This window comes from Camellia sinensis, chromosome 14, assembly GCF_055761805.1.
Source record: "Camellia sinensis isolate YWXY chromosome 14, ASM5576180v1, whole genome shotgun sequence".
Lineage (NCBI taxonomy): Eukaryota > Viridiplantae > Streptophyta > Magnoliopsida > Ericales > Theaceae > Camellia > Camellia sinensis.
In genome coordinates this window covers 30,375,508-30,436,455 of record NC_138974.1, presented here as the reverse complement: position 1 = coordinate 30,436,455, position 60,948 = coordinate 30,375,508, and the positions used below count along the sequence as shown (strand labels likewise).

The window sequence follows — 60,948 nt, the reverse complement described above, 5'->3', positions numbered from 1 at the left end:
TACTGGTGTGAGGGTGGGGAGGGAGGAGGAAGAGAGACAGTCTAGTTTTTTTTTTTTTTTTTCTCTTGGGCTTAAGCAAAATGACATGGTTTAGTGCAAAACAATACTGCAGGAATACTCCAGGGAAGGAGTACTCTGGAGGATTTGAACACTCCTCCCTCTCCCCTTCGTCCGCATTGTCATTGACATAGAGACAAAAGCAGAAACTTCATAGAACCAAAATGTCAATGCCCTCCTCTGCATAATGACAACGCCCCTCTTATTATATATACAACCAATCCTCTCTGCCTAGTACCCACCTCCCTCACTATGCATTTGTCTCTTATTATATCAAATCAATTCTCTCTGCCCAGTACCCACCTCCCTCACTACCGCCACTACCACCAGCTACATTTCCTTTCCCATCACCCGTGAGGGATACCAAGCAATTCACAAACCTATCCATTACTGCATGCTCAAGCTCTCCCTACATCTCACCTTCTTTTTTTCACTCTTGAACTCAAATTTTCCTTTGCAGATGATGATCATGGAGAATGAAGCATCTGCACACACTTAGATTTCCATTTCATACAAAGGTACGTACATATGAAAAAAAAATGAGTATACTTTAAAAACTTTGGATCCGGCTTTTCTCTGTGATAATTGTTTATTTGCATAGATTAATGATCGTTAAAGAGTCTATAAATATATTTTAATTTTAAAATCAGAAACAATTAACATAACAATTCGAACTTCGGATTTATGATCTCCATTCCTACCATGTCAAGTAAGGTAGAGCATCGAAATCAAAAGAATCCGCAGCAGTGTTCTCTTATTCTATTGCCATTTATAAAATAATTTGCACCGAGCAAAATAAAAACTATTTTCTTCATTCTACCACAGCAATTCTGTGAGATCTGGTCTGTGTGATTTCATGTTCAATTTATTTTTTCTTCTATTTGTCTGTGGTTGAATATTATTACCGTTTTGGGAGCATAGTTTAGATGATTTTTAAGTATATGTATGTATGTATGACTGTATGTACATGTTGTTCTTGATGAAACTTCTAATTTATGAAGTCTTTTCTTCATTGACTTTGAGGGAAAAGCATGCGTTTGTTCATGAATCAGGCATAGGTTATGCTCTTAATATTGAAATGAAGTATTGATCTTGGTTTAATTGTTTTCAATTGCTTCGCCCATGTTGTGCTCTTCCGCCAATGGTTTAGTTTCAATTTTGTCTTCAACAGCACTTTCAAGTTCCAAAAGGCCATGATTTTAAGCCCTCTCTTAAGAAAATACCAAAATCTTTTCTTTTACCATTGGGAATCGGACTACAAAAATTTAGTCATCTCATTCTTTAATGATCACAGATCACTTCCACCATGGCCAAAGTAATATTACAATATGTATTTGTGGGATAAAATTGTAATATTTTCAATTAGAAAGTGTTATTTGTAAGAATTTTACTTCTTTTAACCCTTTTGTTTTTTTGCAGAGGTAAGAATCTTTGGAAATATATATAAGCCACCTAACAAGGAAGAAGTATACAAGGCCATCCCTTGTTCCTTGAACAAAAGCACCAGTCTAAAAACTTTCATTCATCTTTGAGCTTCACACATGGCTGCCTCTTGGGCAAACAAAGCCTCTACCTCTTCCTTCACTGTACAACACAAATATGATGTCTTCTTGAGTTTCAGTGGCATCGATACCCGCATGAACTTTACCAGTCATCTATTTGTTGCTTTAGAGCGACATGGTTTTTACACATTTAGAGACGACACAAAGCTCCACAGAGGAGAAGATATTGGTTCTGAACTACTAAATGCAATTAAGGAGTCTAGTATTTCGATTATTGTGTTCTCAAAAAATTATACAATGTCGAAGTGGTGTCTGGATGAACTTGGGCAGATCATGGAGTGCAAGAAGACATTTAAACAGATTGTTCTGCCGATTTTTTATGATGTTGATCCATCTGATGTGCGGGCACAAAAAGGGAGAGTTGCAGAAGCATTTGCCAAGTATGAAGAACATTTTGGAAAGAGTTCAGACGGCAAGGTGGAGAAGTGGAGAGCAGCTCTTACTGAGGTTGCTAATTTGTCTGGTTGGGACTTGAAGAAGGTGTACAACGGGTATTTTCCTCAAGTCTAAATGTTTGCTTCAAAATAACCTAAAACGACACAAATTAGGAATAATATAATTTGGATGTATAAGTAGAATCTTAATTGTAGTTATAAGATTATAATTAGAATCATTTATGTTATTCATAAAAATAAATCAAAACTGGTTTATCTATCTAATTTGAAATGTCATAGCACCAAATGCGTGAATTTGCTAAATATTTATTTTTGTTTTTTTAATTTTGCTCAAATTGGCAGAGATGAAGCGAAGTTAATTGCTAAAATCATTGAGGAAGTTAGGAATGTAATAGATCTTGAACATCTAAGTGTTGCAGACCACCCGGTTGGACTAGAGGATCGTGTGCAGAAACTCAGAATGTTGTTGCGCATGGAGTCAAATGATAATGATGTCCTTGTTGTTGCAGTATGGGGGATTGGTGGACTAGGGAAGACTACAATAGCTAAAAATCTATATAAACTCATCCACCATAGATTTGATGGTTGCAGCTTTCTTGCAGATGTCGGAGAAACTTGGAAGAAACCAAATGGTCTGTTAAAATTACAAGAACAACTTCTTTCTGATATATTCAAAAATGAAATTCATCACATCAAAAATATTCACCAAGGAAAAGAGGTCATAATACGGAGAGCACTGTGTCGAAAGGTTCTACTTGTTTTGGATGACGTGGATGATATCAAACAATTGAAGGAATTAGCCATAGATCGAGCTTATTTTGGTTCTAGAAGTAGAATCATCATAACAACAAGAGATTTGTCTTCGTTAAATTTTGAAGTGGACGAGACATATACGCCAAAGGAGTTGGATGAGGACAAATCTCTTCAACTCTTCAGTTGGCATGCCTTTAAGGAAAACCTTCCCATAGAAAACTATGTGGAGCTTTCAAAACAAGTTGTGGACTATGCTAAAGGGCTTCCATTAGCTCTTGAAATTTTGGGTTCCTTTTTGTCTCGCATCAGAAGCATACCGGAATGGGAAAGTGCAATAGAAAAATTAAAAAAAATCCCTCATGAAGGCATTTAAGAAAAACTTGAAATAAGTTACAATTCGTTAAGAAAAGAAGTGAAGGAGTTATTCTTGGATATAGCATGTTTCTTTGTCGGAATGGATTGAAATTTTATAATCAAAATATTAAAAGGCTGTAAATCATTCCCCGAAATTGGGTTGAGGATTCTGTTTGATCGGTGTCTCATAAAATATGGGCATTTTGACACGCTTGAGATGCATGATATGGTTAGAGACATGGGCAGAGAAATTGTCAAGAAAGAATCTAATGATGAGCTTGGAAGGCGTAGTAGATTGTGGCATCATGAGGATGGTCTCGAAGTGTTGAGATATGGCACGGTGAGAACGATAAGCATGAATTTCCAATTAATAATTGATGCTTAATTCCTGCAATAATTTCACATGCATATGCACATTTTTACTTCTGGCAATTAACTGATGCGAATATACTTGGCCTTAAGCTTTGTTTTCCAACTAATGTAATTTTTTTGTGCCATGGGTTTTCTTATCAGGGTACTAAAGTAGTTAAGGGCCTCTTCTTGAACTTTTCTGAGTCAAAAGAAGTCCAAGTGAATGCGAAGGCCTTTGAAAATATGAACGAATTGTGGCTTCTTCATCTCGATTATGTTCACCTAAGTTCAGGTTTTGAACATAATTTTAGAAGGCTATTATGGCTAAGCTGGAATGGTTGTCCGTTGGAATGGTTGCCGTCGAAATTATACATAGAGAAGTTGGTTGCTCTTGACTTGCGTTATAGCAAACTGAAACAAGTTTGGAAGGGAACCAAGGTACAATATTATTTCTTTACACTTCATATATCAATAAGTTTGGAAGGGAACCAAGTTATAATATTATTTCTTTACATTTCATACATCAATCATATTGTACTGATGTGGAAAATAATTTTTCTCTTTGTGTTTTTGACAGGATCTTAATAATTTGAAATTCCTTTATCTCAGTCATTGTTATTATCTAACCAAAACCCCAAACTTCTCTGGACTCAACAATCTTGAGGAACTATTGATTGATAACTGCATAAGGTTGGTAGAGATTGACGAATCTATTGGATGTCTCAACAAACTTATTGTTCTAGACATGGCAAATTGTAAAAAACTTGAGCAGTTTCCTTCAAGGATTTTGATGTCGAAATCTCTTGAGTATCTTGATCTCTCAGGCTGCTCCAAACTAAGAGAATTTGCTGGATTTAAAGGATCACTATCAAAATCATTGTACACATTTTTCTCATCTTGGGCATTGCCAAGAAAGAACGTGGATTCCATTGGTTTTTCACTACAGGGTTTAAGAAGTTTGAAGACATTGAAGATGGCCAATTTCAATATGTCATATCTGCCCAGTGAAATTGGGAGTTTGGTCTCATTAACACATTTGGATCTTAGTGGAAACAAGTTTTTGTGTACGTTACCGGATAGCATCTATAATCTTACTCGCTTGCAGAGATTGGACATGGCAAATTGCAATGTATCATATCTGTCTAGTGAAATTGGGAATTTGATCTCATTAACACATTTGGGTCTTGAAGGAAAAGATTTGTGTACCTTACCGGATAGCATCGGTAACCTTACTCGCTTGCAATCATTGAACATGGAAAAATGCAATGTATCATATTTGCCCAGTGAAATTGAGAGTTTGATCTCATTAACAAATTTGGATCTTAAAGGAAATAATTTGTGTGCCGTACCGGATAGCATCGGTAACCTTACTAACTTGCAATGGTTGGAGATGAAAAATTGCAATGTATCATATTTACCCAGTGAAATTGGGAGTTTGATCTCATTAAACCGTTTGTTTCTTGATGGAAATAATTTGTGTACGCTTCCGGATAGCATCGGTAACCTTACTCGCTTGCTTGAGCTAGGGACGAACAACTGCAATTTGTCACATCTGCCCAGTGCAATTTGGAAGTTGAACTCATTAGTATCCTTGTATCTTATTGGAAACAATTTACGTACCATACCGAATGACATCTGTAAGCTTACTAACTTGAGAACCCTCTACTTAAGTTGTTGTGCAAGGCTTCAATCAATTCCTGAGCTTCCTAAGAGCATACGTATAGTGACTGCAGTTGATTCTGTTTCATTAGAGAACATTGAGTTAAAATGGCTGGTTGGGGTTCATCATCCTGGGGCAATCCTGAGATTGAAAGGTTGCCATAAATTAGCCGAGAGCAATTTTGTAAATAATGTCATGAAAGTAGCCATCCAGCAGGTTAAGGTATACTCTCTCTCTCTCTCTCTTTCTCTCTCTCTCTCTCTCTCTCTCTCTCTCTCTCTCTCTCATTGGCATTATAAATCATTCTTCAAGAACCATAATCAATCCCTACTTATTCTGAATTAATACAATTTCTAATGTCTCATTCATCTAAGGCTTTGTTTGGATCTTGAATTTGTGGAAGGGGGAACAAAGAGAAAAGGGAACTGAATTAATACAATTTCTAATGTCTCATTCATCTAAGGCTTTGTTTGGATCTTGAATTTGTGGAAGGGGGAACAAAGAGAAAAGGGAAAATTGCTTTTTCTTTTATTTTTTTCCTTCACTTTTGGCTTTTTGTTTCTTTTTCTTGATGTCAAATTGGATTTATTTTTTTTATTGCATATCTTAGTAAGAAAAAGAGATTTGGGGTTGTTTGTCATATACTATTTTAGTCCATCTTTTTATCTTTTTTAGGTCACATCAATCAACATCTCTTCTCTATTTTTCTACACATCTTTTTATAAAAAGTCAAAAAGTACACTTATTTAGAACATCCCAAACTACCCAAGTCTGTACTTTGACGAATGCATCATCTATTGGAATAGGATTTTCATGCACTTGAGAGTCCTGCGATCCATGGTTTTGTAAGTCATTCTGAAATCCATCTTACATGAGGTGAGGTTCCCAGATGGTTCGAGTACCAAAGTGAAGGATCATATTTATCTGTCAAGGTGCCGCCCCTTATAAATCGTAAAATATGGAGCTTGGCTGTATGCGTAATTTACATTGGTTCCAATTCCAATGAAAAATGCAAGCAAACAGGTTATTTTTGGCTTGAATACCATATAAACAAAGTCACGAGGAGATCAAGTTTATTTTATTTTCCGGGTGATGGTTTATGTAGTGAAGAGCAGATGTGCCTCGAATTTGCGTCAACGAGTAAATTAGAAGGCGGTGATGAAGTGGAGATCTTCATAACAGAGTGTTGGCAGATGCAGATAAAAAAGTGTGCGGCTAAATTAATTTTTGAGGTTGATGAGAATAATGCAGATACGAATGATGAAGCATTGGCTGACTACATCTCATCACCTTCCCAAAGTGCCATCCAAGAAGAAGAGGAAGAAGTTGATTATCGAACCAAAAGAAGAAGAAGAAGTTGATTCAACAGATTAATAACGAAACTTAAAGCATTGGAAGCAAAAGGTATGTATAAACTTTTTTGCATGAGTAATCAAATCCATATGCCTCATTTGGAAAGTTGACTATTTTAATAGGTTATTTTAGTTTTTAGTTATTTAGGTTAAAAATATGGAAAAATTATTTATAAGTGCTATTAGGGAGACTTATGCTACATATGGCCTCGTTTGGGAAGTGACTATTTTAGTAAGCTATTTGGCTATTTTAGTAGGCTATTTTAGTTTTTGTGTTTGGGAAGATGAAATGAATTTTTAGTTGAGTTATTGTATTGAAAAGTGTGTTGAAATGATATTTGAATTTAAAATGACAAAATTGTCCCTAAATTATATATTTTTAATTGGATGTAAAGGGGCAAAATGGTAATTTAACCCTTGATGTAACAATTTTCGGCTGTGACAGTCCTACACTGGACAGACTGCAGCCTATATATATTTTTTATTATTTTATTTTTTTTTAAAGAAAACTGTGAACAGTGTTGACTTTTGGGCTTATTTTGCATTTTAGGCTATAATAGCCTTAACTCACCCTCCCCAAACAGCGCCATAGTCCTATTAAAAAACTTATGTTCTCATAAATCCTGTGGAAAGTTTGTTAACACATTTACTCTCAATATTAGTTGTTAATATCATAAATAATAGTAAAACTAGATATAAGAAATTGAATGTTACCATAGATCATATGTATATAAATGTAATGTAACGTGGCACCTACATAAACAAAACGTGGCACCTACATAAACGTAATGTGACACCTATGATCTATGACAACATTCAATTTCCTATATAGGAAATTGAATAGGAAATTGAATGTTGCCATAGATCATATCTATGTAAACGTAACGTAACGTGATACCTACATAAACGTAACGTGACACCTATGATCTATGGCAACATTCAATTTCCTATAGGAAATTGAATGTTGTCATAAATCATATTTATATGAAACGTAACGTGACACCTACATAAACCAATAACATTTTCACATTCAATTTTAAAAAATAAAAACTCATTAAGTTTGCGAAACGTAACGTGACACGTTACGCTACGTTTATGTAGGTGTCACGTTACGTTATGTTTATATAGGTGTCACGTTACGTGACATCACGTTACGTTATGTTTATGTAAGTGTCACGTCACGTTACGTTTATGTAGGATCTTGTGGAATACATTCGTATCTAAATGGGACTTGAGACTCTATAAGAAATTACACAGGACTTAACTTAGCATAAGTGTCTGAAAAAAGACTTATAAATAAGTTTCTCTAAAAATATTTGTGTTTGGAAAGATGATTATTTTTTTTGCAGTTAGATATGATGTTTGTAAGAGAAAAAATAAAATGATTATTGATTTGATATGATATTTTGTCTTATTGGTTATTTTAGCCTATTTTGTCTTTTTGTAGATTTTAGCCTAAAAAGCAAAAAAAAAAACCTTTGCCAAACAAGGTGTCACGACCCAAACCCGGCCCTATGGGTTTAGCACCGTAACCGGCCAGTAATTCGAGATTACTGAAGGCCTGCAGAACAGTGGTACAGTAAAACAGAGTACAGGGCCTGGCGGAAGCCAAAACAGTAAATAAACAATGCCCAATGAGCTGTGACAATCTGTATGCAAAAAGACTTTCCATACATTGATACATAACAGTACGGAACAGTATGCACAGTATTTACAATCATTCAAACTAGGGACTCAACCCTAGATAACAGTACGGTAAACATTCAGTCTATACAAAACAGTGTAACAGTACAAAAGAGGGAATTGTAAAACACCCCAAAGCCCTAACACGTTAGGCTCGGAACCTCGCAGTGAGGCACAAAGGCTGGCTTGACAAAACTGGAGTAACCCTGACGCTCCTAGCTGAGGTCTGGTGCCTGAACAACTACATATATATATGAGCAGTGAGCTAAAGCCCAGTGAATAACATAAAACGTAAAGGGGTTTAGAATGAATGTCCTTATAGTAATGGAAACAGTTCATTTCAATCAGTATTTCAGTTGCTCAGTACAGTAAACAGTCATATGTGGTACATCCATTAGCATATCAGTAACAGTAGGTCTTAAAAGACCGAACAGTAATGATGGCCATCAGTCAGTAAACAATAGTGGCTCCACGAGGGAACCGACAGAGATCTCTGTAACAGTAACAGTAAACAGTAGGTGCTAAGGATGCCACAGTACAGTTCAGAAAAAGGACATACATTCATTCAGTAATACGAGTTCAGTAAACAGTTCAGTTCAGTATTCAAAGATAATCAGTTGAACATATCTTTACACAATTGTTACTCACAGAGTTCTGGGCTACAGTAGGCTAGAGCGTCTCCTCGAAATGCCAACCCTAAACAGTTAACAGATTGAACACACTCTAAGTTTCACAGATGGGAAAGGTAATAATTAAATCCCTAAATTTGCCCTGGTGTGTTCTACATCTATATCCTCATTAAGATGTCTTAAACTAGGCCTAAGAATGCCTAGAATGGGATGGGGATGCAAAAATGTACATTTAAAAGCATTTTCGGAAAAACAGAGTCCCGCTCGAGCGCAGGTTTCCCCGCTCGAGCGGACATGCAACAAAGGTGCACGCTCGAGCGTCAACTTTCCCGCTCGAGCGTACTGTAAAAGTACTGGATGGGTGAAATCTCCGATCGACACCCGCTCGAGCTTGAGACATGACTCTGCTCGAGCGCCCAATCCTCCGCTCGAGCGGATTGTAAAACAGTGCAAGATGCTGGAAGCTCGATTTTCCCGCTCGAGCGGAAGTGCGAAATCTGGAAATTCCAGATTGCACCTCCAAGCTCCAACTCAAGTTCAAAAGCATTAAAACCAATCCTCTTGGGCCCATTTTCTGGAAAACATTTATAAACACATAGAATAACATGGTTCAAAGCTCAATTTTGAGAAATCAAGGCCCAAGGGTGTTTAATTCAAACCCAATTTCAAACCATTTTCATGAACATGAAGAACATGCAAACATGCATGAATTCCAAATCAATTCAAAGCTCCAATTTGATGCTCCAAGGAGCCAATTGTTTCCAAAACATGACAAAAACATGGCCTACACTCAAGACATGAACATGCATGTAACAATTTGCTATGAAAACAACTCAAAACTCATCAATTCAAACATGCATGCATGAACTATGCTCTATATCAACATGTATGAACTAAAACATGACTTAACTCTACAATTTAACATGGACCATGCAAGAATTAGTTCAAACACAAGAATGAGAGGGTGAAATTCATACCTAGAGCTTGAATTAGAAGACTAGGAGCTCAAATATGCAATCTATACTTCAATTAGCAAGCAATTCTCCAAGTTGAGCTCAATTCTCTCCTATCTCCTCTCTTGGTCGGCTAGTGTAAGGAAAAGGCTGAGGAAATGGTTTTTGATTCAAGTGTATGAGTGTATACAAGGCTCAAAGGTGTGTGAGATAGTGGCCCACCTAGTGGCAAGTTGGTAATTACGACAAACTTTGCAATTAACTCGTTTTAATCTAATTTAATCATACCTAATCAGTTTTCAGATAACTTCACCATAAATTACATAAATTATGTTGATCAAGACACACTAATCAATTTTGGATTCGGCCGCCGATAATGCCTTCAATTTGCAATTTAAACATACAAACAGGAACAGATAATCAAACAGTCAACAGATAAAATGCAATTCAAACAGATGTATTCATTCAATTCAGTTTCAATTTCGGTCAGTCAGTTCAGTACTTTAATCAGTTCAACTATCAGTCATAATCAGTCTCGGTTAACAGTAATTAGCAATTAATTAGTCATTAACCGGTAAACAGTATGAGGGTTGTTACACAAGGCCAAAGGGATTGCTCTTTAGACTAAAAATTAGATCTAATTTTCAAACTTAATGATGTAGTAAATAATTAGAATATCTTAAGCAATTCTCTCTCATATTTTCTTTAATTATCAACAAATTATGTCATTTATACGTTATTGGGTCTAGAAATTGGATCTAAAACGTTAGCCTATATATCATATTTCATTTTTTTTTTGGGAGCAATTTTACAAACTTTTCTACCAAATTTTATATCAAACACTTACATGATAGAAAATTGGAGTGTCTTGGCATTTTTGATACCTTGCTACAAAGACGTGAAGCAATTTCTTCGTAAGGCAAAGGTGGTTTCCCATGAGACTGAGAATTGCTTGCAAAGAAGTTACTTGCGGTCTCTATAGTCTGAAGCTTGACTCGCATTTTTGTGTAATATTATAAATTTTAATAAAGTGTAAGTTGATTTGAAAAGTGACATTTATAGTAGTTGTTTTTTTTTTTTAAGAGACATTTACATATAAGTTTTAATTTATGAATTTATACTTTATTAAATTTTAATTAAGATTTTTTAAATCTTCAAATTTTATTAAATTTTTAATAGTCGAAATTGCCCATCAAACAACAGCAATGCTAGGTATCATGAAAATTTTGTCATGAAAATAATCATGAAAGCTTTGTGATCCTTGGATTACACTTAGAATAAAGCACCATACACTAATCAAGGTAATCAAAGGATCATAAAATTTTCATGATCATTTTCATGACAAAATTTTCATGATCCCTAACTTTTCCCATCAAACAATTGTTTCTCATTTATGATTATCTATAAAGAAACATGTTAATTTGACATTTATTTTGATTTTCAAAATTTTAAAACATCAACTTTCAAATTGAAAAAATTAAAAAAAAAAATTATGTATAAAAAAAAAACTAATTGTTTTTTTTTTTTTTTGAAAAAATTGAATTATTTTTTGATGCAAAATTGAAAATTTTGTGTCTATAAAGGAGTATGATGATAGAATATTGATGTACAAAACTGAAAAAAAAAAAAAAAATGAAAATGCACTTAGTTTTAAAATTGAAAAAAAAATGATAATATTTTCGGTTTTATTAGATAGTTGAATCAAACTAATAAGTAAAAAGGCAACAACGTTTTCTCATACTCTTTTTTTTTTCATTAGTTAGTGAAACAATTATTTGGGATATTACTGTGCAAAATTGATAATATTCTTAGTTTTACAAATTAGAAAAAACTGATAATATTCTTATTTTTACTAAATAAGATTTATTGATTTAAAAAATCTTAGATAAGATCTGAATTACCATAACATTTGTAAATAGAACTTTTAGGTAATTAATTTTTTTTATTATTAAAATATGAGATAAAAAAATTAAAATACTTAAAAATCCTATTTTTATCTTGTATGAAAAAATATGTAAAAAAATAAAATAAAGATAATGAGATTTTTTAATTTTTTTTATGACTTTTTGATATCTATACTATATATATAATCAAATGTAGTTATTTTGTCAAAAATCTCTAAATATTTATTCTTAAATTCTCATAATTTTAAAACACTCTCTTTCCTACGTGGCAACCTTATTTGATTGCCTTTCATGTTTTCTATTTTTCTTCATTTTTTATTTGTTTGATTAATTAAAATTAAAATTAATTTCATTACTTATGGATAAAGATTTGAATTTCAAAATTCCCCCATATAGATAAACATATAAAAACTGAAAATTAATTTTATAATCTACAGATAAAGATAAAAAATAAACAATTAATTTAAAAAAATTAATTTTATAACTTATAGATAATTTAAAATTTCTTCCCATAAATAAACAAATAAAAGTTGATAAATAACTTATAAAAATTAATTTCATGGCCTACAAATAAAGATAAAAATTAAATAATTAATTTTTTTTTTAAAAAACAAAATTACTCTCTTCTTCCCCCCCCCCCTCATTTCGTACTTTAATTAAAAATTCATAAATAAGTTATAAAAATTTATTTCATGACCTATAGATAAAGATAAAAATTTTAAAAATTATTTTAAAAAAATAATTTCATGACTTATAGATAAATAAACTTATAAAAATTGATAAATAATTTATAAAGATTAATTTCGTGGCCTACAGATAAAGATAAAGATTAAATAATTGATTTTCAAAAAATTTAAATAATAAAATTTAGATAAAGATATGATTTGTTAATCTATATATCTATCAAAAACATATATATCTAAATCTTTATTTTGATTTACTCATTTTTTTTTCTCCTATCACTTATTATCTTTTTTTATTTTAAATTTTTTATCTTATGAAATGCTCTTATCTATAACTTCTTATCTCTTATTAAATTCTTAACCTTCTCTTGATAATTTTTATTATTCGTTATTATCTACCAAATGATAAAGATTATAAAAAAAAAAAAAAATTATCGCTCTGAATGAGAATAGTATTAATAATGAAATAATAAAGGCTACATGGGAGAAGGTAGCACAAAAATCTCACAAAATTAATTTTTTTCACTATATTTATAAAAGGTAATAATTTGAGATTCTTTCTATTAGTTATTAAAAATAATTTGCATTAGATCATTGTTATGTTTTTTTTTAAATTTTTTTTATAAGGCTGTCATTCGTTATAGTATTTCTTCAATCTCATCTCTAAATTCTCTCTTTGAAATTTTTGTTTTTTCAATAATTAAGTTTAGAATCAATTTCTTATCAAATTTGTTTTCATGATCCTTATTTTATTGAAGGATCGGGACGAATAAAACTTTCATATAATATATGAAATTAATGAATATAATACGAAGATGATAGGGAAGTACTACATATTTGTCAATATCTCTATGTTATTATTAGTTGATTTGCTAGATTATACTATCAATTTAGAGCCCATATGATTTAATTTAATGTTCATGACTCTATTTGTGTTTGACCATTTTTTCGTTGGGTAACCGATATAATTTTTTTTTGGGTATATAATGATTAAAGCTATCATTTGTTATATTTTTTCAAGTACAATTCAAATAATTTTTTTATCATTTTTTTATAAATAAAATAGATTAAAACTATTCTCTTATATAATTTTTATAATACTATAACATTCTTATCTTGATTAATTTTTTTAAAATGATGTAGGAACTATGCAAGTAATATTCAAACTATGGAGAATGATTTATACTTTGATATGATATGAGTGTGTCATTGATAGAGGAAATCAAAGATAGATAGTTGCTAATATAATCAATTAATGATTTGTTTGAGAAGTTCTTTTTATAAGTAAGGCAACAACCTTAGATTAAATTTTTTTAAAAACTACTTATAAATTATAATTAAAAGTTGATATTTATTCATAATTTGATCCCACAATAATAATATACACCACTGATTTAAAAGTCCAAGTAAATTTATGATAACTTTTATGAGCTTATAGAATTTCTCTCTTTTAATGTTTTGTTTAGTTTGATACAAGTTATTTATGTTATCAAGTGACACACAAAATATATATAGTATATTTTTTCGTGCATCGCACGAGTTACCGCTAGTATTTAATATATACATGTATTTTAAATTTTTTAACTAGTTATCAAACAAGTTTGCGTGTATCAGAAAGTTTATAAATTTAGAAAAAGTGATGAATTTACATAGAATTTCAAATAAATCTTAGATATTTAACTTTGTTGTGAGACCTAATCATAAATAAATCTGACCTTTTCATTACAAATTCCGATTCAGTTTGTTTGGTTTGGATTTTTAGGATTAACTTTTCAAAAAATTTAAATTTTTTCTTTTTTGTATTTTTTTTTGGTTTTCACTGAATTTTTTTTAATATTCTACGCAATTTTTTTTTTAAATACACTAAACATAGATATACTTAAAAAGTATAATATTTATAAAAAAATATTTAGAAAATTCACTAAATACTAAAAATATTAAAAAAAAAATGAGAATTTAATATATTTTTCATGTTCTTGTATATTTATTGATTTTTTAAAATATTTTTTTACAAATATTTTACTTTTTAGATACATATAAGTAAGGTACATCTAAAAAAATAAAAAAATATGTTTAAAATTTTAAAAATATTTATTAAAAACAAAAAAAATAGTTAAAATTAAAAAACTCAATTTTAAAAAATTAAATTCAAAAAATTAAAACAAAAATTAGTTTTTGGAAAATTTTCTTCTATAATTCTAGACATGCTGAATTTTTAGTGTTGCTAGTCTTTCCCACTTTACACCATGCTCAAACTTTACTTTTTCTTTTTCTGTTCTTTCTTTACCAGGAACTTACTTTTAGAACTCTTCCGACAATAAAATAAAATAATTAAAAAAAAAAAATCCTCTCCCTACTTTGCTATAGCAAATTCTCAAAGCAAGCAATTCCCAAATCTGGCCATTACTGCATCCTCAAGCTCTCCCTCCCTCCCTCTCACCTTCTTGTCTTTTTTCACTCTTAAACTCAAATTTTCCTTTGCAGATGATGGTCATGGAGATTGAAGCATCTGCACACACTTAGATTTCCATTTCATAACAAGGTACGTACATATGATAAAAAAGAGTATACTTTAAAAACTTTGGATTCGGCTTTTCTCTCTGATAATTGTTTATTTGCATGGATTAATGATTGTTAAAGAGCCACATAAATATATTTTAATTTTAAAATCAGAAACCATTAACATAACAATTATCAATCTTTGGATTTATGATCTCCATTCCTATCATGTCATATATGGTAGAGAATCTAAATCCAAAGAGTCCCCAACAGTGTTCTCTTATTTTATTGCCATTAATAAAATATTTTGTACCCAGCAAAATAAAAACTATTTTCTTCATTCTACCACAGCAATTCTGTGAGATCTGGTCGGTGTGATTTCATGTTTAATTTATTTTTTCTTCTATTTGTCTGTGGTTGAAGATTATTAGCGTTTTGGGAGCTTAGTTTAGATGATTTTTAAGAATATGTATGTATGTATGTATGACTGTATGTACATTTTGTTCTTGATAAAACTTCTAATTTATGAGGTTTTTTCTTCATTGACTTTGAAGGGAAAAGCATGTGTTTGTTCATTAATCAGACATAGGTTATGCTCTTAATATTGAAATTTAGTATTGATCTTGGTTTAATTGTTTTCAATTGCTTCCCTCATGTTGTCCTCTTCAATGGTTTAGTTTCAATTTTCTGTCTTCAACAGTTTCAAGTTCCAAAAGGCCACGATTTTAAGCCCCCTCTTAAGAAAATACCAAAATCTTTTCTCTTACCGTTAGGAATCAGACTACAAAAATTTAGTCATCTCCTTCTTTAACGATCACAGATCACTTGTTTGCTTCCACCACTACTGCCAAATTAATATTACAATATGTATTTGTGGAATAAAATTGTAATATTTTCAATTAGAAAGTGTTATTTGTAAGAATTTTACTTCTTGTAACCCTTTTGTTTTTTTTTTTTTTTTTCCAAAGGTAAGAATCTTTTGAAATATATACAAGCCACCTACAAGGAAGAAGTATACAAGGCTATCCCTTGTTCCTTGAACAAAAGCACCAGTCTACAAACTTTTATTCATCTTTGAGCTTCAGGCATGGCTGCTTCTCGGGCAAACGAAGCCTCTTCCTCTTCCTCCACTGTACAACGCAAATATGATGTTTTCCTGAGTTTCAGTGGCATTGATACTCGCTTAAAATTTACCAGTCATCTGTTAGCTGCTTTAGAGCGACATGGTTTTTACACATTTAGAGACGACACAAAGCTCAACAGAGGAGAAGATATTGGTTCTGAACTACTAAAAGCAATTGAGGAGTCTAGTATTTCAATTATTGTGTTCTCAAAAAATTATGCAATGTCGACGTGGTGTCTGGATGAACTTGTGCAGATCATGGAGTGCAGGAAGAAATTTAATCAGATTATTGTGCCTATTTTTTATAATGTTGATCCATCTGACGTGCGGGCACAAAAGGGGAGCCTTGCAGAAGCATTTGCCAAGCATGAAGAACATTTTAGAAAGAGTTCATATGGCAAGGTGGAGAAGTGGAGGGCAGCTCTTACTGAGGCTGCTAATTTGTCTGGTTGGGACTTGAAGAACGTGTACAACGGGTATTTTCCTCAAGCGTCTTAATGTTTGCTTGAAAACAATCCAAAACAACACAAATTAGGAACAATTTCATTTGGATGAATAAGTAGAATCTTAATTGTAGTTACAAGGTTATATTTAGAATCATTTACGTTATTCATAAAAATAAATTGAAATTAGTTTATCCATCAAATTTCAAATGCCATAGCACCAGATGTGTGAATTTGCTAAATACTTACTGTTGCTTTTTAACTTTGCTCAAATTGGCAGAGATGAAGCGAAGTTAATTGCTAAAATCATTGAGGAAGTTGGAAATGTAATAGATCTTGAACATCTAAGTGTTGCAGACCACCCGGTTGGACTAGAGGATCGTGTGCAGAAACTCAGAATGTTGTTGCGCATGGATTCAAATGATAATGATGTCTGCATTGTTGCAGTATGGGGGATTGGTGGACTAGGGAAGACAACAATAGCTAAAAATCTGTATAAACTCATCCACCATAGATTTGATGGTTGCAGCTTTCTTGCAGATGTCAGAGAAACTTGGAAGAAACCAAATGGTCTGTTAAAATTACAAGAACAACTTCTTTCCGATATATTCAAAAATGAAACTCATCACATCAGAAATATTCACCAAGGAAAAGAGGTCATAATACGGAGAGCATTGCGTCGAAAGGTTTTACTTGTTTTGGATGACGTGGATGATATCAAACAATTGAAGGAATTAGCCATAGATCGAGCTTATTTTGGTTCTGGAAGTAGAATCATCATAACAACAAGAGATTTGTCTTCGTTAAATTTTGATGTGGACGAGATTTATACGCCAAAGGAGTTGGATAAGGACAAATCTCTTCAACTCTTCAGTTGGCATGCCTTCAAGGAAGACCTTCCCATAGAAAACTATGTGGAGCTTTCAAAACAAGTTGTGGATTATGCTAAAGGGCTTCCATTAGCTCTTGAAATTTTGGGTTCCTTTTTGTCTCGCATCAGAAGCATACCGGAATGGGAAAGTGCAATAGAAAAATTGAAAAAAATCCCTCATGACGGCATTCAAGAAAAACTTGAAATAAGTTACAATTCGTTAAGTAAAGAAGTGAAGGAGTTATTCCTGGATATAGCATGTTTCTTTCTTGGAATGAATCGAAATTTTATAATCAAAATATTAAAAGGCTGTAAATTATTCCCCGAAATTGGGTTGAGGATTCTGTTTGATCGGTGTCTCATAAAATATGGGCATTTTGACACACTTGAGATGCATGATATGGTTAGAGACATGGGCAGAGAAATTGTCAAGAAAGAATCTAATGATGAGCCTGGAAGGCGTAGTAGATTGTGGCATCATGAGGATGGTCTCGAAGTGTTGAGATATGGCACGGTGAGAACCATAAGCATGAACTTCCAATTAATATTTGATGCTTAATTCTTGCAATAATTTTACATGCATATGCACATTCTTGCTTCTGGCAATTAACTGATGCGAACATACTTGGCCTTAAGTTTTGTTTTCCAACTAATGTAATTTTTTTTGTGCCATGGGTTTTCTTATCAGGGTACTAAAGTAGTTAAGGGCCTCTTCCTGAACTTTCCCGAGTCAAAAGAAGTCCAAGTGAATGCGAAGGCCTTTGAAAATATGAACGAATTGTGGCTTCTTCATCTCGATTATGTTCACCTAAGTTCAGGTTTTGAACATAATTTTAGAAGGCTATTATGGCTAAGCTGGAATGGTTGTCCGTTGGTATGGTTGCCGTCGAAATTATACATAGAGAAGTTGGTTGCTCTTGACTTGCGTTATAGCAAACTGAAACAAGTTTGGAAGGGAACCAAGGTACAATATTATTTCTTTATATTTCTTTACATTTCATACATCAATCGTATTGTACAGATGTGGAAACTAATTTTTCTCTTTGTGTTTTTGACAGGATCTTAATAATCTGAAATTCCTTTATCTCAGTCATTGTTATTATCTAACCAAAACCCCAAACTTCTCTGGACTCAACAATCTTGAGGAACTATTGATTGATAACTGCATAAGGTTGATAGAGATTGACGAATCTATTGGATGTCTCAACAAACTTATTGTCCTAGACATGGCAAATTGTAAAAAACTTGAGCAGTTTCCTTCAAGGATTTTGATGTTGAAATCTCTCGAGTATCTTGATCTCTCTGGCTGCTCCAAACTAAGAGAGTTTGCTGGATTTAAAGGATCACCGTCAAAATCACTGTACACATTTTTCTCATCTTGGGCAATGCTAAGAAAGAACGTGGATTCCATTGGTTTTTCACTACAGTGTTTAAGAAGTTTGAAGACATTGAAAATAGCCAATCACAATATGTCATATCTGCCCAGTGAAATTGGGAGTTTGGTCTCATTAACAGATTTGGATATTAATGGAAACAATTTGTGTACGTTCCCGAATGGCATCTGTAAACTTACTCGCTTGGAGAGGCTAGATATGGGAGCGTGCAATCTGTCACATTTGCCCAATGAAATTGGGAGTTTGATCTCATTAAAAGATTTGATCCTTGACAGAAACAAATTTTTGTGCACGTTACCGGAGAGCATCTGCAATCTTACTCGCTTGCAATTATTGAAAATTGAAAAATGCAATGTATCACATTTGCCCAATGAAATTGGGAGTTTAATCTCATTAAGTGATTTGAATCTTGCAGGAAATAATTTGTGTACCTTACCGGATAGCATCGGTAACCTTACTCGCTTGGAGTGTTTGGAGATGACAAATTGCAATGTATCATATTTACCCAGTGAAATTGGAAGTTTGATCTCATTAACAAATTTGTTTCTTGATGGAAATAATTTGTGTACACTTCCGGATAGCATCGGTAACCTTACTCACTTGAATCAGCTAGCTATGCACAACTGCAATTTGTCACATCTGCCCAATGCAATTTGGAAGTTGAACTCATTAGAATACTTGTTTCTTGTTGGAAACAATTTACGTACCGTACCGAATGACTTCTGTAAGCTTACTAACTTGAGAACCCTCCACTTTAGTGGTTGTGCAAGGCTCCAATCAATTCCTGAGCTTCCTAAGAGCATACGTAGAGTGACTGCAGTTGATTGTGTTTCATTAGAGAACATTGAGTTAAAATGGCTGGTTGGGGTTCATTATGGGCCAATCCTGAGACTTGAAGGTTGCCATAAATTAGCCAAGGGCAATTTTGTAAATAATGTCTTGAGAGCAGCCATCCAGCGGGCTAAGGTATACTCTCTCTCTCTCTCTCTCTCTCTCTCTCATTGGTATAATAAATCATTCTTCAAGAACCATAATCAATCCCTACTTATTCTGAATTAATACAATTGCTAATGTCTCATTCATCTAAGGCTTTGTTTGGATCTTAAATTTGTGGAGGGGGAAACAAAGAGAAAAGGGAAAATTGCTTTTTCTTTTAATTTTCCCCTTCACTTTTGGCTTTCTATTTCTTTTTCCTGATGTCAAATTGGATTTTATTTTTATTGCATATCTTAGTAAGAAAAAGAGATTTAGTCTGTCCTTTGACTAATGCATCATCTATTGGAACAGGATTTTCATGCACTTGAGAGTCCTGCGATCCATGGTTTTGTAAGTCATTCTAAAATCTATCTTACATGGGGTGAGGTTCCCAGATGGTTTGAGTACCAAAGTGAAGGATCATATTTATCTGTCAAGGTGCCGCCCCTTATAAATCATAAAATATGGAGCTTGGTTGTATGTGTAATTTACATTGGATCCAATTCCAATGAAAAATGCAAGCAAAAACGTTCTTTTTGTCTTGAATACCATATAAACAACGTCCGGAGATCAGATTCATTTTGTTATCCCAGTGATGGTTTATGTAGTGAAGACCAGATGTGCCTCGAATTTACGTCGATGAGTAAATTAGAAGGCGGTGATGAAGTGGAGATCTTCATAACAGAGTGTGAGCAGATACAGATAAAAAAGTTTGCGGCTAAATTAATTTTTGAGGTTGATGAGAATAATGCAGATACGAATGATGAAGCATTGGCCGACTACATCTCATTACCTTCCCCAAGTGCCATTCAAGAAGAAGAGGAAGAAGTTGATTATCCAACCAAAAGAAGAAGAAGAAGTTGATTCAACAAATTGATAACAAAACTTAAAAGCATTGGAAGCAAAAGGTACGTATAAACTTTTTTGCAAGAGGTATCAAATCCATACGCCTCATTTTAAAAGTTGACTATTTTAATAGGTTATTTTAGTTTTTGGTTATTTAGGTTAAAATATTTGTGTTTGGAAAGATGGTTGATTTTTTTGAAGTTAGATATGATGTTTGTAAGAGAAAAAATAAAATGATTATTGATTTGATGTGATATTTTGTCTTATTGACTATTTTAGCCTATTTTGTCTTTTTGTGGATTTTAGCCCAAAAAGTAAAAAAAACCTTTGCCAAACAAGGCCAGAGGGATTGCTATTTTCGACTAAAAATTAGATCTAATTTTCAAACTTAATGATGTAGTAAATAATTAGAATATCTTAAGCAATTCTCTCTCATATTTTTTTTAATCATCAATCAATCATTTCGCTTACACGCCATTGGGTCTCGAAATTGGATCTAAAATGTTAGCCTATATATCATATTTCATTTTTTTTTTTTTTTGAGCAATGTTACAAAATTTTCTACCAAATTTTATATCTTGAGCAATGTTACAAAATTTTCTACCAAATTTTATATCAAACACTTACATGGTAGAAAATTGGAGTGTCTTGACATTTTTGATACTTTTTTTTTTTTTAAATGTATTTTTTTTTTTTTGTGACAAAAAATACTACATATAATTATATTTCTTATTTCTTTTTCTCATTCTCCAATACATAAGTAGGTTCCATATGCATTTATGAATATGAACCCCATTATTTTGTGGTTAAGAATGAGAAATATAGATAAAAATATATAATTATATACAGTATTACTCTTTTGCAAATAATTTTTGTATATAATCTTCATAAGTAATTATCTTTTTTTTTTAATATATTTTTTTTAGCTTTTTAGTCAAACAAAAAATAAGGGTAAATTGCACTGACCTCCCCTGAGCTTTAGAGAAAATACAAAATATTTCACAATTTTGGCATAATTACATTGAGCTTCTTTAAAGTTCTATGCCATATAACACTTAGCCCCATTTTTATCAATAATTTTATAGTCTTGTGGATTGAAAATGATATTGTCAATATCTTTTACACTGAATTATATATTTTTCTTTATTTATCCTAGGTGTCTTCACAATATTTGTATTAGTTTCGATCATTTTAGTCTTACTAAACGAGAAATAAGTGTACCCGTGACAAAACTATAAAGCTAGTTATATTTTCTCCAAATCTAAGGGAAGGTTAGTGTAATTTACCCAAAAAAAAAATAAAATAAAATCCCACCCTAGTAGCTCATAATTTTAATAATACCATCATCACATAATTTGGAGTGATTTTTATATAAGAAATTAAAAATAAATAAATTAATCTTATATGAAAGTTATACAGAAACTCCACTAGAATGATATGTTATTTTACAATTAAAAATCATCTTAACAAGTGTTTGGATATATTATTGTTGTCTCAATCTAGATTTGTGGGATCTTGTCCTTCCTCTACCGCGGTCTCCTCTGTTATCTCTATATTTCATGGAGTAAATAGGGTGATCTCTCTCATTCTCTCCTGCATATTGTGATTCATACTATTTTTTTTCCCCCTTGAGTTGCATTTGGATCAAAGATTTGAGAAGAAATTTATGAATGGAAAGGAAAAATAATGGGGAAAATGAAGAAATAGATTTTTTTTTTTTTTTTTTTTTTTTCTTTCCATTCCCTTCACAAATCATTGATCCAAACGCAGCCTAAAAATTTGTTTCAGCAGCAAGCGGAGGGCACAAAGATTTGAAGGTGGTTGTAGCTCTCCATTGCTTTTCGATGTCTGTTATAATGCTCGAAGTCTGCATTGTTGTAGGATCGGTCTTTTGCAATGTAAAGATCTACAAAAAAAAAAAGCTTTTTTAAGCTTGCTCATTTTACTGCTCAGAAGTTTCAAGGCCTGTGGAGGTTAGAAGTGGTGTCTATGGCTTCAAAAGTTGTTAGAAGTTTTAGAATATGCTGTGTTTTTTATCCCAAGGGGGCTTGTTTGTGTTTGTTGTTCTTCAATTAGTCTACCCCCTTCTTACCCCTTGCTGTGTTTGCTGGTCTAAGTTGGGCAGTTGGTGGGGATTGTCTTGGGTGATGCCTGGGTCGGTTGAAGGTCTTCTAATCTGGTGGTCTGGCTTCAGGTTCTCGAAGATAGGTAGGAAGATGTGGCTGTCTCTACCTCTTGCTATTTTATGGGCCATTTGGAAAAGTCGGAATGAATGTAAGTTTCAGGGGGCTCTACCTGTTTCTAAGCTGCAATCTTTGCAGGAGGAGATCAAGATCAAGGTTGTTATGTGGGCTAAATATCATTATCCGAGTTCTGCATATTCCGTCCATGATTTGGTCAACAACATTCATCTTCTCAGCCATCCTTCAGTTGGCTGTTTTTCCAGGGGTGTAGCAGGGCTCTAATGTCAGTGCTGTTTATTCTAAGTGTTAGTGCTGTTTGGTCTGCTGTGATGGTTGGGTTGATGGTCTGCAGTGATGGTTGGTTTTTTGGTCTGCTGTGATGGGTGGTTTTTTGGTCTGCTGTGTTGATTGGTCTGCTGTGTTGGTTGGCTCTGTGGCTCGGATTTGCCCTTTGGTATGTTGATGTAAGTTGGTGTTTGTTCTGCTGTTGTTGTTGTGGTAGTGTTGGTTGGAACCTCTCCATCTGGTTTTTTCTTTCTTCCCTTTTGTTGTTGTTTTCTTGTTGCTCTGATTTCTGTTTCATCAATAAAATGTTCTTTGCTGACCAAAAAAAAAAAAAATTAGTCTACCCCCTTGGTCATATTTTTATCTTTGGAACATGTTTGTTTGGAAGTTGGAACTCTCTATCTAGGTCTCTTTTGCTAAATAGGTATGGGTTGCTTTCTTTTAAGTATTCAAATGTAATTCAACTCTATTATTTTCTTTATATATGAATGATGTTTTTATGTCCAAAAACAAAATACGTATTTGGTTAGTTAACATTGGCCAAAGATGGTTGTCAAAATCTCTCTATTTCGAACCATTTATAATGATCATATAAAATTTTTAGAATATGAGAACCTTCTTGTGACATATTCAATTAGAGGTTTGTCTTATTTTTTATTTGGGTCCAACTAGAGAAATTTAAAAATAAAGAACCATCTTAGAGACAATTCTCTTTTATTACTTTTTTTTTTTAATAAAAAAAAATTATACAATAGGAGCATAAAAAACCATGGACTTTAAAATCTATTATGCATATTGGCCCTGTTTGGTAGAGTTTATTTTCAACTTATTTCAGCTTTTAACTTAATTTAAGCTATTTTAATGTGTTTGGTTCAGCTTAATAATACAGCTTATAACTTTTTGTAAGTCAAAAATCAATTTATTTTTGGAGTAGGGGAGGAGAAACTTAATTTATAAGTCAAAAATTAGCGTATGTTCACAGTTATAAGCTATAAACTGTTAGGCTATAAGTTATAATCACTTTTCCATAGCTCTACCAAACGAGACCATTATAAAATATTGTTAGGTCTTTTAAGTTCACAAAGCTTCTGAAGAAAGTTTTTAAAATTTTGAATTTATAAAATGTTAAAAAAAAAAATGAACGTTGGTTTTCTAATTAATTTGGAAATATAACCAAATATATGTTTTAATTTTATAAATATAAAAATACATGTTTCACCAATTATGGCTAAAATTTTGCCCAAGCCTATGTTTAACTAAAATAATTATGGCTTGGTTTGGTAGGCCAATTTTACACCCATGTCTTGTGCTCACTTTTCGCATTTCTCTCTTTCCATGTACAATCTTTGTTTATTATTATTATTTTGGGTACTAATAACATATACAATGAAGTGTCTTTATCTACCCCCAAGTACTGCTACAAGTTGGTTTTGGTCCACCGCCACGTAATGTCTCACGTGTGTTCTGATTGGTGGAGATGATAGGACCCAAGATTTTATATTAATTGATTGGGAAATGCAAGAGGGCATGAGGATTTGTGATTAGCCAGGGACATGGCCACAATGCCCCTAAACCAACCAATAATTTTTCCTTATCTATATATATAGATCTTCATCCTGCAAGTATTGTTGCTCTCGTAGGCTTTATTCATCCATTCTTCACTAAGTTGGGGACTCTGGGTAAGGAAGGAGGGAGGCAGTGGGGGAGGGAGAGGTCGGGGAGTGGTGGAGGAGTTGAGGTGGGATGGTGAGAGGTGGGTGAGTTGGGATTGAAGTTAAGGTTTGAAAGATGCAAAGAAGGGTAAATTTGTTGTTATTCATGAAAATTTGACTTAAAATTTTCTGTCATATTGTCTTAAAAATAGAGTGTGAATTTGTTCACATATGAACAATACACAACTTTTCTTTAGTTAAACTAAAGAGTGGTTCCATCAAAATTTGAAAATCAACAAATCAAGTGCTGTGTGTTGTTCACATTGTAAAAACAATCACACTCGGGGATGTATGGTACAATTTCTGGATGCGAGTCCAAAATCATCTGAGGGGTGTGTGACTTAGTAAGAAAGAGTATTTTTTTTTTTTGGAAATGAAGTGAGCTACACATGGTGTTCATTTTAGTTATGGGTAAATTACATTGGTAGTTCTATCATTTTGTCCCTTGCAGTTATTTTTTATAATTTTATTAGTTAATTTGATTTTGACTATTAATTTTATATTTTGTGTTAATTGGTCTAATTGATAATGAAGATTAAAGTTTTTGAAAAAAAATGGTCATTGAGTTGGTTGATGTTAACTCACAGAGTTAAATAAGTTTACAATTTGGCCTATAAAAGCATAACACATATGCGGCTTATGTGCACATTTTCTATTAAAAAATACTAATAATTGTAATTAATTGAACCACATTGAGATTACAATTGTACCAAATTGAGATAAAATCTTAAATTTAAAATCAAAATCGAACCAATTGAAATTACAAAAGCGCCAACATATAATTAAGAACTATTGATGTAATTTATCATTTATTTGTTTATTTATTTATTTTTTTAAGTGACAAAATGACACTAAGGTGTGTAATTTAAATAAATAAAAAAATGAGAGGTGACAAGTCATGCATATGATATTCAAAAAAATATTTTAAAAGTGACAAATACGATCCAAAACATATCCTATTATTATTAAGAAAAATGCTTTGCACCCCCAATTTTTCGGACCCCTAGTGACCCCCAACTGATGTGGCGTCACGCGATGGGTTGAATATATATATTTTTTTCTTGGCCCAGAGCCTCCCACGTGGAGTTGGGGGGGGGGGGGGGTGCTGGGGGTCACCCCCACTGGGGGTCCCCAGCACGGCTCTATTACTAATATTCTTTTTGGGTTGGGCTTTCCTTAAGTTCGTGGGCTTTCCTTAAGTTCGTGGTACTGTTGGGCCTATGGAAGGCTATCACGAGTCCTGTTTCGATAATTCGAATCGTTTAATATGTAAAACTCATCGAGTACTATATGCTTGTAAAAAATTACTTTGATTGGATATCGATAGCTATTTCATCGGATTAGATTTCTATCAATCGTTTATTTTTTCACTGTCCGTTTTTTTTTATACAAAACTGATTTGATCACGTAACTATCGATATCCAATCAACGTGATTTTCTGTAGGCATATAGTACTCGATGATTTTTACATATTTACGGTTCATATTATCAAAACGAGACCCGTGATAAGCCTCCACGAGCTTAACAATATCCTCCAATCTGATCACGGACGAAAGGAAAGCCACCCCTTATTTTTTTCGTGGTATCCAATCTAAGTGAATACTCCCACTAAGTGTGGTCACCACAAAAAATTAAGGTTTTAGAAACTAAAATTTAGGGACAATTATTTTTTAGGGACCAAATATTTTTGTTACGAAAAGTGTCATCATTATATTTTTAACAACGAAAATTGGACATTAGTGATGAATTATTATTATTTTGGGACCAAATTTTTTGTCTCAAAAAATAAATCATTTTGAGATCAAATTATTTTATCTCTAAAAGTCTCTTTATTAGTGGTATTTTCAAAATTTTGTCATTAAAAGTTTTGTTTTTGACTTTTCGGTAAGACCTTTTAGCGATTACCCTCACGATGATATAAATTGGTCCCTAAATGTCTTTTGCAACAAAATTTTCACTTTTAGAGACTAAAAAAATTTGGTTTCTAAAACTCTTATATGTTGTAGCGGGTGTCATGTCTCTTTCTTACAGTTGCATTTATAGGTCTTTTGTTGTATATAATCAGACTATTTTAGAATTTGTTTCTCTTAATTTACCATTAGATCAATTATTGTATTATTATTATTTTTTTTGAGGGGGGGGGGGCATAATGGCCCCGTTTGGTGTAATAGTTAAAACAGATTATAAATTATAACTTAACAGATTATATATTATGACTTTAATTAGAATCTGTTAATCTATTTGGTGTAACTGTTAGATTATAGATTTAAGTTGCTAAGTAGTGTTTGTTAAATAAGCTGTGAAGTAACTTTTTCAATTAACTTTTATTTTTTGTTATTCACTACTTGTCTGCATTTCTCATAAAAAATAATAATAATAATCTATATTCCATTTGAGTCTTTTTTTTTAAAAAAAAAATGAAAAAAAAAATCTAAGAGTATAACTGTAAATTAATATGTCCACAGCAGAAACTAATAATCAGAAGTAAAGGTTGAACAACTTCTCAGAATTAGTTTTTTTGAGTTAAAATAAGTAGTTGGAATCAGAAACTGTTGGAAATAAATTTAATCAAACAGTCTAAAATAACTTTTCCAAAGTTAGAAGCTATAAATTAGCTCAAAAAAATCCAAACAAACACCCTCAATATGGTGTATGAGAGAGAAAAATCACTTCTTTAGCCCTTTATATATATATATATATATATGAGCATTGATAGAGACCCCCTCTAATCACCACCCCTACAACCCCCCAAACACACGTGGCGGGTAGTGATTGAAGGAGAAGGAAAAAAAAAAAAGCAAAAGAAAAAGTAGCCAATCAAAAAAGAGAGGGGGTCAAAGGGGGTGAGGGGAAAGGGCTCTTAAACATTTTTGATATATATATATATATATGTGCGGGTGATTTTTCGACCACACTGCCCGCTTAGTAACCAGCTGGAGAGCACTGGCAGAATAGATGGCACCTGACTGACCTGCAACAGAAATATAAGAATCCCGCAGTGGTTTCGACCACTCGGGGGCACTCCGACGATCAAGTCAGTATATCTCTCAAAGATAAATCAAGTACTAAACTTACAAGCTTGAGTATCAAAAGCATACCTTAGACCCATGGGGGTGCCTCTCTTTTATAGCCAATACAATCCTAGTCCCAATAAGAACCTGGCCCTAATGGACTTAGGATTACTGCTAATCTGGGACTCCCAGTGGGATTAGGATAAACTCTCTAAGAGTCTTATCTTTACCCAAACTGAAGTCTTCTCCCAATCTAGGACTCTTGTCCATATCCAAGTTGAGTTCCCTCTTCATTCTAGGACTCTTGTCCCTTATCCGCTTATCTCGAATTCCGATATCTTCGGAGGTAACCTCGGCCTAGCCGAGATGACCTCGGCACAACGACCAAGACACGTGGCACCTCGGCTGACACGTTGGCGTCACCTTGCCACGTGTTGGTACTCAGAAAATATATCCCCACAACTGCCCCCTAGGTTCTATTACCTCGGCATTCTGAGGTGATGGAACCTACACTGTTCGTTCATCTGTGCCCTTCTGTCCGAAATCAAACTTGTCGACTTCAAAGTTCCCTGGACTTTACTGTCCACCGGTGTCAAGAATCAAGTTTCATGCTTTCCAAGCTACTTGAAATCGTACCTCCTAGCCGAGGTTTTGGTTCCATTAATTCGTAAACTCCAAGAGCTTTGCAACTGCGTATGAGCTACCATGCATACGCTCCTTAACCGTTTTGTTCATGCGTTCATCCTTTACTGGCTTGTACGCGCTTATCAGGTTTGCGTCATTTCTGCGTACGCTGCCTGACAGGTACGTCACCAAGGTACAATTCCTTTGTCGCCTTTTTTGAGTTTTTAACAAAGCTTTCTCTCTTTCCCTTTGTCTTCACATTTTGCATTCTTTCATGTGCTTTCTGTGCTAAAACTTTTCTCTTTTCAAAAAATATTCCCAATCCTTCATCGATCTCTCTTCAAGCTTTCTGCAACTGCTCCGTTCGTACTCTCTGGTGGGTTTCCTGATTTCCAGTCACCTATTTGACTCCGGCGATCTTTATATTGGCATTCATTTGGTATGTTCATAAATTCTTACTTTTTATTAAGCTAAATCTTTCAAAACTTTACTTTGAATCTGTTTATTTGCCATCTGTGGCCTTCTGTTCTCGTCTGTCTTCAAGTTTTTGATTTCTTATTGCTAAAATGCCTGGAATTGTTCTTTGTCATATCCGCTTTCTGTTGCTAGCATCATGTCTGGTTCATTACTTTCTTGTTCTTTATATACTTACTTAGTGCCTGTGTACTTGGCTTTATTCTTTGAACTTTGTTTTCTTCTTGACTTCTGTTTTTTCTCTTCTTGTTTTTCTTGTTGTATTTCCAGATTCTTGCCTTCATTTCTGTTTTCCGCATAGTCTTAGAACCACGTTCCTTCTTGAAATTGTTGCTGAGATAGTGGTAGAGAAGCTCTTCCAGCTGATTGCCAATGCTGAACCACCGTCAACCGTTTGAAGTAGATTAGTCCGACGTTCTTGCCTTAGTCCCTAGTTCTTAGGGTCTTCATCTTTGTACTTTTGTTTTCTTTGCAGATGTCACCTTTTTTGCTTCTGAAAAATGTTTGTTATTGGCCGATGTTAACATCCCTTGCTCCTCGATTATCATTTCTTTTTCCACTGTATTTGATAGCCATGTCGGGTAATTGACTTCTTGGATTTCCTTGAGCTCCAGAAGTCTGTCTACTTCTTCCTCTACTGCTTGGGCGTGCATCAACGTTGGCCCTCTTGCTCGTTGGATTATAGGTTTGGCCGACTTGTCGACGTTCAATTTGTGGCATGTGACCTCGGGGTCAATGTCAGGCATTTCATAAGGTGTCCAAGCAAATACCTCAATGTTTGCTCTCAAACAAGCTTCCAATTCTCTTTCTTCTTCTTCGGCTAAGCTCGAGAAGAAAGAAGCGTTCTTCATCCCCCTCATGGACGAGGATTTTATTCAGTGCCTCTTCACTCTTCTCGGCTGGCTCCTTGCCGACATCATCTAGGACCTCTATGTCCTCGTTTTCAATCTCTGCCTTCTCTGGTTCTCGAATGCTGCAGGTGGATTTCATTGCTGCCATGGAGCAATTCTCCGCCTGCAGTTGATCCCCTCTGACTTCTTCAATCCCATGTTTTGTTGGGAACCGCAGTAGTTGATGCAATGTTGAGGGAACTGCCCCCATTGTATGCAACCATGGCCTTCCCAAGATGATATTGTATGGCAAGGGCGTGTCAATCACCATGAATTCTGTCTTGATCTTCTTCTAACTGCTCTTGCATGATTCTATACTTAAAATATTTTGCATGTCTTTCATACTTTGCCTCCTTTGTGCGATCTTCTCGGGGTTACATATCTCGGGTATAATAGCTACAAAACTTTTACTTCGGCAAGATACTGACCTGCAAACTTTTCATAAATTCTAACAAGTGTGAAACATATACTACTCAATGTTAACTTTGCAAACTTTTTCTCAAGTTTCAACAAGTGTTTAAACGGTGATCTCGGTCTAGCCTACTTGTAAATTGCTACAAATTTCAACAAGGATTAATATATACTGTAACAGGGATCAACAAGGATTAACATAACAAGTGTTAAACAATAAGCTATTTGTAAATTGCTACGAATTTCAACAAGTGTTTAAACAACATACTTAGCTTTTTCCTCAACCTGTAAATTGCTGCAAATTTCAACAGATGATCATATGTCGGCTTAACGTTATCTTGTAAATTGCTACAAATTTCAACAAGTGTTAAGCATCTTCTTTGGTTTAACCAACCTGTAGATTGCTACAAGTGTTTAGTAATAACCTCGGCTTTGCTTCAACTCGTAAATTGCTACGAATTTAAACAAGCGAAGAGAAACAGTAATCTTGGCTTAACTTCAACTTGTAAATTGCTACAAATTTCAACAAGTGAAGATAAGGAACCATCTCAGCTTAACTTCAACTTGTAAATTGCTACAAATTTCAACAAGTGAAGGTAAGGAACCATCTTAGCTTAACTTCAACTTGTAAATTGCTACAAATTTCAACAAGTGAAGATAAGGAACCATCTCAGCTTAACTTCAACTTGTAAATTGCTACAAATTTCAACAAGTGAAGATAAGGAACCATCTCAGCTTAACTTCAGTTAAGCATTATCTCGACTTAACTTCGGTTAAGCATCGTCTCGGTTTTACTTCGGTTAAACATCATCTGGGCTTAACTTTGGTTAAGCGTCATCTCGGCTTAACTTCGGTTAAGCATCATCTCGGCTTAACTTCGGTTAAGCATCGTCTCGGTTTAACTTCGGTTAAACATCATCTAGGCTTAACTTCGGTTAAGTATTTTTTGGCTTAACTTCGGTTAAGTATCATCTCGGCTTAACTTCGGTTAAGCATCATCTTGGTTTAACCAACTTGTAAATTGCTACAAATTTCAATAAGTGGTAAACACATTCTTCTTCTCTCTACCCCCCCAGTGTGAACTTAAAATCCACTTGGGTTCTCATCATACATGTAGCTTTGACCTTGTCGCCGAGGTTTAATTCAAGCCGAGGTTGTCGGCCTTGGTTTCTCTATTGATCTTACTTGGCTCCAACCTGAGTTTGATTTTCGGCCTCGCATCGGCGAGCCGTTTCTCTCTTCCTGTTCCGACGCCTTTGTTCCCGGCATGTCCTCCTCGGCCCTAGCATACTTCTCAATTCTGGCCAACTTTAGTCTGATCTTGTGTGTTTCCTTTTTATCTTCTGGGATCTGAGATCTGCTCATTGTGCTCTTCTCTTCTCGGACTCAGGTGCCGAGATCTTATCTTCTGGAATCTTGGATCTGCTCATCAGGTTGAGCTCTTCTTTTCTCGGACCTACTCATCTAGGTCGAGATCATGTCTTCTGGGATCTGGGATTTGGGATTTGCTCACTCAGGTTGAGCTCTTCTATACTTGAATGTTATGTCCTTGGGAGCGCTCATGCCCCCTGTCTTTGCATCCCTTCTGGAAGGGTCTTCGTTCCTCCGCAGGTATCTATCCTTCCATACCTGGAGGTCATCTTCGTTGTAGTATCCGCTTCGATCTGTTGTCTTTGGTGCGTCACCTTCCTGGCTGGCGTCTTTCACTCCGTGACTCTGGTCACGAGTTTCTGTGTTGCGGTCGTCCCCTTTAACGTCGAGATCGATAGGTTTCCCACTCCCAGCAGGAGCGTTGTCTCTAATCTGATCCTTTTGTCCGTCATTGGCCATCTATTCTTCTTTCTTTTCCACAGACGACACCAAATTGTGCGGGTGATTTTCCGACCACACTGCTCGCTTAGTAACCAGCTGGAGAGCACTGGCAGAATAGATGGCACCTGACTGATCTGCAACAGAAATATAAGAATCCCGCGGTGGTTTCAACCACTCGGGGGCACTCCGACGATCAAGTCAGTATATCTCTCAAAGATAAATCAAGTACTTGAGTATCAAAAGCATACCTTAGACCCATGGGAGCCTCTCTTTTATAGCCAATACAATCCTAGTCCCAATAGGAGCCTGGCCCTAATGGACTTAGGAGTACTGCTAATCTGGGATTCCTAGTGGGATTAGGATAAACTCTCTAAGAGTCTTATCTTTACCCAAACTGAAGTCTTCTCCCAATCTAGGACTCTTGTCCATATCCAAGTTGAGTTCCCTCTTCATTCTAGGACTCTTGTCCCTTATCCGCTTATCTCGGATTCCGATATCTTCGGAGGCAACCTCGGCCTAGCTGAGATGACCTCGGCACAACGACCAAGACACGTGGCACCTCGGCTGACACATCGGCGTCACCTTGCCACGTGTTAGTACTCAGAAAATATATCCCCACAATATATATATATATATATATATATATATATTCAGGGGTAAGAAACATTTGAAGTATAGTCAAGCCACCTAACAAGGAAAAGTATACAAGGGTATCCCTTGTTCTTTAAACAAGAGAGGAGAATATATTGGTTCTGCACTACTGGAAGCAATTGAGGAGTCAAGAATTTCGGTTATCATGTTCTCAGAAAATTATGCGGCTTCGAGTTGGTGCCTTGATGAACTTGTGAAGATCATGGAATGCAGGAAAACATTTCAACAGACTGTTCTGCATATTTTTTATGACATTGTCCCATCCGACGTGCGGGCGCAAAATGGGAGTTTTGCAGAAGCATTTGCGAAGCACGAAGAGCGTTTTAAAGAGGGTTCAGATGGAAAGGTGAAGAAGTGGAGGGCAGCCCTTACTGAGGCTGCTAATTTGTCTGGATGGGACTTGAAAAATGTGGACAACGGGTATTTTCCCTCAATCCTCTTAATGTTTGCATGAAAATAACCCAAAACAACACAAGTTAAGAACAATTTTATTTGGAAGTGTAAGTAGAATCTTAATTATTGTTACAACATTTATATTGGAATCTTCTACGTTATTCATAAAATAGTTCATAACTAGTTTATCCATCAAATTTCAAATGCCATAGCACCAAATGTGTTAATTTTCCTAAAGATTTGACTTATTAGATGGTTCATTGTTATGCTTGCCTCCTATTATTACATATCAATAGGAGAAAACCTTAATTTGAGTTACTTCAAATACGCCAAAAGAAATAAAGTTCTCGGTTTGACATCTAATTATATTTTTTTCCAAAATTTTGTCTTTGGTATTCTCCGCCCCCCCCTCCAAAAAAAAAAAAAAAAAATTGTGTCAAATTTCTTCTTCTTCTACTTCTTCTTCTTTTTTTTGGATTTGTCTAGTGTAGAAGGATCTAAAAATTGAAAAAAAAAAGTCACTAAAAACAAAAAATAAAGGCCCGAATTTTTTTCTAACTTTGGTGGATTTTTTCTCCATTTTTTTTAGTTTTTTACTTTTTTTGTCCGTCTAGTTGAGTAAAAAAAAATAAAAATTTCTAAGGACAAAAAAAGTCAATCCCAAACACCAAACAATGAACAATGTACTGATTTTATTTTGCATAACTTTTTAGATAATCCAAAAGAAAGGAAGTTTAAATAAGAGTGAACTTTTGACTAATTTTAAAATTACTGTTGTGCATGCCACTGATAATAACTGGAAGCATATATCTATACAACTAATCTCTATTATCTTGATTTCTAGGCTAGATTTCCTGATCATTTGAGATAATTTTTGCGCCTAAATTAGCAAGATTCATTCTATAGTCATGGCTCTTTAGAATTTACTAAATACTTATTTTTATTTTTGTAATTATGTTCAAATTTGCAGAGATGGAGCAAAGTTAACAGAGAAAATTGTTGAGGAGGTTGGAAATATATTAGATCTTGAACATCTAAGTGTTGCAGACCACCCAATTGGACTAGAGGATCGTGTGCAAGAACTCAGTACGTTGTTGGGCATGGAGTCGAATAATAATGATGTTTGCATTGTTGCAGTATAGGGGATTAGTGGAATAGGCAAGACAACAATAGCTAAAAAGTTGCATAATCTCATCCACCATAAATTTGATGGTAGTAGTTTTCTTGCAGATGTTAGAGAAACTTGGAAGCTACCAAATGGTCTGTCTGTTTTACAACAACATCTTCTTTTTGATATTTTAAAAGAAGAAACTCATCACATCAGAAATCCTCACCAAGGAAAGGAGGTCATAAAACGGAGAGCTTTGTGTCGAAAAGTGCTTCTTGTTTTGGATGACATCGATGATGTCCAATAACTGACAGGATTAGCCATAGATCGAGATTATTTTGGTTTTGGAAGTAAAATCGTCATAACAACAAGAGATTTGTCTTCGCTAAATATTGAAGTGGACAAGATATATACACCAAGGGAATTAGATAAGGACAAATCTCTTCAACTCTTTAGTTGGCATGCCTTTAGGGAAGACCATCCCAAAGAAAACTATGTGGAGCTTTCAAATCAAGTAGTGGACTATGCTAGAGGGCTTCCATTAGCTCTCGAAATTTTGGTTCCTTTTTGTTTCCCATTAGAAGCATACCAGAATGGGAAAGTGCAATAGAGAAATTAAAAAAAATCCCACATAACGGTATTCAAGCAAAACTTAAGATAAGTTTTGATTCACTAAGTAATGAAGTGCAGGATTTATTCCTAGATATAGCATGTTTCTTTGCTGGAATGAATCGAGATTTTACAATCAAAATATTAAAAGGCTGTAAGTTATACCCGAAAATTGGGTTTAAGATTCTAGTCAATCGGTGTCTTATAAAATATGAGCCCTATAATGAACTTGCGATGCATGATATGCTTAGAGACATGGGTAGACAAATTGTCAAAACAGAATCTAATGATGAACCAGAGAGGCGTAGTAGATTGTGGCATCAAGAGGATGTCCTTGAAGTGTTGAGATATGGCACAGTGAGAGTCATATACATGAACTCCCACTTAATATTTGATAGTTAATTCCTACGAAACTTTCATATGCATATGCACATTCTTAATTCTCACAACTAATTGACATGAATATACTTGACCTTATGTTCTGTTTTCTCACCAAGATAAAATTTTTCCTTGTGTTATGCAATGGGTTTTCTTAACAGGGTACTGAAGCAGTTAAAGGCCTCTTCCTAAACTTTCCCAAGCAAAAAGAAGTCCAAGTGCATGCAAAGGCATTTGAAAAGATGAACAGACTTTGGGTGTTACATCTCAATAATGTTCACCTAAGTGTAGGTCATAAATATATTTTTAGAAGGCTATTATGGCTAAGTTGGAATGGCTTCCCTCTGGAATGTTTGCCGTCGAACTTATCTATGGAGGAGTTGGTTGTTCTTGACTTGCGTTATAGTAGACTATTGAAACAAGTTTGGAAAGAATCTAAGCTACAACATTATTTCTCTCTTTCATGCATAAATGATATTGTACTTCATGTGAAAAATAATTTTTTTTCTCATTGTGTTTTTTGACAGATTCTTAATAAACTGAAATTCCTCTATCTAAGCCATTGTTATTACCTAACCAAAACACCTGACTTCTCTGGGCTCAACAATCTTGAGGAATTGTTGCTTAATGGCTACATAAGGTTGGTAGAGGTTGATGAATCTATTGGATGTCTCGACAAACTTGTTGTCCTAGATATGACCAATTGTAGAAAATTAGAGCAGCTTCCTTCGAGCATTTCGATGTTGATCTCATTAACATATTTGGATATTGGAGGAAATAATTTGTGTACCTTACCAGATAGTATTTATAACCTTACTTGCCTGCAGAGATTGGAGATGGTAGGTTGCAACATATGCCTAGTGAAATTGGAAGGTTGATCACATTAACACATTGTAATCTTAAAGGAAACAATTTGTGTACCTTACCGGATAGCATTTGTAACCTTACTTGCTTACAAAAATTTTCTCTATCAGGCTGCAATGTATCATATCTGCCTAATGAAATCGAGAGGTTGAGCTTACTAACAGATTTGGATCTTGAAGGAAACAATTTGTGCATCTTGCCAAATAGCATCTGTACTTGGAATATTTGTCTCTTTCGAGCTGCAATCTACCACATTTGCCAAGCGAAATTGGGAGGCTGAGCTCATTAAAATATTTGAATCTTGATGGAAACAATTTGTGTACCTTACAGGAGAGCTTCTGCAACCTTACTCGTTTGGGACGACTGGATATGGCAAACTGCAATGTGTCACATTTGCCTAGTGAAATTTGGAGGTTGCAATCATTAAAAATGTGGCATCTAGGCGGAAACAATTTATGTAGCTTACCAGATGGCATCAGTAATATTACTCAATTATTATACCTCTACTTGGATAAAAGTGCAAGGCTGCAATCGCTTCCTAAACTTCCTCTGAGTTTGTCTAATTTGTATGTAGAGGATTATGCTTTGTTAGAGAACATTGAATTAAAAGGGGCAGTTCGAACGAACATGTTCCTTTATGGTTGCCATTAATTAGCTGGGAACAATTTTGCAAATGAATTCATAAAGGTATTCACCGAGCATAAGGTAATCACTCTTTCTTATTGGTATAATAAATCTTACATAAAGAACAATAGTGAATCCATGCTTATTTTGAATTAATATAATTGTTAATATCTCATTCATTTAAACTATGATTGGATCTTGGATTTATGGAGATATTTCATCAACTCTTTCTTCCCATTTATTTTTCCTCTACAAATTCAAGATATAAAATGCCATTATGATATCAGATTTGATTAAATTTTTTATTCCAAATGTTAGATGTTAGTAAGAAAAAGAAATTTAAATTGTATTTTGACTTTTGCATGATCTATTGAAACATGATTTTTCTGAATCTAAGCATTCTTCTGATATCTATCTTTCAAGGGGTGAAATTCCAAGATGGTTGTAGTATCAAAGTCCGAGGTCATATTTATCTTTCAAGGTGCCTCTTACAAACGAGAAAATACCGGGTTTGTTTGTATGCGTAGTTTTCACCGCATCAGAAGAAAAATGAAATAATTTAGGTCTTTTTCGCTATTATATTAGTAATAAAACCAAAGTTTTTATAGCTCTTTACATGTATCCTATTTGCTATGGGCCTATCTCTCAAGATCAGATGTGGCTCAAATTTTTACCACAAAATTACTTGGAAAGGCAATTAGAAGGTGGTGATGAAGTGGAGATCTCAATACAAATAAATGAGTGGACACAGGTGAAAAATTGTGGGGCTCATCTCATTTACGAGGTCGATCAGAATATTACAGAGACAAATGATGAAACACTGACCCAATACACCTCGTCACCTTACCAAAGTCTCATTCTCAAAGGGGAACAAGAAGAAAAAGTTGATTATCCGGCAAAAAGAAGAAGAATAAGTTGGTTCAACAAATTAATAGTAAAACTTAAAAGCATTTTAAGCAAGCGGTATGTATAGACTTTTTCACTCATAATTATTAATTTTTTTTGAAAAGGTGTTTTTGCAAATAATTTTTGAACCCAATCTTTGCTCTAAACTTTAGGTTATGACAATAGAGTTTAAAATTTTATTTTCTAGGCTCTCATTTGTATGATATGTTTCATTTGGGCAATGCATTTGAAAGAGCTGCGAGGATTGATGATGTTCATGCGATGAAGAGTTGCATTGCGGAAGGGACGAATGTGAACGGCAAGGATCAGAATGGTTATACTGCTCTGCATAGAGTTGCATTTAAAGGCAAAATTGAGAGTGTTAAGACCTTGGTTAGTAATGGAGCTTAGATTGATCTTCTTGATGATGGTGGATACATGCTGCTTCGTTGTGCGGTGGAGGGAGGACATATGCAGGTTGCTATGTATCTGATAGCTCATGGGGCTAAAGCAAATGTTGTGAAGAATAATAATAGTCTCAAAGGCTTTGAGATGGTTCCTTTCAATTTGGATTGTTTCAAGAACTATCATTCTTTTGTAACTACTTCCTTGTGTCGAGCTTGATCCTATGTTTGATAGTTTCTGAGTTGTATGGATTAATAAGAAAAATTTGTATAGAATTTTAGTGATTTTTGTGTAGCTTGTAGAGAAGGGTTGTGTTTCCCTCTCACCAGATTGTACATGGGAGTCCATGGGATTGTGTGAACCTCAGATCTTCAATTCAATCTATGTTCATTATGAGGATTCAAATGTATCCAAGCCCATGAAATGAATAAAGGTTTTGTTCTGGAGTTTCTGATTTTGTTCAAGGTTTGTTTTGTTGGAAAATTTGAATTACAATTTACTCTAATGGTTGTGTCTTTTGAGATGAAAGGGTGTGTCCTTTTGAAGGGTCACAACCTTTCTAAAGAGTCATGGAGAAATATATATATTCTATCCCCCTCACTTCAATTTGATATAGAGAATTGCAATTTTCTTCTTCACTTTACATTTATTCTTCATATTTTTTGAGTCTAATTTTCCTATAAAGAGAGTACATGCACAGCGAAGTTCGCTAGGCTTACAATAGTAGTGCTGCTAGTGCAAGACATTGATCGTTGTATCTTGGGAGATAGACGTCCATTGAATCCTAAGCACCGGTGGGAGGACGAATCTGTCTTAAGGAATGAGTGCACACACTTGACTCGACCAGGTTTTATCTATTTATGTGCTGTAAGTTTTGTTACGTTATTTTGTCATTTTATTTCCGTTCTGGTTTTGCCAAAAACCGTTTCCATATTTTTAAATTATATTTTTTTATATAGTTTGGTACTATTTTTCCAACAATCTTAAGACAGAGTCGTAAATGTTTATGGTTTTTGGGAAAATATAATTGTGATTTTTCCCGACATTAGCTAATTTTATGTTAACATCAATCCATTGGTTAGTTGGATGTGTTTGGGGTATAATTTTCAATCTGTGGTCATAAGAAGATGGGTCGGTTGCCAAGTGTGAATGTCGAAAGATGCCAAATGGTGTCTTTAATTTTGCACTAAAATCGGTGCCTCTGAGACGAAGTTGTAGAGACCAAGCCTTGTTCTTCCACAGATCTCCTGTTTCGTTTGACTGGATAACCATTTTTATTATTATATTAGGAAAAAAAATGATCCACAGAGAGAATAAAGAGATTTATCGAAATTCTAAACAAAGCATTAGTCTCGTTGGGATGATTAGGTTTCCACAAAGAGAGAGAGGATCGGTAGGAAATTTTTTAGAGACGGAGAGAGAAAAATTGATTTTGATGATACATGGTTTTTTCAGAGTGAGTGTAGTGCGAGGAAGAGGAAGGGATTTAAAGCAGTTCTTGGATTCTCTTCAGAGAAATTCAGATCGGAGATTTGGAAATTAGTTGGTTCATGGTAAGGATATGATTGAGTTTAACAATGGCACTTGGTGTCTATTATGATGATTGGTGGAGTCAGAGAAGAAGGTTCTCTATGGCAACAAATAAAAAAGGAATTAGAAACTGAAACATTGTTTTTATAAATTCCGATAACGGTATTGAAGGGCTACAAGATGGTTTTTAAAGAAATAAAGCAGGTATGTAATTTTGTTTTGTAATCTTATACTCTGATATAGTTTTGTTTATGTTGACTGTTAGTTTGTGGAAAATATATAGATATCTATCTATACTATTATATATGTGAGCACATGACTTGGTGTCTAATAGTGTGGTAGCTTCTCCTTCTGCCACGTGGCAAATTTTTCTATCTTAAAATAAAAAAATGTTATTCAAAGGCATGAGTAAGATTTGAACCCAAGACCTTGGGTTTCATTAAGAACACTCTTACCATTTAGACAATATACATATTATAGCATTAATTTCTTTATTATTTGTTTTTATGCTTATTTATCTGAATTGCACATGCATCGCATGTGCCACACCACTAGTATACATATATGTATGTATATATCGTTATCTTACAGAACCATATAATTTACCAACCAGTACGAAAGCTCTACCGATCATGAGATTATAGGAACTAACAAATATAATATATATAGTTACCAAGCAATTGGATGATGCACAAAGGGTGTTTGATGAAATGCTTGATCGGAATACAATCACATGGACCTCTCTTATTCATGGGGTAGGACAGATTGTGAATTAAATGGCTGTCGATGCTCAGTAACTCTCTGATTTGATGTTGCATTACTTGATGATGGGTTTGGGCTAATTTACTGCAATAGTTTTTGTTTTTGTTTAATTTTAAAGTGCTGAAAAGTAACTTAAACACCGAAGGAAGTTTTACTCCATATATGTATAAAGTTGGTGGGTTTGGTATGCAGTGTTTTTGTCGGCCAAACGGTTCCATTGCCGGAGAAGACAACTTTGGAATGTTGCCTTTGTGTGTGTTTGTTCTGTTTCTATTTATGATACTTGGGTCTAATAATTTGGACTCTTAATGGGCTTTTAATATGTTTGTCTTAAACTAATATAAAAGTCCCAAATTTTTATTGGGGTCACTTGTTTCATTTATTGTTTTATGTCTTTTGATAAGCCCAGTGGTTTTAACCCAACATCTATATTTACGTATTTGAGTTGGGCCATTATTTTTTATAATAATATGGTTTACGGATAAGGCCTAAGTTTTTATTCTTTAATAATGGGCCGAATAGTATTCAGAATCTAACAAATCCATTTAATGGATTAAGGATGAGACTAAAAAAAAGCAAAATTAAAAAAAAAAAAAAACTGAACTTTAAATCCTACTTTTGGATTTAAGGAATAGTTATTTTGTGGAAGTGTTCAAGAATGTGGTTTTAAAATCAAGATACGATTTTAATTACTAAAATCTGGTATGATTTTTGGTTTGTGAATTCTTGAAACTTGAGAAAATATAGAGTATATGTTATATACGCGGGAAATTTTCTGAATGTAATTGATGTCATTAATTGATATTTTTGATATATCAATTTGGTATATGGTGTATTATAAATGGATGTTAATTATTTATCAAAGTGTTGATAAAAATGTGAACTTATGTGTTTTGACATAAGAGGAATTCTAACTATTCTTTTGAATAATGACTGAAATTGGTGTGGTGACCAATAACTCCATAATGAAATATTATATGAGTTAAGATATTTCATGGGCGAAAGACATTTTGGTAATTGTCAACGTAGTCACCAATACTTGATAATACAAATAAGATGTAAATGTATTAATACAGTGATATTTATATTCCATGTTGAGATTGGAATTAAAGGTTGCAGTAAACAAAAGAAATAATGCATGGCTAAAGAAATGTTATTTGACAAAGTGTTGTGGCCACAACCGGTATTAGTCATTTCTTCTTTGTACTATAAAAGCAAGTTATGAAGTCTAATTGTATTTTAGACAAATTAGTATTGTGATTATATTCACAAAGCAATTTACATCTTGTTACTTAGTTCAAGCACGCCAATTAATGATATATTCTGATTTATCTTAGAATTGTGGGGGTGTATTTATTATACACCAATAAGAGAAATTAAGTTTCCTTAGAATGCTTAAAATGTGGCGGTGCTTGGAGGATTTTACCAAAGTAACGGTTCCGATTGTAGGTTCACAAAGAATCTCAATTCTTTTTATAGGACAAAGTTGGAGTAGAGCAAATATGGTTTCATTAACTCCTAAGGAACACCTCTATGTTTATTATTTAAAATTGAAAATAAGAGTGACATAGAGTAACGGTAAGTCTCGAAGTAATTAAAGACTTAATACCGTAAGACATTTGCTTTCAATTGTGCATATTGTCTAAGGATAATATAGTGGATCCACGAACTACTCAATGATATATAACTGAGAAGGTTAAACGGAAAAATAGCGGCCGCTAAACAAAAAGTTTGACTAGAAAGCAAATGAGGGAAAGTTCATCGAGGGAAATGTGATTAAAGCCTATTACATCAGAGTCATTATAATGGTAACCCTACTTTGATGATTGGAGATCCCAAGAACTAAGTTCAAAGGGACAACTAAGTTATGTGTGGCTCGCCAGAAATCACTAAAGGAGTCTAACTCCTATCCACTTCTATGATGAGAGTGATATTTGTAACATGTGTTGTATGCAGGGAACTTAGGGTAAGCTATGCTTTTAATGATCACCTATATCTTGAAAACCCTAGATGCGTATCTTTCAAGAGGAGTATTTAAGAGACTCGAAATAAGGATCACTTATATGAGTGTGAAGGAGCCGCTTCTGTGAGAATTGATAAGTCAAATTCTCTAAAGCACTCATGAAATATCAGGAGATGCCCAAGGCCAAAACGGGCACAACCATGAGAACTAAACTGTGTCTAGAGATATTCTGCGTGAATTCTATTGTCTTGGCTTACACAAATGGTTGAACAGTTCAAGGCATTACGTCCACTGATTAGCTAGTAAGTCCGATAGGCTTTCATTAGGGAAGGTTCAAAGCCAAAAGCTACCTATCTCGATGCAGGTTATTTCCTTAATGTACTCTCTCTTTGTTTGCATGTTGTTGCATGTCCTTTCTGTAAATTTCATTCATGTGGGGGATTGTTGGAAAGTTTGAATTACAATTTACTCCAATGGTTGTGTCTATTGAGATGAAATGGTATGTCCTTTTGAAGAGTCACAACCTTTCCTAAGAGTCATGGAGGAATCTATATATTCTATCCCCCTCACTTCAATTTGATATAGAGAGATGCGATTTTCTTCTTTACATTTATTCTTCATATTCTCTGAGTCTAATTTGCCTATAAAGAAAGTACATGCACAGTGAAGTTCGCTAGACTTGCAATAGTAATGCTGCTAGTACAAGACATTGATCGTTGTATCTTGGGAGATAGACGTCAGTTGAATCCTAAGCACCGGTGGGAGGACGAATCTATCTTAAGGAAAGAGTGTCACACACTTGACTCGATCAGGTTTTATCTATTTATTTACTGTTGGAACAATCTTCTGCGTAGAATAAATAAATTGAAACAAATCAAATAAATAAAATAAATTACGTATCGAATTTATTTTTACTGAACCAAATAAATAATTAAAAGATCAAGTTGAGTGTGAGACACTCTGTCCTTAAGACAGATTCGCCCCGCTACGGTGCTTATAGATAAATGATAATTATCTCCTAGGATACAATGATCTTCACAAATTGTAGTAGCACTCTAAACAATTTGTACGGCGAACCAAACCTGTGTTCTATATCCTCTTTATTTTTTCTCTAAAAATTATATGAAGAATAATGCAACTAAAGAGCAAAATTGGACAACAAAAAGGAATTTTCCAGACTGTTTTTTGGATGTTAAAGACTGCTGAAATGGCCGGTATATATAGGCAAATAAATTTGCCGAACAGGTGCTATTTTTGAATGAACAGATGCAAAATTTAAACTGAACAGATACAACACCGTTTCAACAGATAACTGTTGGGCAGTTAAATCTATTGAAACTGCAGCAGTTTAAAAAACCTATCTGGCATATTTGAATCTGTTAGGAAAAAAAAGATCTATCCGGGTGCAACAAATATTGTTTGGACAGTTAATCTGTTTGAAAAAATGAACTGAAGAAGTAACAAATGGACAGAAAAATTAAATTAAAAAATGAATTAATTTCGATAAGAATTTTGGGAAAAATTCAAATGAATTTTCTCCAAAAAATTAATATAAGAACCAACCCGACCCACAACCCACACCCGCGTATGGCACGGCTGGATGGACGGCGGTGGCGGCGCGTGTGGTGGTTTTAGCCAAGGTTCCATTTGTCCATAATTCCTCCATTCTACAAACTTGGGGTGCCCCTTGGGGGCCAACCCAAGTGTTGTCACTTAGAACTTATATACACACATAAGTTCTCTTTAAGTTTCAATGTGGGACAACATATTTCAAGGAAACACATATTTACTTCTTTAAATGTTCATTCCACGAACCCGAAATCAACGTTAAGTTCCCATTCACTCATAAATGGTTTTGACGAACCGTCTTCATCGTGTGACTTGCCATGCGACAAGGAATACGTCACCTCTTTAGACCCATCTTAAAAGACGTATGGACCCTACTCTATTTTGGGCTCAAAGTTGGCTCAAAATAAGCCTATAAAACCAAATTTCCAACAATCCCCCACATGAATGGAATTTGACGGAGAGAAAATGCAACAACATGATCTAATTACAGAAAATACAGAAATTGGGAATATTTTGCGAAGGATAGGTAGCTTTTGGCTTTGAACATTCCCTTGTGAGACACTATCGGATTTACTAGCTAACCAGTGAATATGATGTCTTGAACTGTTCAGCCGTTTATGTAAACCAAGACAATATAACTCACAGTATATTCCTAGGCATAGTTTAGTTCTCACTATTGTGTTCATTTTGGCCCTGAACAACCTGGTCTTTCATGAGTGCTCTAGAGAATTGTAACTTTTCACAAATTTCATAGAACCGGCCCAGTTCACACTCATATAGGTGATCCTTATTTTGAGTCTTTTAAAAACTCCTCTTGAAAGATACCCCTCTAGGCTTTTTCAAGATATAAGCGATCATTAAAAGCATAACTTACCCTAAGTCCCCTGCATACAACACATGTTTGCAGATATCACTCTCATCATAGGAATGGATAGGAGATTGACTCCTTTAGTGATTTTTGGTGAGCTACATATAACTTAGTTGTCCCTTTGAACTTAGTTCTTGGGATCTCCAGTCATCTAAGTAGGATTACCATTATGATGACTCTGATATAATAGGTTCTAATCATATTCCTCTCAATGAACTTTCCCTCATTTGCTCTCTAGTCAAACTTTTTGTTTAGTGGACGCTATTTTTCGTTTGACCTTCTCAATTATATATCATTAAGTAGTTAGTGGATCCATTATATTGTCTTTAGACAATATTCACAACTGAAAGCAAATGTCCTACGGTATTAAGCCTTTGATTACATCGAGACTTACCATTACTCTATGTCACTCCCATTTCCAAATTTAAACAATAAACATAGAGTTGTTCCTTAGGAGTTAATGAAACCATATTTGTTTCTACTCCAACTTTGTCCTATAAAAAGAATTAAAATTCTTTGTGGACCTACAATCGGAACCGTTACTTTGGTAAAATCTTCCAAGCACCCCCACATTTTAAGCATTCCAAGGAAACTTTAATTTCTCTTGTTGGTGTATGTAAAAAATATTAATACACCCCCACAATTCTGAGGTAAATCAAAATATATTAATTGGTGTGCTTGAACTAAATAACAAGATGTAAATTGCTTTGTGAATATAATCACAATAATTTGTCTAAAATACAATTAAACTTCATAACTTTCTTTTGCAGTATAAAGGAAAAATGGCTAATACCGGTTGTGACCACAACACTATCAAAAACATTTCTTTAGCCAAGCGTTATTTTTTTTTGGTTAACTGCAACCCTTAATTCCAATCTCAACATGAAATAAAAATATCACTGTATAATGACATTTACATATTATTTGTCTTATCCATTATTGGTGACTACGTCGACAATTACCAAAACGTCTTTCACCCATGAAATATTTTAACTTTATATAATATTTCATTACGGAGTTATCAGTCACCACACCAATTCTTGTAAGAGCATTAGCTTCTGTAGTCATCAATTCGAAATTATAAAACAAAATTATAATTAGAATTTTATGCTACATAGAAAATTAATCCAAATTCATAGAATTAAATTCTGTAAAAATAAAAGAAACAAAATTATAACTTTTATTTCCAATTAATTTGAAAATAAAATAAAATTGATTTAACTAAATTAATTCCACACAAAAAATTAAATTTCTGTAACACTTTAATAATTAAAATACTAAAACATAATTTTAATTAATGAACACTAAAAAATTGTTTATGAAAATCATAATTAGTTTCTGACAAACTTCACAAATAAATATTCTGAATTGTTAATGACACCAGTATATTACTACTAGTTGTCAAATAAAACAAAACAATATATTACTATTATCTATCAAACAGTATATTACTACTATTTGTTTTCCAACCAGAATATTATTTTGTAAAACCACAGAAACTAATTTCTATAAGAAGAAGAAAGAAGAAAGAAGAAAGAAGAAAGGAAACAAATGAAAAATTCTGTAAACAGAATAATTCGACTCTGTCTTAAGATTGTTGGAACAATCTTCTGCGTAGAATAAATAAATTGAAACAAATAAAATAAATTACGTACCAAATTTATTTTTACTGAACCAAACAAATAATTAAAAGATCAAGTCGAGTGTGAGACACTCTGTTCTTAAGACAGATTCGCCCAGTTACGGTGTTTACGGATAAATGGCGTCTATCTCCCAGGATACAATGATCTTCACAAATTATAGTAGCACTCTAAACAATTTGTACGGCGAATCAAACCTGTGTTCTTTACCCTATTTATTTTTTTCTAAAAATTATATGAAGAATAATACAATTAAAGACCAAAATTGGACAGCAAAAAGGAATTTTCCAGACTTTTTTTGGATGTTAAAGACTGCTGAAATGGCTGGTATATATAGGCAAATTAATCTGCCGAACAGGTGCTATTTTTGAATGAACAAATGCAAAATTTAAACTAAACAGATACAACACTATTTCAACGGATAACTACTGGGCAGCTAAATCTGTTGAAACTGCAGTAGTTTAAAAAACCTGTCTGGTAGATTTGAATCTGTTTGGGAAAAACAGATCCGTCTAGGTGCAACAGATATTGTTTGGACAGTTAATCTGTTTGAAAAAATGAACTAAAGAAGTAACAAATGGACAGAAAAATTAAATTCAAAAATGAATTAATTTCGATCAAAATTTTGGGAAAAATTCAAATGAATTTTCTTCAAAAAATTAATATAAGAACCAACCCACACTGGCGCTCGAACAAACGGACAGCGGCAGTGAGCATGTGTGGTGGTTTTAGCCAAGGTTCCATTTGTCTATAACTCCTCCCTTTTACAAACTTGGGATGCCCCTTGGGGCCCAACCCAAGTATTATCACCTAGACCTTATATAGACACATAAGTTCTCTTTAAGTTTCAATGTCGGACAACCCATTTCAAAGAAACCCACATTCACGAACCCGAAAACGACGTCGAGTTCCTATTCACTTATAAATGGTTTTGATGAATCGTATTTACCATGTGACTTGCCATGCGGAACGAAATACGTCACCACTTCAGACCCACCTCAAAAGACATATAGACCCCACTCTATTTTGAATTCAAAATTAGTCCAAAATAAGCCGATAAAACCAAATTTCCAACAAAACTTCATGGACATACCAGTTAAAGCAGATGTAAAAGAAGTAAACCTCACCTTCAGCAGAGGCCAAAAGTCCACTGCCACTTTCAGGCTAACCAACCTCATGCACACCATGTCTGTAGCTGTTTCACCCTCCACCACAAACCCATCTTCTCTCTCCTTCCCCAACCCTTTCTCTATCCTCCCACCTCTGTCTACCTCCTTCTTCACTCTCCACCTCTCTTCTGATCGCCCACCTCTCTCTTCTCCTCCTGACACCATGCTCGTCCGATCATCCATGCTCCCCACCGGCAAAACCCATCAGGACGATCTCTACCGCCTGTTTTCCAAGCCCGGCGCACACATCTTTAAGGATGCCACAATTCCAATCTCTCTCGTAGGCCCTCATGTCATTGCATCTCTTTTCTCTCCTCCTTATAACAAGTCTCTTGAAGTCTCTTTTCTCTTGTCTAAAGCGATTTCTGGGTATGATGAGTCTGAGAGCACGAATTTGCTCAAATCTGCTACTGGGTTTGGAAATTCTTACTTCGTATTGGCTTTGATCGATGCTGGGGCTGATATTAATCATAGGGATTCAAACGGGCAGTCTGTGATGTCACTGGCTGTTCAATCAGGGAATATTGATTCGGTTCAGGTTTTGATTGAATATGGGTTTGTAATTGACCATTCGATTGATCGGTTTTTGCACGATGCTGCAGTGATCGATCCAGCAGATTTAACGGAGTTATTGTTTCTGGGTTTTGCAGATATCGATGTGAATTCAATCAATTCACAGGGGCGAACTGCTTGTTAGAATTTACCATAACCCACTCCACCTACCACCTCTACTACCACCCACTTCACCTACCACCTCCACTACCACCTACACCTACTACCATCTTCTCTTCTATATACAGGAGTTATATAGGAGTTGTAATTTATTAAATAAATATCAATCAATAATACATAATTTCTTACATGGTATCAGAGCACTAAGATTTAGGCCTGTTTTTTTTTTTTCCTCACCGGCGGGCAGCCGGCCGGCAACTTTGCCTTCGCTGCCCGCTGAAATTTTCTACACATTACTTCGAGTTCTTCGCCATATTGCTCACGAGTCTTAGGCGGGCTTGCCTTCATATTGCAGCCCGATTCGGAGCCTTCCTTGCACTGCCGAAGGAATCCTTTAACCATCAGTCCGCAACCTTCTTCCGGTAAGTCGTTCGCCGAAAAGTCCATCGCCGCCGTACACTCCGGCCTCACCAACATCGATCAGCTGGCGGACACCCCCACCCGCTGCTCCCACCACCGTCGCGCCCAGTTAGCGCCCTTCTTCCGGTTCCCCGCCGACATCCTCCTTGACGACGACGACTTCCACCTCGCCTCCCTCGACTTCCCTTATGTTGCAGAACACCGTTCTCTGGCATTCTCATGGCTGCTGTGAGATGGAGGGTGAGAGAGAGTACACTGCTATTATTTTTTCTGAACTCACCCTTCCACCACTTTTATCTTTTATCTATTTTTTTATTTTATTTTATTCTTCTACAACACCACACCAAGCAACCCACGTGTACCACCTTGGAGCATGAATCTGAGGATAAATCAAACCCCAATTCAAGCATCCTCCCACTTGCCTTTCTTTTTCCTTTTACACCGTTCTCTGGCATTCTCATGGCTGCTGTGAGATGGAGGGTGAGAGAGAGTACACTGCTATTATTTTTTCTGAACTCACCCTTCCACCACTTTTATCTTTTATCTATTTTTTTATTTTATTTTATTCTTCTACAACACCACACCAAGCAACCCACGTGTACCACCTTGGACCATGAATCTGAGGATAAATCAAACCCCAATTCAAGCATCCTCCCACTTGCCTTTCTTTTTCCTTTTTTTATTATTTTACTCTCTCTTTTGAAAACCACTTACCTTTCTTTTTCTTTTTTTTATTATTTTACTCCCTCTTTTAAAATGAAACCGACAACACAACCCCAAGCAACCCACGTGACCCATTATTTTTATTATTTTTATTATTATTATCTCTCTATATATATATATATATTTTTTCTTTTTCATCCCCTTCTTTATTTCTTTATTTATTTATTATTCTTATTATTATTTTTTTTCTCGATTCTTTTCTTTAAAAAAAAAAAAAAAACACTACTCCACCATGCCGAATGCAACGCCCACTCCATTTCTTTATTTTTTTTTCTTTTACTTTCCAGACCACTCACCCGCACACCCATTGCTGTGCTCATGTATATCTCTTTTCTCTCTCTCTCCCACTTTCAAACCGTCTTTATCTTTTATCTATATATATCTTTATCTCTTTATTATACTATATTCCCAAACACTCATCACACGCATGCACATGGCAGACACCACTCCATTTTCTTTCTTTTATTTTATTTATTTCTTTATTTTTTTTTTCATTTAAAAAAAAAAAAAAAAACAGAGGAAGAAGACAAACTGCACACCAACTTATTTTATTCATGTCGGGACTCCCCCCACCCCGTTCACCATTTTACATCCAAAAAAAAAAAAAAAAAAAAAAAAAAAAAAAAAAACCCACATCCACAGGCCGGATTTTCTTCTCTACTCTGCCGCCGGTCTCTTCTTCTTGCCTCCGTCCTGAGCGGCCCTTGACGGTGTTGCCTCCGTGCTTCCTCGACCACCAAGTAAGTTGCCTCCTCCCTGCTCCTCCACTGCAGCATATGGCGGCCCTCCAAATCGGAACATCACGGTGGCCTTCCGCTTCAGCTCCTTGTTTTCTGCCCTTAGCACGCTTATCTCTGCTCGCGCATCCTTATACATGCGTTGGAGCAGAGCCAGCTGGGAGTTTAAATGCTGCACCTCATTTGTCCTACTCTGCAGCCGGTTCGACAAGTTTGTGACCGCCGTCATGCTTTCCACACATGCCTTCAGAGTATACTGATTGGCCTCCACATCTGACTGCACTGCCATTCTTTGCTCCACAGACCGCATCGGAAAGTTCAACGGAGTAAACTCCGGGGCGCTTGGTTGAGGTTCCAGTGCCACCGCACCAGTTCTCTCTCTTGTTAACTCGTTGAGGTCAGGAAAGAGGGTGAGCAGTCCACGGGAAGACGAGGACGAGGCCATTTTCTGGACAACAGCGTGTTACAGAATATCTCTTGCAACAGAGTGTTACAGACTCTCTCTCTCAGCACAATGAAGAGTTTTTCAGACTCTCTCTCTCAGCACAACGAAGTTTTTTTTTCAGAGGTTTTTCGCAGCTTTTCTCTGCCTCAGCCTCAGCCTCCGTCTTATAGCCGAGGCAGCCACGCGCATCGCGCGCCTCTTGCCACCAGCCGACAAACGGGCACGCAAGCCAAGGCGCCCACGTGCCTCGCCATCATGTCCGGCACACCTTTTGATGAATTGGGCACGCCTTTTGATGGCACGCCTTTTGACAAAATTGGGCACACCTTTTGAGTGTGCAACCTTTTACAACGGTCCGACAAGACCCCATAAACTGTCCCGACATTTGATTCCGGTTAGCATTCAGTGTCCTCTACAACGTTATGACACCCCCTTCCAGTGTCCTCTACCACGTTATGACACCACCGTACAGTGTCCTCTACACCGTTATGACACCACCATACAGTGTCCTCTACAACGTTATGACACCACCATCCAGTGTCCTCTACCACGTTATGGCACCACCTTTCAGTGTCTTCACCAACGGTCTGACACGACCATACAGTGTCTCCTATCTTTTTTTATTTTTATGTATTTTCTTGTTTTGTTCCTCTCTCCAAACTCAAGTTGGTTAATTTCTATCCTCCTTGAGTTTGCGGGGGGCTGTTAGAATTTACCATAACCCACTCCACCTACCACCTCCACTACCACCCACTTCACCTACCACCTCCACTACCACCTACACCTACTACCATCTTCTCTTCTATATATAGGAGTTATATAGGAGTTGTAATATATCAAATAAATATCAATCAATAATACATAATTTCTTACACTGCTCTTCACGTTGCGGCAATTCATGGGCATGTTGAGGTTCTTCGATTTCTTGTTTCCATGGGTGGTGATCCTGATGCTGTGGACTATAATCGTTGGACTCTGCTTCATTATGCTGCCTCCGAAGGGCACCATGAGGCGGTTGAGTTTCTGCTGAATTGTTCGATGTTTGTCAAATATGCTGTGAATGAAGATGGAAAGACCGCGTTTGCTTTGGCAGTCGAAAAGGGTCACTCGGATTTGTATAATATGTTGCATTTGGGCGATGCGTTGCATAGAGCTGCAAGGATTGATGTTCATGCGATGAAGAGTTGCATTGTGGAAGGAGTGAATGTGAACGGAAAGGATCAGAATGGTTGGACTGCTCTGCATAGAGCTGCATTTAAAGGAAGAATTGAGAGCGTTAAGACCTTGGTTAGTAATGGAGCTCAGATTGATCTTCTTGATGGTGGTGGATACACACCGCTTCGTCGTGCGGTGAAGGGAGGGCATATGCAGTTGCAATGTATTTGATAGCTCATGGGGCTAAAGCAAATGTTGTGAAGAATAATAGTAGTATCAAAGGCTTTGAGATGGTTCCTTTCAATATGGATTTTCAAGAACCATCCTTCTCTTGTAACCACTCCCTTGTGTCAAGAGAAAGAAAGAGGTTGATCCTATGTTCGATAGTTTCTGAGTTGTATGGATTAATAGCAAAAATTTGTATATGATTTTAGTGATTTTTGTGTAGTTTGTAGAGAAGGGTTGTGTTTCCCTCTCACCAGATTGTACATGGGAGTCCATGGGGGTTGTGTGAGCCTCAGATCTTCTATTCAATCTATGTTCATTATGAGGATTTAAATGTATCCAAGCCCATGAAATGAATTAAGGTTTTGTTTTGGAGTTTCTGATCTTGTTCAAAGTTCGTTTTTCCCCTGTAAGTCTAGTCCAATTATGGTACAAAACTAGGATTAGGTACGATATTCAAAAAAATTGGTGAAGTATGGACATTGTGCGGTAAATAAGAGCCCCATTTTGTTAGGTACCTTATTCAAAAAATTAGCATGGTCATTGTTAGTTCGTATAGTGTTGGCGGCCTTGCATGGTTGGGGAGAGAGAGAGAGCGTATGATTTGTTTTTCCGTCCCGATCAGAGTGAACCTTCATCTTCAATTCAGGCAGTGTGCATTTAAGGTCATATTTATTTGGGCCGATTGGATTATATGAGATTAACATTTTTAGAAGTACTAGCCTTTAGATTATCAATGTTTTCGAATTGAATATCTTGTCCTATATTTAAATTGGCTTAGGATTATGAGCTGTGATTAAAAAATATCTTACCAATTTTACAATTTAATAATTAATTTGAATTTCTCTTGGGTCTTTGATTTTGCATCTCACTCTTCCCTTTTAGAAATTCAATAGTCTCTCATGCGGGGGAATAATAGGGACGAAGGGACTAGTTTAACCTCAATTTTGTTAGTCAAATATCGAATTATATATTTTGTTGAATTATTAATCTAATTTCAAAGCATATTGACCCAAACAATGGTCATGAGGATTTAAATTATCCTGCCCAGGAAACGAAGTAATTTTTTGTTTTGAAGTTTGATTTTGTTCAAGATTGGTCTCTATTACCAACTTATTGCTGCAATTCCATTTTTGGTAAGTTCTGTTTGGAAATTAGTTATTTTAATTAATTTTTTAATTTTTTTATAAAAAGATGTAAAAAAATAAAAAATATATTGTGACAACTTATAATGATTTTTTTTATTAAAAATTCAATTCTCCAAATGAGGCCTAAATGTCATCTTGATAGAGATGTTGAATTTTTTTTATTACTATTATTATTATTTTGGGAGTTAATAGAGATGTGAAACGAGAAGTTTAGATCAAATGGGGACAAAGTTAGGTGGCCAATAGTCATGGCCCCCCAATTTTTTTTTTTTTAAATTATCAATTAACTTATAATTTAATATTATATATAGAATAATTCTTAAATTTTTGAAGATGATCCCAAATTATTTAATGTAATAGTATATGATCCTATTGATTTCATTATTAACTAATATAAATTTATTGATGTTTCTTCTTCTTATTTTTTTTTTCTTAAAGTATATTTTAAAATTTCTGTTTTACTAAAAGATTTTTTTTGCTACACTTAATTTTGTCTCCCCTAAAATAAATTTTTGATTTCATCCAAACCAAACAAATTAAGGTAGCAAGTTTAGAATTATAATTTGAGTGTAAAATTGTATTTTGAGTTTGTGAGTTTTGAAATTATGATTTGAAAAGAGAAATTTTGTTTGGTTATAAGTTTTGAAAAAAGTTTTGAATTAAGTGTTGGATTTTGAAATGAGTGTTGAGTTTGTGAAAAGTTATTTGATTTATGAGTTTTGAAAAGTTTTCAAAACTCAATTAAAAATCTTATAACTTATAATCAAACACACAACTCAAAACTCTATTAAAAGTTTTATTCAAAACTTATAACCAAATTCTTTTTAAAATTCAATTTACAAAAAATAATTATTGAAAAAAATAATTTTTTTATTTAAAAAATTAAAAAAATTCCAAAACTATTTTTTATTTAAAATATTAAAGAAATATCATTATTTGTTAACAAAAATATTCAGCTTGTGCTTTAAAATTACTTTTGATTGTGTATTTGGTTGAAAATGCTACTTTAATTGTTTTGTTTAAAAATATATTTTTATTTTTTAAAAATTACTGTGACAAATTAATTTTTATTTGGAATTTGTTTTTGTTAATTTTAAATAAATGTCCAAATAACTTGTCATTTTGGTCTCAAAAAAATATTTTATATATTTTAAAAATATCAAAAGCAAATATAATTTTTTTTTTCCAAATAATAGGTGCCAATTGCTATAAAAAATTAAAAAAAAAAAAATTGTTCCAGACAACCTACTGGATGTCCGAGGAGACGACCGGGTAGACCCAAAAATTCAAAAACTATCTTATCCGCGCAAACGACCAGATAGATCAAAAATTCAAAAATTCTCTAGTTTACCAAATATGTTTTCAAAATATGTTTTGAAACTGATTTGAAATCATGATTTGAAAACTGTAATCAAATAGAGAGTTGATTATTAATGTAGAATTATGGTTTGAGAATCAAACCAAACACAGCCTATAATTATTAGGTAAAAGATGAGATTCAACTATAAATTTTTGTTATCTACTTAAATATTATGTTTAATTATTAATTTGTAATTCATTCAAAAACTTAAGGAGTACCTTATGTTTTTTTTTTTTTCTTTTCTTCTTATTATCACCGACAGACTCTGCTAAAAAGATGTGAAGAAATTTCATCGAAAGGCAGAGGTGGTTTCCCATGAGACTGAGAATTGCTTACAAAGAAGTTGCTTGTGGTCTCTATAGTCTAAAGCTTGACGCATTTTTGTGTAATACTATAAATTGTAATAAAGTGTAGATTGATTTGAAAAGTGATTTTATAATTGTTTTTTTTAGAGACATTTATACACAAATTTTAATTTATAAATTTATATTTTATTAAATCTTAATTAAGATTTTTTAAACTTTCAAATTTTATTAAATTTTTAATAGTCAAGATTACCTTTCAAACAATGATTGTTCGTCATTTATGATTATCTATAAAGGAATATGTTAATTTGACATTTATTTTGATTTTCAAAACTTTAAAATATTAATTTTCAAATTGAAATTTTTTTTAAAAAAAATTATGTACAAAAAAAAAATGTTTTTTGAAAAAATTGAATTATTTTTTTTGTGCAAAACTGAAAATTTTGTATCTATAAAGAAGTATGATGACAGAATATTGATATGCAAAATTGAAAAAAAAACTTTAAAAATGAAAAAAAACTAATAATGTTCTTAGTTTTAAAACTGAAAAAAAAAAACTGATAATATTTTCCATTTTATTATATAGTTGAATCAAACCAATAAATAAAAAGACAACACGTTGAATCTTATACTCTGTTTTTTTATTAGTTAGTGAAATAATTATTTGAGATATTACTATACAAAATTGATAATATTAGTAGTTTTACAAATTTGAAAAAACTGATAATATTCTTATTTTTAGACTTATTGGTTCAAAAAATCTTAGATAAGATCTGAGTTACCATAACATTTGTAAATATGACTTTTAGGTAATTAATTTTTATTATTATTAAAATATTAGATAAAAAAAATTAAAATACTTAAAAATCCTATTTTTATTTTTTATAAAAAAATATGTAAAAAAAAATAAAGATAATGAGAATTTTTTTAATTTTTTAATGACTTTTTGATATATTTAATATATACATATATTTTAAAATTCTTAACTAGTTATCAAACAAGTTTGCGTTTATCAGAAAGTTAATAAATTTAGAAAAAGTGATGAATTTACATAGAATTTCAAATAAATCTTAGATATTTAACTTTGTTGGGAGACCTAATCATAAATAAATCTGGGCTTTTCATTACAAATTCCCATTTAGCTTGTTTGGTTTGGATTTTTAGGATTAACTTTTCAAAAAATTTAAATTTTTTTATTTTTCGTATTTTTTTTGTTTTCACTGAATTTTTTTTAGGAATTTTTATTGATAAGTCCAATTTAGAAGCGTTTTAACCCAAGAAATCCATGAAGGAATTTTTTAACCCATTTAGTCCCATGTATATATAGTTTTATTCCATAAAGTCTATTTTCTTGATTTACACTATTTTCTTGGACACTTATGCCCTTATATTTAATTTTGATACCCTTATAAATATTTTTTCAACGATTAGCAATTTAATGATGTGAACATTTATATTTTAAAATTCACATTTATAGGAATGTAAATTGGCCCGCGGGAGGCTCAAAACCCGCTCGCGAGCCAGGGCGGGCCCGGCCCGTTGACAATGTGAATATTCACATTGACATGTTAAAATTCACATTAATAGGAATGTAAAATTAGCCCCCGTCCCGTGGCGACGCGAAACCCGCCCGCGGCCCATGGGCGGCCCGGAGCGGGCCCGGTTCGGCCCGTTGACAATGTGAATATTTACATTGACATGTTAACATTCAAATTGATAAGAGTATAAAATTGGGCCGCGGCCCATGGGCGGCCAAAAGCTCGCCCGCAGCCCGGGGCGGGCCCGGCCCGGCCCGGCCCGTTGACAATGTGAATATTCACATTGACATGTTAACATTCACATTGATAGGAGTGTAAAATTAACCCGCGCCTCGTAACTGCCCGAAACCCGCCCACGGCCCGTGGCGCGGGCCCGGCCCGGCTTATTGACAATGTGAATGTTCACATTGACATGTTAACATTCACATTGATAAGAGTATAAAACTAGACAGCAGCCCAGGGCGGGCTCAACTCGGCCCGGCCCGGCCCGTTGACAATGTGAATATTCACATTGACATGTTAACATTCACATTAATAGGAGTGTAAAATTGGCCCCCGTCCCATGGCGGCACGAAACCCGTCCGCCGCCCATGGGCGGCCAGGGGCGGGCCCGGTCCGGCCCGTTGACAATGTGAATATTCACATTGACATGTTAACATTCACATTGATAAGAGTATAAAATTGGCCCGCGGCCCATGGACGGCCAAAAGACCGCCCGTTGCCCGGGGCGAGCCCGGCCCGGCCCGGCCCATTGACAATGTGAATATTCACATTGACATGTTAACATTCACATTAATAAGAGTGTAAAATTGGCCCGCAGCCCGTGGGCGGCCTGAAACCCGACCGCAGCGCGAGGCGGGCTTGGCCTGACCCGTGACAATGTGAATATTCACATTGATATGTTAACATGCACATTGATAGGAGTGTAAAATTAGCCCGCGCCCCGTGACTGCCCGAAACCCGTCCACTGCCCGTCGGCGGCCCGGGACTGGCCTGGCCCGGCTTGTTGACAATGTGAATATTCACATTGATAAGAGTGTACAATTGGCCCGTGACCCATGGGCGGCCCGAAACCCGACCGTAGCCCGAGGCGGGCTTGGCCCGACCCGTGACAATGTGAATATTCACATTGACATGTTAACATGCACATTGATAGGAGTGTAAAATTAGCCCGCGCCCCGTGACTGTCCGAAACCCGTCCACGGCCCGTGGGCGGCCCGGGACTGGCCCGGCCCGGCCTGTTGACAATGTGAATATTCACATTGACATGTTAACATTCACATTGATAAGAGTGTACAATTGGCCCATGACCCGTGGGCAGCCCGTAGCCCGACCTCGGGCCAAGGCGGGCCCGGCCCGTTGGTAATGTGAATATTCACATTGACATGTTAACATTCACATTGATAGGAGTGTAAAATTGGCCCACAGCCCGATCGCAGCCCGAGGCGGGCTTGGCCCGACCCGTGACAATGTGAATATTCACATTGACATGTTAACATTAACATTGATAGGAGTGTAAAACTTGTCCGCTGCCCGAAACTCGCCCGCGGCCCGGGGTAGGCCCGGACCCAAACTCGAGCCACCCCGGGCCGCCCACGGGCTTCGGGCCGCCCATGGGACGCGAGTCAATTTTACACTCTTATCAATGTGAATGTTAACATGTCAATATGAATATTCACATTGTCAACAGGCCGGGCCGGGCCCGCCTCGGGCTGCCCACGGGCCGTGAGCGTGTTTCGGGCAGCCACGGGGCACGGGCTAATGTTACACTCTTATCAATGTAAATGTTAACATGTCAATGTGAATATTCACGTTGTCAACGGGCCGGGCCCGCGTCGGCTCGGAGCCGGGTTTCGGGCTGCCCACGGGTAACGGGCTAATTTTACACTCTTATCAATGTTAATGTTAATATGTCAATGTGAATATTCACATTGTCAACGAGCCGGGTCGGGCCCGCCCTGGTTAGCTGGCGGGCTTCGGGCCGCCCACGGGCCACGGGCCAATTTTATACTCCTATCAATGTGAATGTTAATATGTCAATGTGAATATTCACATTGTCAATAGGCCGGACCGGGCTCGCCCCGGGCCGCCCATGGGATGCGTGTCAATTTTACACTCTTATCAATGTGAATGTTAATATGTCAATGTGAATATTCACATTGTCAACAGGCCGGGTCGGGCCCGCCCCGGGCCGTGGGCTAGTTCGGGCAGCCACGTGGCGCGGGCTAATTTTATATTCTTATCAATGTGAATATTAATATGTCAATGTGAATATTTACATTATCAACGGGCTGGGCCGGGCCCGCCTAGGGCAGCCCACAAGCCGCAGGCGGGTTTCAGGCCGGCCACAGGCCGCGGGCTAATTTTACACTCCTATCAATGTGAATGTTAACATATCAATGTGAATATTCACATTGTCAACGGGCCGGGCCGGGCCCACCCCGACTCGGGCTCGGTCCCGGACTTCGGGCTGCCCACGGGTCATGGGCCAATTTTACACTCTTGTCAATGTTAATGTTAATGTTAATATGTCAATGTGAATATTCATATTGTGAACGGGCCGGCCCGGGCCCGCCCCGGGCTGGTTTCGGGTAGCCCACGGGCCACAGGCCAATTTTACACTCCTATCAATGTGAATGTTAACTTGTCAATGTGAATATTCATATTATCAACGGGCTGGGTCGGGCCTATTTTTTTGGCTTGTGGGCCGGTCCGGCCCGACTCGAATTTTTTCGGACACCCACGAGGATCGATATGAGCCGGGCCCTTACACATTGACGATATATACATTTATATTGATGGTGTGAACATTCACATTAAGGGTATTTTGGTAATTATGTCACCCATAGGACTTATTGAAACATAAGAAAATAATGTGAACTAAATGGAACATAAGTAAATGAAAAGGATATTTTGGTCTTCTTATCTCAAATTGGACCTAATGGAATAGTCAAAAAGAATATGGGTTGGATGGAATAAAACTCCTAGAAAATAGATTTATCAAAAAAGCTCCCCTTTTTTTAATATTCTAAGCAATTTTTTTTTTATTTTTATTTTTAAATACACTAAACATAAATCTACTTAAAAAGTATAATATTTGTAAAAAAATATTTAGAAAATTCACTAAATGCTAAAAATATATAATAAAAAAATGAGAATTCAATACATTTTTTGTATTCTTGTATATTTATTAATTTTTTAAAATATTTTTTACGGATACTTTACTTTTTAGATACTTCTTCATAAGGTGCATCTAAAAAAATAAAAAAATGTTTAAAATTTTAAAAATATTTACTAAAAACAAAAAAATGCTTAAAATTAAAAAACTCAATTTTTAAAAAATTAAATTCAAAAAATTAATACCAAAATTAGTTTTTTGAAAATTTTCTTTTAAAATTCTAGACATGCTGAATTTTTACCGTTGCTAGTCTTTCCCACTTTACACCTCGCTCAAACTGTACTTTTTCCTTTTCTGTTCTTTCTTTACCAGGAACTTTCTTTTAGAACTCTTTCGACAATAAAATAAAATAATTAATCTATAGCAAATTCTCAAAGCAAGCAATTCCCAAATCTGGCCATTACTGCATCCTCAAGATCTCCCTCCCTCCCTCTCACCTTCTTGTTTTTTTTCACTCTTAAACTCAAATTTTCCGTTGCAGATGATGGTCATGGAGATTGAAGCATCTGCACACACTTAGATTTCCATTTCATAACAAGGTACGTACATATGATAAAAAAGAGTATACTTTAAAAACTTTGGATTCGGCTTTTCTCTCTGATAATTGTTTATTTGCATGGATTAATGATTGTTAAAGAGCCGCATAAATATATGTTAATTTTAAAATCAGAAACCATTAACATAACAATTATCAATCTTTGGATTTATGATCTCCATTCCTATCATGTCATATATGGTAGAGAATCTAAATCCAAAGAGTCCCCAACAGTGTTCTCTTATTTTATTGCCATTAATAAAATATTTTGTACCCAGCAAAATAAAAACTATTTTCTTCATTCTACCACAGCAATTCTGTGAGATCTGGTCTGTGTGATTTCATGTTCAATTTATTTTTTCTTCTATTTCTCTGTGGTTGAAGATTATTAGCGTTTTGGGAGCTTAGTTTAGATGATTTTTAAGAATATGTATGTATGACTGTATGTACATTTTGTTCTTGATAAAACTTCTAATTTATGAGGTTTTTTCTTCATTGACTTTGAAGGGAAAAGCATGTGTTTGTTCATTAATCAGACATAGGTTATGCTCTTAATATTGAAATTTAGTATTGATCTTGGTTTAATTGTTTTCAATTGCTTCCCTCATGTTGTCCTCTTCAATGGTTTAGTTTCAATTTTCTGTCTTCAACAGTTTCAAGTTCCAAAAGGCCATGATTTTAAGCCCCCTCTTAAGAAAATACCAAAATCTTTTCTCCTACCGTTAGGAATCAGACTACAAAAATTTAGTCATCTCCTTCTTTAACGATCACAGATCACTTGTTTGCCTCCACCACTACTGCCAAATTAATATTACAATATGTATTTGTGGAATAAAATTGTAATATTTTCAATTAGAAAGTGTTATTTATAAGAATTTTACTTCTTTTAACCCTTTTGTTTTTGTTTCCAAAGGTAAGAATCTTTTGAAATATATACAAGCCACCTACAAGGAAGAAGTATACAAGGCTATCCCTTGTTCCTCAAACAAAAGCACCAGTCTACAAACTTTCATTCATCTTTGAGCTTCACGCATGGCTGCTTCTTGGCCAAACGAAGCCTCTTCCTCTTCCTCCACTGTACAACGCAAATATGATGTCTTCCTGAGTTTCAGGGGCATTGATACTCGCTTAAACTTTACCAGTCATCTGTTCGTTGCTTTAGAGCAACATGGTTTTTACACATTTAGAGACGACACAAAG

At 34.8% G+C, this 60,948-nt stretch overlaps 4 protein-coding genes and 2 pseudogenes across 7 annotated transcripts in view; all 6 read left to right on the top strand.

Annotated features, from left to right (window-relative positions):
• Positions 1–288: 288 nt before the first annotated feature.
• Positions 289–3,276, top strand: LOC114269484 (toll/interleukin-1 receptor-like protein). The gene is made up of 3 exons (XM_082907030.1): positions 289–575; positions 1,477–2,110; positions 2,617–3,276. Exons 2-3 carry the CDS (start codon positions 1,599–1,601, stop codon positions 2,678–2,680), a joined length of 576 nt encoding a protein of 191 aa, XP_082763156.1. The 5' UTR covers positions 289–575; positions 1,477–1,598; the 3' UTR covers positions 2,681–3,276.
• Positions 3,277–3,328: 52 nt separating this feature from the next.
• On the top strand, positions 3,329–6,476 carry LOC114269486 (uncharacterized). The gene is made up of 4 exons (XM_082907029.1): positions 3,329–3,461; positions 3,635–3,910; positions 4,050–5,354; positions 5,939–6,476. The coding sequence occupies exons 1-4, from the start codon at positions 3,339–3,341 to the stop codon at positions 6,005–6,007; spliced, it is 1,773 nt and encodes a 590-aa protein (XP_082763155.1). The 5' UTR covers positions 3,329–3,338; the 3' UTR covers positions 6,008–6,476.
• Positions 6,477–14,570: 8,094 nt separating this feature from the next.
• On the top strand, positions 14,571–23,320 carry LOC145807949 (TMV resistance protein N-like). Of its 3 annotated transcripts, none has more exons than XM_082907028.1 (7): positions 14,571–14,878; positions 15,804–16,434; positions 16,682–17,786; positions 17,961–18,236; positions 18,331–19,632; positions 19,954–20,549; positions 22,682–23,320. In XM_082907028.1, the coding sequence occupies exons 2-6, from the start codon at positions 15,923–15,925 to the stop codon at positions 20,503–20,505; spliced, it is 3,747 nt and encodes a 1,248-aa protein (XP_082763154.1). In that variant the 5' UTR covers positions 14,571–14,878; positions 15,804–15,922; the 3' UTR covers positions 20,506–20,549; positions 22,682–23,320. The 3 variants fall into 3 exon arrangements, with proteins under 3 accessions (XP_082763154.1, XP_082763152.1, XP_082763153.1); XM_082907026.1 differs by having other exon boundaries at positions 22,279–23,320; XM_082907027.1 differs by having other exon boundaries at positions 22,276–23,320.
• On the top strand, positions 22,635–38,233 carry LOC145806880 (TMV resistance protein N-like; annotated as a pseudogene).
• Positions 38,234–47,219: 8,986 nt separating this feature from the next.
• LOC114269501 (protein VAPYRIN-LIKE-like) lies at positions 47,220–52,062 on the top strand (annotated as a pseudogene).
• A 7,472-nt stretch (positions 52,063–59,534) lies between these two features.
• Positions 59,535–60,948, top strand: part of LOC145807948 (TMV resistance protein N-like) — a 10,675-nt gene continuing 9,261 nt past the window's right edge. For both annotated transcript variants that reach the window (XR_014351379.1, XM_082907025.1), the window contains exons 1-2: positions 59,535–59,752; positions 60,662–60,948. The exon at positions 60,662–60,948 is cut by the window's right edge and continues 350 nt beyond it. Coding sequence is in view for 1 of the 2 variants with exons in the window: in XM_082907025.1 (XP_082763151.1) it covers positions 60,781–60,948 (168 nt within the window). In the remaining variant the exon portion in view is untranslated. The remainder of the gene's footprint in view (positions 59,753–60,661) is intronic.

Coding starts and splice junctions, on each gene's coding strand:
- LOC114269484 (XM_082907030.1), top strand. CDS start 1,599: ATGGCTGCCTCTTGGGCAAACAAAGCCTCTACCTCTTCCTTCACTGTA. Junction 2,111..2,616: donor TTGAAGAAGGTGTACAACGG/GTATTTTCCTCA, acceptor GCTTTCTTGCAG/ATGTCGGAGAAACTTGGAAG.
- LOC114269486 (XM_082907029.1), top strand. CDS start 3,339: ATGCATGATATGGTTAGAGACATGGGCAGAGAAATTGTCAAGAAAGAA. Junction 3,462..3,634: donor AAGTGTTGAGATATGGCACG/GTGAGAACGATA, acceptor TTTTCTTATCAG/GGTACTAAAGTAGTTAAGGG. Junction 3,911..4,049: donor AAGTTTGGAAGGGAACCAAG/GTACAATATTAT, acceptor TGTTTTTGACAG/GATCTTAATAATTTGAAATT.
- LOC145807949 (XM_082907028.1), top strand. CDS start 15,923: ATGGCTGCTTCTCGGGCAAACGAAGCCTCTTCCTCTTCCTCCACTGTA. Junction 16,435..16,681: donor TTGAAGAACGTGTACAACGG/GTATTTTCCTCA, acceptor TCAAATTGGCAG/AGATGAAGCGAAGTTAATTG. Junction 17,787..17,960: donor AAGTGTTGAGATATGGCACG/GTGAGAACCATA, acceptor TTTTCTTATCAG/GGTACTAAAGTAGTTAAGGG.